This window comes from Berghia stephanieae, chromosome 7, assembly GCF_034508935.2.
Source record: "Berghia stephanieae isolate SIO BIC M18660-M18661 chromosome 7, UCSD_Bste_1.3, whole genome shotgun sequence".
Classification (NCBI taxonomy): domain Eukaryota; kingdom Metazoa; phylum Mollusca; class Gastropoda; order Nudibranchia; family Aeolidiidae; genus Berghia; species Berghia stephanieae.
In genome coordinates, this window is record NC_088366.1 from 57,157,165 (window position 1) to 57,220,546 (window position 63,382).

Consider the following 63,382-nt stretch of genomic DNA (forward strand, 5'->3'; position numbering starts at 1 on the left):
AGCGTATTCAAATTTAAACTTATGTCAATATACAAGTGTGCAGCACCCATATCTACAACTTATAAACATTGAATATTATAATAAAGCCTGGTATCATTGTAAAGGATAAAGGCTATATATGTATATAAGACAATGCAGGAAAAAGTATCGCAAAACGCCACATGAGCGATTTCCTTGGATTCATTATCGTATGATATTCAACAACCTGCGTTCAAATAACGAAAATATTGTTGACCTTATTCGACCCTACTACATACACTACTAGACTACGTTATTATTACATCCTCTACCTGGTGTTTGGACTCACGTCACCCACCGGTACTCTACAGATTACATCATCTACCTGGTGTGTACTCACATGTCACCTCATCAAAACTCGATCAACAAACACAGACAATTACAACACACGACCTCTGTCGACTACTACACACGAACTCTGTGTCAACACATGGCTGAGTTCACAACTTTCTTTTGACTTGCTGGATAAGTCAAACTTCATTTAAATTCAAGATCTCGCACACAGTTAATCTTGAATTTTTACAATTTCATCTACAATGAGATTCAACGTATACACAAGACAACCACAAATATCTACGAGGAAAATCGACCCAGATGCCGGAGATGAATGGATTACAGCGACGTCACAAGACCAAGAAACAACCCAACAGGTTAAGCATACGTTTGCTACCTGTAGAGTCTTTTTTCGTCCCAATTCAAAAGACTCGAACAAATACAACACACTACTTGCAAAAGTTGGTCACTTTAGTAACAGCCCACAATCACATACTATGTTAGATTTTACTTATTTAGTTATTTACACTGTACTAAATATGAATAAGTCGGACAGACTAATGACTGATTATTTACAAACACTAAATATGTGATGTGAACAAGCCGGACAGACTGTTGTTTGATTATTTATTCAACGCTAAATATTTGAATGTGAAGACATTATTGTGTTAATTCTAAGACATTTACAGAGGAAAAAGTTTTTAATTAATTACCAATAAATAAAGTGAATTTATGACACTTGGGCTATGCAGTGACCACAACACACACAACAATGCAACACGTAGACTAGATGCAAACACCTCAACTCTTATAGTTGATATATTTTTTTCATTACATGAAAACTCATTCTAAATGGATACAATGACTTCATTAACAATTACTGACAATTTTTACAGGATGACCATTCTAGAAACGAACGGATTACTGAGAAATGTGACCTCTGATGGATGACCACAAAGAACAATTTGATTTCAATGTAGTTGTAAACTACACCCTCATGACTTAAAAAGCTTAAAAATTGAAACACCAACAATGAACAATGAATGATAATAACTTCAACTTGAATTTTAAAATGATGATAATGCTATTATTATGATTTATTTTTAAATCTTTTTTATTACTAATTGAAATATAATTCTTCGTATTTGAATCTAGATGTCTATAAAACATTATTTGTACCACATATTATAAGTTGGAATTAATGTCATAATGTTGTTTAAATGGAATCATACAATATAAGGGAATGTACAAGGTACTGGTTTTGATATGTCAGGAAATGAGTAGACATACATGGAAGCTGAGATTATCACCCATGTCGTATAGAGTTGAATTTGAGATTGAATAAGATAACGTGAGTATATCACAAATGGAAATTGAACCATCCTTTTTCACGCAATAATATGTATGTGTGATGGGATATGACGAGAATTAACACTTGTATTGCTATGAAGATGGAATTTAAGATGAAAAGATAATTTTTCTTTGAACTTTTAATTACTTGATATCTTACTGTCGATGTTGTAATCAAAATTGATGTTTGTGAATTTAATACTTTAAAACCTATAATCGATATATATCTATTTAGATGTTGTAATCAACTTTGATGTTGATTTATCTCAAATTTAAACTTTTTAAAATATTTAACTGGCATACGTGTTGTCATGTTGATAAACTATTTCTTACATTTTATTATCTAATTCTAATTAGACGTTGCTTATAGATTGATCTCTTACTGATTTTTTTTAAAAATTGAAATTGTTTTTAACTCAATTTAAATTCTAAGAAAGGGGCGTATGTAAGAGAGTTAGCTTATAGCAAGTGGGTTTAATGAGTTCACAGTACTTGTATATCAGTTAAACTTGGTCATTATATTGAGTAGTCTAGGACAGTTTTACGTTCCAAAGTTAAAGGATTGGTCATTATATTGAGTACTAGAAAATTATTTCTTTGATCGGTGTTACTTGGTATTTGGGGATAAAAGCATTAAGTTATAGTTGGTATTCATCATTTAGGCGTACGATATTATTTGGGCGTAGCGTATTTGTTATTTGGGCGTACGGATTATTTAGGCGTACGCCATTTGATTATTTAGGCGTAAAACTGACCTTTGGTGAAAGGAATTGTGGGACAGTTTACAATAGGATATAAAACAGTGTGTCTGATCAAACGGGGATCATTCTACCTTTTGATTCTGCATTCAACTTGACCATGAGCTGCACACTTTAAACCTTTTGTGCTCACCATCATTTATTTGCTTTTACGGACTTAGAAATATTCCACGTATATTGAAAATGGTTACTTAGGCAAAATTGACTTTACATGTGGATTGATTTTACGGATTTGGAATTTATGAAACTGATTGAATTATGACCATGCTATTTGATTTGGATTTGGAATTTATCATGATTTGGATTTTGAATTTATCACAAACAAATAAAACTGTAAGAAATGAAACTTGGAATCTGGACTTTTATTTGAATGTCTTGATATTGTGCATTCAATTATCATCACCGGCCCTTGAACTCTTTCGTCATTATTAACATCTACAACACAACGCAAAGGATAATACTACCATCTATCAAAAACACCACTATACGATCATCAGCCATTACATATGTGTGCAACTACCCCACATAACGTCAGAGACATTATTTCATTGTTTATTCAATTCAACTCCCACACTTCATTCATGTCAGAATGAAAAAAAAAAAAAGAAATGATATTGAATCCATCATGCTAGAAAACACGTGGAAAAAAAACTTAATATATAATACTAATAATATTATATTAAAATTCGTACGTAAGTCGCTATGGCAACATATTGAGGCACATTGAGTAAAAAATAATGGTCAACAAAATATAAAGCGCTTTAACGTTTTTCTGCTGGAGATTTTATCACACAAGGAAAGATTTTATGGTTATCCTGTATGATAAAATGGAAGATTTGTGCAATATGTATGCCCACGCAACTTTATAAAGAATTTATGATTATTTGAATGCTCGCATGGATTATTTTCATATCGTATAAAATGTATTTTAAGTGGTCTTTCTTCATGCATGCTATTATTATTATTATTATTATTATTATTATTATTATTATTATTATTATTATTATTATTATTATTATTATTATTATTATTATTATTGTTGTTGTTGTTGTTGTTGTTGTTATTATTATTATTATTATTATTATTATTATTATTATTATTATTAGTAGTAGTAGTAGTAGTAGTAGTAGTAGTAGTAGTAGTAGTAGTAGTAGTAGTAGTAGTAGTAGTAGTAGTAGTAGTAGTAGTATAACGGCTAGTTTTCATTTTTACTAGAAATATCTAGATAACTTCAAATGGCGATGAATTTCTGGAATTTTCAAATCATTAAGATTTTGACAAAATGAGATTCTCTTTGTTCGGCTATGTGGTCTAGTGGTATGACACTCGCTTTCGGATCGGAATGTCCTGGGTTCGAGCCTCGCGCTCGGCGCATTGTTGAGTCCTTGGAAAAGGCTCTTTACTCACATTCTCTCATCGTACTCAGGTGTAAAATGAGTACCTGGTCGTTAACAGCGTTGTCTTTGTCCGAAAATTGTAATATCGCCTAACGGGCGTCATGTGCCGTCCTATATATTAAATGTTGCTGTTGGTCAGGGACCCTTTGTAAAGCGCTTTGAGCACATTTAGTGGATATTGCGCTATACACAGCTCAATTATTTTCATATATTATAAAGATCAATTCTCTCAGTTAATGGATATTATAAAAATACTAAGCAGCAGGAACCTGTAGACAGCTTTAAACAGAAAGAAGAACAAAGCACTTAACATGGAACGTTTCAGGCTCAAAGCCCATCTTCAGCAGATACATGCCAAATAATTATCTGCTTTCTGTCTGGTTGCAAAGTGGTTTTTTTTTTTATTTTTTTGTTTTTTTTTGTTTTTGTTTTTGTTTTTTGTTGTCTTTTTTTTTTTGTTGTTGTTTGTGTGATAAGCCGAAGAAGGATTTTGAGCCCAAAACGTTCCGTGATGACTGTTTTGTTTGTTTTTGATTTTTTTTTTTTTGAAGCTGTTATTATCCAATTTTTGGGGACATTACCTGATATTTGATGTAAAAAAAAAAAAAATTAAGACTACAGGCGTATTGATTTCGCATGGCAAAGATTATATTTTATTGGAATTTATGTCGGATGTCAAATTAATAGCGTACTGTGTTATTTAGGTAAAACACGAAAGATAGCCATAAATTTCACCTTAGATAATAATATTTATGATGTCGGTTTATGTTTCCATATAATCACTACCGCCCCCCCCCCCCCACCCTTTCTCTTCTTCATCCTCTATCACTTTCCTCTCCTCATCCTCCTCTTCCTGTTCCTCTTCATTCCTCCTCCTACTCCTGCTCCTCCTCCTCTTTCTTCTCCTTCTCTTCCTCATGCATCCTTCCTCTTCCTCATCCCTTCTCTTCTCCTACTCCATCATCTTCTTCATCAGCTTCATCTTCTTCTACCTCTTCTTCTTCTTCTTCTTCTTCTTCTTCTTCTTCTTCTTCTTCTTCTTCTTCTTCTTCTTCTTCTTCTACTACTACTACTACTACTACTACTACTACTACTACTACTACTACTACTACTACTACTACTACTACTACTACTACTACTACTACTACCATTTCTTCTTCTTCGTCTTCTTCTTCTTCTTCTCCCCCTCCCCTTCCTCCCCCTAATCCTCCTCCTCCTCCTCCCCCTCCTCCTCTTCCACTCCCCCTCCTCCTCTTCACTCTCCTTCTCCTCCTCCTGCCCATCCTCTTCCTTAATCTTCCCATTTCTTTTTTCTCTCATCCGGACGTGTCATGAACAGAAATATCTCATACTAATTTAGCCTCTCAGATCAGTCTTTGTTGTTTTAAAATCATTGTTACATTGTATTTCCTATCTCCTTCTGCTCCCTGACTAATTTAGCCCCTCGGATCAGTCTTTATTGTTTTTAAGTCATCGTTACATTGTATTTCATATCTCTTTCTGCTCCCTGACTAATTTAGCCCCTCGGATCAGTCTTTATTTTGTTTCAAAGTCATTGTTACATTGTATTTCATATCCCCTTCTGCTCCCTGACTAATTTAGCCCCTTGGATCAGTCTTTTTTGTTTCAAAGTCATTGTTACATTGTATTTCATATCTCCTTCTGCTCCTTGACTAATTTAGCCACTCGGATCAGTCTTTGTTGTTTTAAAGTCATTGTTACATTGTATTTCATATCTCCTTCTGCTCCCTGACTAATTTAGCCACTCGGATCAGTCTTTGTTGTTTCAAAGTCATTGTTACATTGTATTTCATATCTCCTTCTGCTCCCTGACTAATTTAGCCACTCGGATCAGTCTTTTTTGTTTCAAAGTCATTGTTACATTGTATTTCATATCTCCTTCTGCTCCCTGACTAATTTAGCCACTCGGATCAGTCTTTGTTGTTTCAAAGTCATTGTTACATTGTATTTCATATCTCTTCTGCTCCCTGACTAATTTAGCCCCTCGGATCAGTCTTTGTTGTTTCAAAGTCATTGTTACATTGTATTTCATATTTCTTTCTGCTCCCTGACTAATTTAGCCCCTCGGATCAGTCTTTGTTGTTTTAAAATCATTGTTACATTGTATTTCATATCTCCTTCTGCTCCCTGACTAATTTAGCCCCTCGGATCAGTCTTTGTTGTTTTAAAATCATTGTTACATTGTATTTCATATCTCCTTCTGCTCCCTGACTAATTTAGCCCCCTCGGATCAGTCTTTTTTGTTTCAAAGTCATTGTTACATTGTATTTCATATCTCCTTCTGCTCCCTGACTAATTTAGCCCCTCGGATCAGTCTTTTTTGTTTCAAAGTCATTGTTACATTGTACGAGGGCTCTTTCATAATTAACAGAAAAATGCCTGTAAAATCCGCGTTTTTTATGCTATCAACAAAATTCTTGCACGTGTTCATACCTTGACTCCTTCTTCATTTCTCTACGTAACAGCCAAGTCTGTCGACACACTTCTGCCATCGCCGCACCATGGAATAGATACCCTCTCGGAAGAAATTTCCGTCAAGGTTTTGTAGCCATTTCCGCACATGGTCAACAAGCTCTTCATCGACATCAAAGCGCTTTCCTGCCAGCTCACGTTTCAGTGGCCCAAAGAGGTGATAATCAGATGGTGCGAGGTCTGGACTGTGTGGTGGGTGTGGCAAAATCTCCCATCCATATTTCTCTAGCCAACCTTGCGTCACTCGTGCTGTGTGTGGTGTAGCGTTGTCGTGTTGCAAAATGACCCCGTTGGTCAACTGCCCTGGGCGCTTTCTGCGAATGGCCTCCCTAAGCTTGTCAAGAGTTTGGTAGTACCTTGCAGCATTGATTGTTTCTCCAGGTTGTAAGGTTTCGAACAGAATAACACCACGACTGTCCCAGAAAACAGTTCCCATTATTTTCTTTGCTGACCGCATGACTTTGAATTTCTTCGCGACAGGTGAGGATGGATGTTTCCATGTCATCGAATCTTGCTTTGTTTCTGGGGTGCAATGGTGCAACCAAGTCTCATCACCGGTGACTATGCTGTCAAGAAAAGTCACATCGTACCCTAGAAAGTCTCCGCCGGCGTTGGCAGTATGCCCGCGAACCCTGCGTGAGCTCTTGCTTCTTCTCAAAAGTTCCCTGCAGATGTCCAATCTTTGTTCTTTATGATTGTCTGTCAATTGCTTAGGAACCCATCTTGAGCTGACTTTTCTGTAGCCAAGTTCATCAAATACAATTCTATGGGCAGAAGTTTCCGAAATTTCAAGACTGCTTGCGATTTCATGAAGTTTCAACCTCCTGTCTTGACGAATAAGCTCATCAACTCGCTTCACATTGTCTTCTCACGTCGCAGTTATCGAACGCCCTCTCCCTGTCTGTCAAGTCGGAATGGCCGGCTTCAAACAAATTACACCAGTGATAGACTTGTGTACGGCTTATAACATCCTCACCATATACACTCTGAAGTTCTTTATGAATTTCGGTAGGATTCAGACTTTTGACGTTCAAAAACGTATGACTGCTATGATTTCCTACTTTGACCAAGTTTCAAGGTGGGCCGCCATCTTTAAAATCGTCTAGAATTTCATTATGCAAAATGATGCACTTCATAATTTCTGGGAATATCCGTAAGGAAATAAGGAATATCATGTCGTTTACAGAATTGCTGAGCAATGGGCATTTTTCGGTTATTTCTGAAAGAGCCCTCGTATTTCATATCTCCTTTTGATCCCTGTTTACCTGGTAGACAGTAATCTTTTTAACCACACTAGGACAAAACTCTTATTTTCACTTTATGTTAAGTGATGCCGCTGGTATAGGGAATGAGATTAGCGGAAGAGTAGCGTCCCTTGATTGGACGTCACCCATAGTCTGTGACGTCACCGGCGGTAAAGTTATTAGAGAGAGAGAACGTCATGTTGGTTGTACGCATGCGTCTCTCGTCCTCGCGGAAGCTCTATTAAAAAAATAAAAATGATTTTTATCAGACTACGATGCACCGGTGAATAGAATAAAAAGCGTGACTGACAACAGTTACATTCAGCTCGCTTCTCTATTAATTCAGAGAGAGATGGACGGTTCTATAACGAGAATACAATGAGAGAACGCGAGAACGAGAAGAGAAAAACAACAACAAAATATTATAAATAACATGGCCTTATAAAGAAATTATGAGAAATTTAAAAAAAAATAAAAAATACAACAACAAAAAATAAGAGACAATAAAAAAAAAACAAAAAAACCCTGAGGTTTTATATAGCACAATATCCACTAAACGTGCTCAAGGCGCTTTACAATGGGTCCTTGACCAACAGCAACGCGTAATATGTAGAACGAGACATAAGACGCCTGTTAGGTGATAATACTTTTCTTTTCCCGACAGAGACAACGCTGTTAACGGCCAGGTACTCATTTTACACCTAATGAGCACGTTACGAGAACGGCGAGAGAATGTGAGTATAGACCCTTTTTTCAAGGACTCAACTATGCGCCGAGCGAGGCTCGAACCAAGGACCTTCCGATCCGAAAGCGAGTGTCATACGACTAGACCACATAGCCGCACAGAATTGATGAGAAATTTTACGTAAAGGGCTATAGGGAATGAGATTAGCGGAAGAGTAGCGTCCCTTGATTGGACGTCAACTTACAGAGAGAACGTCAAAATGGTTTTACGCATGCGTCTCTCTCGTCTTCGCTTTCGGTGAAGTGTCTCATGCCGCTTTTACCGGAAGCGAGGACGAGAGACGCATGCGCGCAACCAACTTGACGTTCTCTCTCTAATAACTTTTCCACCGGTGACGTCACAGACTATGGGTGACGTCCAATCAAGGGACGCTACTCTTCCGCTAATCTAATTTCCTATAAATCTAAGCCGAACTAATCAACCTCAACAAAACAACAAATAGCAACAACTAATTAAAATGAAAAATGGAGATAAAATTACGTAAAGGACGACAAAACATAAACCTTACGTAAAGAACACATGCAGTAATCTGAACTGAAAAACAAACCCCAAACATTAGCTCAAAACAACAACTTCATCAACTACAAGGACAAAAAAAAAAAAAAGGTAAAAGAAAAAAGGAAAAGAATAGAAAACGAAACAAATTGAAAAGAACGCACTTTTAATTAAATATTTTTGTTATTATTATAAACGTCACTTGTCGTCTCTAAACAGTGTTGTGTAGGGGAAAAAAACTGAAGCTTAAATAAATTTCTACGTGACGTCAAACCCTTTACTTTTCCGGTTCCAAAATCCTTGGAAGTTTGTATTGTAACCAGTCCTTTTCAGGACTAATTACGAATAGGTTACACATTGAATGATAAGGTGACATAACTGTTTATAGTAGCAGGGTGTAAAGACAGATTCCAAGGATTTTATGAGACGTAAAAAGAGCGAGGATGGATGATAGTAGCAGGGTGTAAAGACAGTTTCCAAGGATTTTATGAGACGTAAAAAGAGCGAGGATGGATGATAGTAGCAGGGTGTAAAGACAGATTCCAAGGATTTTATGAGACCTAAAAAGAGCGAGGATGGATGATAGTAGCAGGGTGTAAAGACAGATTCCAAGGATTTTATGAGACGTAAAAAGAGCGAGGATGGATGATAGTAGCAGGGTGTAAAGACAAATTCCAATGATTTTATGAGACGTAAAAAGAGCGAGGATGGATGATAGTAGCAGGGTGTAAAGACAGATTCCAAGGATTTTATGAGACGTAAAAAGAGCGAGGATGGATGATAGTAGCAGGGTGTAAAGACAGATTCCAAGGATTTTATGAGACGTAAAAAGAGCGAGGATGGATGATAGTAGCAGGGTGTAAAGACAGATTCCAAGGATTTTATGAGACGTAAAAAGAGCGAGGATGGATGATAGTAGCAGGGTGTAAAGACAGATTCCAAGGATTTTATGAGACGTAAAAAGAGCGAGGATGGATGATAGTAGCAGGGTGTAAAACAGATTCCAAGGATTTTATGAGACGTAAAAAGAACGAGGATGGATGATAGTAGCAGGGTGTAAAGACAGATTCCAAGGATTTTATGAGACGTAAAAAGACGAGGATGGATGATAGTAGCAGGGTGTAAAGACAGATTCCAAGGATTTTATGAGACGTAAAAAGAGCGAGGATGGATGATAGTAGCAGGGTGTAAAGACAATTCCAAGGATTTTATGAGACGTAAAAAGAGCGAGGATGGATGATAGTAGCAGGGTGTAAAGACAGATTCTAAGGATTTTATGAGACGTAAAAAGAGCGAGGATGGATGATAGTAGCAGGGTGTAAAGACAGATTCCAAGGATTTTATGAGACGTAAAAAGAGCGAGGATGGATGATAGTAGCAGGGTGTAAAGACAGATTCCAAGGATTTTATGAGACGTAAAAAGAGCGAGGATGGATGATAGTAGCAGGGTGTAAAGACAGATTCCAAGGATTTTATGAGACGTAAAAAGAGCGAGGATGGATGATAGTAGCAGGGTGTAAAGACAGATTCCAAGGATTTTATGAGACGTAAAAAGAGCGAGGATGGATGATAGTAGCAGGGTGTAAAGACAGATTCCAAGGATTTTATGAGACGTAAAAAGAGCAGGATGGATGATAGTAGCAGGGTGTAAAGACAGATTCCAAGGATTTTATGAGACGTAAAAAGAGCGAGGATGGATGATAGTAGCAGGGTGTAAAGACAGATTCAAGGATTTTATGAGACGTAAAAAGAGCGAGGATGGATGATAGTAGCAGGGTGTAAAGACAGATTCCAAGGATTTTATGAGACGTAAAAAGAGCGAGGATGGATGATAGTAGCAGGGTGTAAAGACAGATTCCAAGGATTTTATGAGACGTAAAAAGAGCGAGGATGGCTGATAGTAGCAGGGTGTAAAGACAAATTCCAAGGATTTTATGAGACGTAAAAAGAGCGAGGATGGATGATAGAAGCAGGGTGTAAAGACAGATTCTAAGGATTTTATGAGACGTAAAAAGAGCGAGGATGGATGATAGTAGCAGGGTGTAAAGACAGATTCCAAGGATTTTATGAGACGTAAAAAGAGCGAGGATGGATGATAGTAGCAGGGTGTAAAGACAGATTCCAAGGATTTTATGAGACGTAAAAAGAGCGAGGATGGATGATAGTAGCAGGGTGTAAAGACAGATTCCAAGGATTTTATGAGACGTAAAAAGAGCGAGGATGGATGATAGTAGCAGGGTGTAAAGACAGATTCCAAGGATTTTATGAGACGTAAAAAGAGCGAGGATGGATGATAGTAGCAGGGTGTAAAGACAGATTCCAAGGATTTTATGAGACGTAAAAAGAGCGAGGATGGATGATAGTAGCAGGGTGTAAAGACAGATTCTAAGGATTTTATGAGACTAAAAAGAGCAAGGATGGATGATAGTAGCAGGGTGTAAAGACAGATTCCAAGGATTTTATGAGACGTAAAAAGAGCGAGGATGGATGATAGTAGCAGGGTGTAAAGACAGATTCCAAGGATTTTATGAGACGTAAAAAGAGCGAGGATGGATGATAGTAGCAGGGTGTAAAGACAGATTCCAAGGATTTTATGAGACCTAAAAAGAGCGAGGATGGATGATATTTTCTTGACACCAGCATAATATGTGACTCACCGTCTCTAAACGGTATTATGTCGGGATGACTTGGGTGCAAAAAAATTGAATTTATTGACAAAAACATGAAACTTGGGGTTTGTTTCGATTTGTTATGTTACAGAATGAAGACAATTTCTCACAAAATGCAAAGCTGAAAAATTGGTATTTACTATCAATTTAATTCTAAAGTCTCTTTTCCGGGTCCAATTCATCTCGACATAATACAATTTCGAGACGAAAGGGTCACATATATTATTTAAAATAGAAAATAAGATTATATTACTCTGAAACCGGTAGTTCATTTACACAAGGTATAATATATCCAGTCTTCCCCGAGAATGGTTTAACCCTTTCAATGTTAGTGAACCCAGTGTTTTGGACAGACAGGTGTACGAACGAGGAAGTTTTGGAGAAGGTGAGAAAAGGAAGAATACTGATCGATACCATCAGAAAGAGAAAGTTACGGTTTCTGGGACATGTGTGGAGAAGAGACGGAATAGAAAAGTTGGTAACATCTGGGATGATCGAAGGAAAGAGAGCTAGAGGAAGACAAAGAATGACTTATCTAAATAACCTAAGAATGGCCAAATGTGACTTATAAAGCAACACAGATTTCATGCGCATCGCAGAGGATCGTGATTCGTGGAGACAGCTGACCGGCAATGTGCTCAAGAGCACAAGCCACGATGAATGATGATGATTTTATTTCTTGAAGGGACATGATCGCCGATGTCTGCAACAGGCCTGGCACTTGATGATGATGATGATGATGATGATGATGATGATGATGATGATGATGATGATGATTTTGTTCCTTATTGCTGTCTCGGCCAGGTACTCATTTTACACCTGAAGTACTGTGAGCGAATGTGAATAAAGAGCCTTTTCCAAGGACTCAACGATGCGCCGAGCGCGATGCTCGAACCCAGGACCTTCCGACCCGAAAGCGAGTGTCATACCACAAGACCATTTAGCCGCGCAAGCGCATACTATCTATGTAATATGTGACCCACCGTATCAAAGCGGTATTATGTCGGGATCCACTCGGTAAGGGAAATTGAATTCATAGCCACAAATATCCAACTTGGGTTTAATTTCTGTACGTTCTGGTGGAGTATAAAGACTAGTTCTTGCATTGCAAAAACTTCTAAGCTCCAATTTCTCATCATTCTATCTCTAAATTCACTTCTTGGGGTCTGAATCATCCCGACAAAATACCGTTTTGAGACGGAGGGTCACATATTATGTTCTTGATGGAATTTTCCAACAGCTCACTGTGTTATCAAAAAAAAAAAAAAGAAAATCAATACAAGATGCTTGAGATTTTATCAGCTATGTGGTCTAGTGGTATGACACTCGCTTTCGGATCGGAAGGTCCTGGGTTCGAGCCTCGCTCGGCGCATAGTTGAGTCCTTGGAAAAGGCTCTTTATTCACATTCTCTCACCGTACTCAGGTGTAAAATGAGTACCTGGCTGTTAACAGCGTTGTCTTTGTCCGAAAAATTGTAACATCGCCTAACAGGCGTCATGTACCGTCCTACATGTTGAATGTTGCTCTGTTGACCAGGGACCCCTTGTAAAGCGCTTTGAGCACATTAGTGGATATTGCGCTATATAAAGCTCCATTTTTTTTAAATTTTCGAGCAATATGTGTGGTGTCCGGGGTCCCTCAACTGAGAGGGTCAAGAATAGCCCAACGCCAAGCCAGCGTGTCGTAAAAGGCGACTAATGGTGTGTGACTCCCCCATCTTTGAGTCACCTGGTCCTCCAGGTTGGGGGTTGGCAAAGGGTTAACACCCCTTTCCGTTAAACTCAAACCGTTACAGAAACGCAGACAGACAAACCAAATCCTTTTTTTTAGCTTGGGCGACCGAAGAGTTTCTGGAATGACAGAAAGAAGCTGATATACAGAGAACTGGTAAGACATGGAATGAGATTAAAAAGATCGTCCAGGATAGAGAAGGATGGAAACTGTTTGTCTGTGGCCTATACCCTGACCCAGAGTGAAAAGGGCAATGATGATGATGATGATGATGAATATCCATTATTCTTGCCCAAATTAAAGCGCTATACAAGGGATCCGTAGCGAACACCAACACTTAACATATTGTAGGACGAGACATGACACCTGCTGCTAGGTGGTATTCTACGATTCTTACACTCTTGTTTTTTTTGGAATTCCGGACGGGTTCCCAACCACTGCATGCACGAGCTTGCGAGTGCGCGCTGGGAACAAAGTTCGAATTCCACAACGTAAGAGTGTATAAAATAATTTATTCTACCCCTCAATCGATTTCTATTTGGCCATCTTTGAATAAATGATATCTTCAAAAATATTTAAATGATTCTTCTTTTTAAAGAATCTGATTTTTAGTGAAATTTAACGATTTATAATATCACGTCACAAAGTATTATTGTAAATATGATATCAATGCGCGTTACTATTTAGGGAGAGGGGTGGATTAATACATTTTATTTCTGGACAGAAAAAACAAACTTTGTCTTACTTTTTCTCGTGTGTTTTCAATTGTAAATCTAGAATATTTTCGTATCCCATTTTCTACCTTCTTAATGGCGTTGATATGACTGATTTAAATGTGTAGCAAAAGCCATAAAACAGTTTTTTAAAAAACAAAATAAATAAAAATGAACACCCCCCCCAACCCCCCCCCCCCCCCCCAAAAAAAAAAAACCAAAAAAAACAAACAAAGAAAACAAAACAAAACCCAAAAAACAAACGAACAAAACATTCACCAAAAAAAACCCCCAAACAATCCGGTCATTGACCACGCTTAGCGTCGCTTGACTTTTGTGAAAAGATGATCACGGAACCGCTTAGCCATTGAGTCGCACCATGTTTCAATAGTAAAGAAAATAATGTCTGAATCTTAAGGAAAACAACCAATAACTCAACTTTAAGGATGTCAAGTCGTTTTCAATATGCTTGTAAAAGGGATTTTTTATCTTTTGTTTGTTTTCACATCCATCCATCATTTCTGAAAACATCTCCAAGAAATTTCATTTCCAAATAAATCATGTTTTTCTAATCCTTTTTAAAACCATTTATTGTTATATTATTTGAAAACAAGATTTGATCAATTAGATCAATTTTATTTTCGTTTTTTCTCTCTCTATGTATTGCGTGCTGGAATCAGACAAATTCCGGATTGGGAAGCGAATAAATACTGTGTTGTTAGTTGGGATGTTTTAAATAACTACAGAATTTTCGAATAGACAATAATAGAGAACACAAATTTCACGACGGAGATGGAGGTTGAGCTCCCATCGTCGCCGCGAAATTTGTGTTCTCTATTGTCTTCTGGCACTTTCTTTCTCATTTCATTTCTAGTTATTATCAACATAAGTGTCTGCTCCACTCACGTTTCTAAAAATCACAAGGAAATTAATGTCTGAAAAAGAAAGGATTGTTGCTGGGTTGATGGCATGGTTGGGGGAGGGGGGAGGGAGAGAGAGAGATAGATAGATAGATAGAGAGAGAGAGAGAGAGAGAGAGAGAGAGAGAGAGAAAAGAGAAGAAGAAGAAGAAGAAGAAGAAGAAGAAGAAGAAGAAGAAGAAGAAGAAGAAGAAGAAGAAGAAGAAGAAGAAGAAGAAGAAGAAGAAGAAGAAGAAGAAGAAGAAGAAGAAGAAGAAGACGAAGAAGAAGAAGACGAAGAAGAAGACGAAGAAGAAGAAGAAGAAGAAGAAGAAGAAGAAGAAGAATAAATGGCATTTATATAGCGCTTTAACCCGTTGTCACAGGCTCTAAGCGATTTACAGTGATATAAAACAAAACATATTACGGTAAAACAAGTTTGATGGAAACGTGATACGAATTCAATTTAACAACAACAAAATATGATAATAGTATTGCAACATTATGACGTAAAAAGATAAAACTTTAAGAGAGATTTAAAAGTTGTCAACGAATCCGAGCATCTCACGTGTGATGGGAGAGAGGTCCAAATATGGGGGTGGGCGAAAATTGAAAAGATTGTTCATATATTTTACGCAATGGCTTAGGTTTGACGAATATGTATGTATGTATTGCTATATTTTTTTTTTGAATATAAAATGGGTTGTAGACATTTGAATGTATTCCTTTTAGTGGGAACATATGCTTTTGTCTGAATGAGGCTTTTAGGTGGTCTTAAACAAAGTACATTGATAGTGTTCTCTTGGAATCTAGATATATTCGTTTCCCACTTGAGCCATTCCCTTATGTCTTACTTTTTCTCTTGTGGTCTTAATACTCTTCAACAGTCGTAACGTCACTTTCTTCCTAATGACGCATGGTAACTTAGTAACACTCGCTCTAAACTATCGGAACAATGGCGGACGCCCGTATGAAATATTTCTCCGGCGAGCATAAAAGCGTATCCAGAGGAAAAAAAAACATAAATTTGATCATGTTTTGACTTTTACACATTCTGATCACAAGACATATGAAAATTTCTCGCCAGCATGAAGAATAAACAGTAATGATTTTCTTTGTTTAGAACCAAGATGGCCGCCGTTGCCGGGCGGCGTGACATCAGACTACTGAATCCAATTGTAAATCTACAATATTTGACTAGATCCCTTTCTCTCACGTTTTACGACATTGAAATGACCTAAATTATGCGTTTCAAGCGCGGTAAATCCCTTAAAAACTAGAAAACGGACATACTAATTTTTAAGGCTATTTGTTCACATATGTGACTCACCGTCTCTAAACGGTATTATGTCCGGATGACTTAGGTGCAAAAATGTGAATTTATTGACAAAAACATGAAACTTGGGGTTTGTTTCGATTTGTTATGTTACAGAATGAAGACAATTTCTCAAAATGCAAAAGCTCAAAAATTGGTATTTACTATCAATTTAATTCTAAAGTCACTTTTCCGGGTCCAATTCATTCCGACATAATACCGTTTCGAGACGACATATCATATTAACAAATTGATAATGGGAGTATATGAATCAGTTGAACTGCTGACGATAAAACCAGGTGTTTATTACAGTGTAATTTAAAACGTGTGAAATACATGTTACCTGTCGGCAGATGTCTTTGAATGTTTTTTGTGGGGTTGTGGATGCGTGTGTGTCTGAGAGAAAGAGAGAGAGAACGAGAGAGAGAGAGAGAGAGAGAGAGAGAGAGAGAGAGAGAGAGGAGATCGAAAAGAGAGAAAGAGAAGAAAGAAAGAAACAAAAAGAAGAGAGATGGATAGATAGAAAGAGATAGATAGATAGATAGATAGATAGATAGATACATAGTTACATGGATAGATAGATAGATAGATAGATAGATAGATAGAAGTAGAGAAGAGTAGAGAGAAGTAGAGAGAGAAGAGTGAGAGAGAGAGAGAAGAGAAGAGAGAGAGTGAGAGAGAGAGAGAGAGAGAGAGTGAGAGAGAGAGAGGAGGAGAGAGAGAGGAGAGAGAGAGAAGAGAGAGAGAGAGAGAGAGAGAGAGAGAGAGAGAGAAGAGAGGAGAGAAGAGAGAGAGAGAGAGAGAGAAGAAGAGAGAGAGAAAGAGAGAGAGAAGAGAGAGAGAAAGAGAGAGAGAGAGAAAGAGAAAGAGAGAGAGAAAGAGAGAGAGAGAGAGAGAGAGAGAGAGAGAGAGAAAGAGAGAGAGAGAGAAAGAGAGAGAGAGATTATAATTATATCACTAACATCTGTTATCGGATTATAAAATGTGTGAAATATATAGCATATTGGCAGATGAATGTTTTTTCTGCGTATGTGGTTGCGTACGTGTGCATGTGCATATAATATATATATACACAGAAACAATAGCACCTTAAACAAAAGATCTGAACTGATGACAATGTGCAGACACTCTAACAAATTCAAGCTCAAAACGCAAAAGGCCAAATAACCCCCCCCCCCCCTTTCCTCCCCCCCCCCTTCCCCCCCCACCCCCTTCCCGACCCCATTATACCCCTCCTCCCCCTCTTCCCTCCCCCCCCCCTCCCTACCCCCTTCCGCAACCACATTCCACTACAATATCACACACACATGTACACACAACACACAGCACACCTACACGCACACACACACATACAAAAACACACACACACACACACACACACTCATAATATAAACATGAGAGCACATCACAATACACATCAAAACTAATCACCACTACACAGCGAAACAACTTTAGTTTGGAGTTTTCTACGGACATTACAAAATGGATTATGCCGACTGAAGAAGTGTAAAAAACACAGAAACGAGTCGTCTCGGCAAAAAATGTGAGTGAAAATTTACATTATATATATATATATAAGTGTGTGTGTGTGTGTGTGTGTGTGTGTGTGTGTGTGTGAAAGAGAGAGAGAAGAGAGAGAGAAAGGAGAGAAATAAGAGAGAAAGAGAAGTGAGAGAGAGAGTGTGTGTGTGTGAGAGAGAGAGCGAGAGAGAGAGAGAGAGAGAGAGAGAGAGAAAGAAAGAAAGAGAGAGAGAGTATAATTATATCACTAACTTTTATTGGATTATATTATACTGGGCTATAAAAACACAAAGAAATAGAGAAAGTCCTGATTATATTAAATATTCCTATTTCGTGACTATGAATCGATGGACCTTCTATTCAATGTCCAGCTTCCTGGTTCAGGTGATGCTCCGAAAAAGTCTCGGGTTGGAAATATAATACAAGTTGAAGGTCAACTTAATTTATTTGATATTTGAAGTCCTTGGTTGGGTTCCTGACCTCCCATAGTGGGCAGGGGAGTACATACTGTGTCTCCTATCCCCTTATAACTGTTTTTCCAACGTGCTTTCTGTCTTTGTCTTGGAATGAGATTACTTGGTTTTGTCCTGGCCCTGGCCGGAGTCCTAGCTTGGAGGAAAAGTCAAATGCATAGTTATTGTTTTGGGAGATGATATTGTTTACTTATAAATCATCTCTCTGTTATGTATTATTATATTTGTTATTTTTAATGTACAATGAAATGTAAGCATTTGAGTGTATTCCTCTTTGTTGGATCTTGTGTTTGTGTCTGGATGAGACTTATAGGTGATCTCAAACTAAGTACATTGATGGTGTGCTCTTGGAATCTACATCTGATCCCTATTTGTTCCCAGTTTCCCTGTGTCTTACTTTTTCTTGTGTGCTTTAATTGTATTTCTAGAACTTTTTACTTTCCCATTTTCTTCCTTTTTACTGGCGCTGATATGACCTTTATGTGTTGCAAGCGCCGTAAAACCCTTAAAAACAAAAACAAAACAATGAAGTCAAAGCGTTACTGTCTAACATCTGTAAAAAAACGTGAATGTTAAACAATGCCAAACAAAGTGTACATGTAATATTAGTAGATCTGAAACCCGAACGCAATAGGATTCAATAGTATGATGTCATCAATCAGAAGCTTGGTTCTAAACAAAGAAAATCGGTACTTTTTATTCTTCATGCTTGCTAGAACTTTTTCACATGTGATGTGATCAGAAATGTATAAATGTCAAAACATCAGATTTATAATGTTTTTCTCCTCTGGATACACTTATTTTATGCTCGTCGGAGAAACATTTCATAAGGGCGTCCGCCATTGTCAGGATATTTTAGAACCAGTTACTAAGTTACCATGCGTCATTGCGAAGGAAGTGACGTCACGACTGTTGAAACCTATTATGGGCTTGATTTGATATTGTTGTAATAGAGACATGGCTATGTTAGTTTGAGAGTATTTCCATTACAACCCAGGGGCCCATATCAACTTAGGTTATCAGACCTGTAAATAAATACACGTCGGTGCCAAACAACGCAGGAAAGAAAATACAAGAATTCAACCAACCTACCTCCCCCCCCCCCAAAAAAAAAAGAAAATATACAGGGTGATTTGTTTGGAACTGTTTCATATAGTTTATTCATTCATTCAATATTGAACAAAATTAAATATAGATAGAATGAAGTTGACTGTACTCGGGTCATTGTTATTGTTTTTACCATCCGCGTTTATGAGTAATTCTCACTTAACTGTATTTTCCTATATACAGTTTTGTGTGTTGGTCTGTTATACTTCCGGATGACAAAGTTGTGAGCTTCTTAGCCAAGCGCATACTATTTTGACTCTACTGTATGAGCTATCCACAAACACAGGGGAGAACGTGACTCTCCTGTATGAGCTATCCACAAACACCAGGGAGAGCGTGACTCTACTGTATGAGCTATCCACAAACATCAGGGAGAGCGTGACTCTACTGTATGAGCTATCCACAAACACCAGGGAGAGCGTGAATCTACTGTATGAGCTATCCACAAACTCCAGAAAGAGCGTGACTCTACTGTATGAGCTATCCACAAACACCAGGGAGAGCGTGACTCTACTGTATGAGCTATCCACAAACACCAGGGAGAGCGTGACTCTACTGTATGAGCTATCCACAAACACCAGGGAGAGCATGACTCTACTGTATGAGCTTTCCGTCATACCGGGGAGAACGTGACTCTACTGTATGAGCTATCCACAAACACAGGGGAGAACGTGACTCTACTGTATGAGCTATCCACAAACACCAGGGGAGAACGTGACTCTACTGTATGAGCTATCCACAAACACCAGGGGAGAACGTGACTCTACTGTATGAGCTATCCATAAACACAGGGGAGAACGTGACTCTACTGTATGAGCTATCCACAAACACAGGGGAGAACGTTACTCTACTGTATGAGCTATCCATAAACACAGGGGAGAACGTGACTCTACTGTATGAGCTATCCACAAACACCAGGGGAGAACGTGACTCTACTGTATAAGCTATCCACCACAGGAATACAGAAGAGTCACTCTCTTCATGACCAGGCAGAGTTGTACCAGAAAGGTCGCGGGTTCAACCCCCCCCCCTTTCCCCATCACCGTCGCGAAATTTTTATTCTCTATTGTCTACTGGCATTATCCTACTCACTTCATTTCATGTTATTATCAAAATAAGTGCCTGCTCCACTCACTTTTCTGAATATTTTTTTTTCTGAGTACGATAGTATACCGCTTAGAGGCGGTGGGTCACAGTAAGCTGTTAATGAAATTATAATGAAACTATCTTCGTGAGGCTATGTCGTCTTGTGGTATGACACTTGCTTTCGGTTCGGAAGGACCTGGGTTCGAGCCTCGCTCGGCGCATAGTTGAGTCCATGGAATAAGGCCCTTTACTCATATTCTCCCACAGTACACAGGTGTAAAACGAGTACCTGGCAGTTAACAGCGTTGTCTATGTCCGGAACAGGCGTCATGTCCCCGTCCTTAATGTTAAGTGTTGCTGTTGGTCAGTGACCCCTTGTAAAGCGCTTTGATCACGTTTAGTGGATATTGCGCAATATAAAAACTCATTAAAAAAATAAATTTGGTTTTCTGGTGTGAGCATGGGAAAGAATTGGGAGATTCATCAAGATGTTTGATGGAGATGTCAGGCATTCATTGGCCTTGTGTCCCTTTCCTGTTCCAAGAGGTTTTCTCTCCATGCTGATTACTCACGCAGAAAAAAAAACCCGAAACGTAAAGATTAAAAAAACAAAAAACAAAAAGCAACAACAACAACAACAAACAAAAAACAAAATGAAGGTGTATTCTACTCACGCCAACAGGCTTCATCGGTCGTGACGTCACTTCCCTCGTAATAACGCATTGTAACCTAGTAACTGGTTCTAAACTATCGGAACAATGGCGGACGCCCTTATGAAATATTTCTCCGACGGGCATAAAATAAGTGTATCCAGAGAAGAAAAACATTATAAATCTGATCATGTTTTGACTTTTATACATTCTGATCACATGATATGTGAAAAAAGTTCTAGTCAGTATGAAGAATAAAAAGTAACTATTTTCTTTGTTTAGAACCAAGCTGCTCGTTGCTGGGCGGTCGTGACTTCAGACTATTGAATCCTATTGGCCGGCAAATGTCTCAAATTGCAAATTTTCTTTCCATAGAGAAATTTTAGTATGCACACGCTGATCCAATTTGATGTCTAAAATGGCTTTGGGCGCAACATAAAATGGGATAAAAAGAGCCGTCTAAATTGGGTCTTAATTTTGTTTTTCTTTTCAATCCCTAGCAGCGATATTGCCGGCGTAAGTTGAACCAATCTTTCGAATCTCGTTGTTCGCTCGTAGTTTGCAAACTATGTTCGAACGACGTTACTCTATGCAAGCGTGATCGGATGCCATGCTTGCGAGCGCGATTAGTATTGCCAACTATTTGTTTAATGTTGGAAAGCAGGCATTTTTGAGCGATACCAATGTCAGTTAAATGATTCCAAGATTCCGCATTGAAGTACGAGCCAGTAAGTGGCATGAGAAATACAATTATCTTATTTGTTCTTGTTATTGGTGTTGTTGTTATTATTTTCCTTCTTCTTCTTCTTCTTCTTCTTCTTCTTCTTCTTCTTCTTCTTCTTCTTCTTCTTCTTCTTTTTCTTCTTCTTCTTCTTCTTCTTCTTCTTCTTCTTCTTCTTCTTCTTCTTCTTTTTCTTCTTCTTCTTCTTCTTCTTCTTCTTCTTCTTCTTCTTCTTCTTCTTCTTCTTCTTCTTCTTCTTCTTCTTCTTCTTCTTCTTCTTCTTCTTCTAATACTTCTTCATTCTTTTGTATCGGAGAACGTAAGTAGAACATTTTTGTTTTTAAGGTCATGAAACCTGCTGCAGTTGAAAATTAGGTTATTCTGTATTAGAAAGAAATTGGCAGCAGAAATGTGGCTTCTTAGAAGGGTGTTAAGAATCTCATGGACAGAGAAGTAAACTAAGGAAGAAGTATTAGAGCAAGCTGAAACTAAAAGGTTATTGATTCGTACAATAAGAAAACGACAAATGCCACTTTTAGGGCACCTAAATCGACAAAAATGTATTGAACATCTTGCTCTCACAGGAAAGATATAATGTAAAAAGAGTAAAGGTAGACCAAGAAGAAACATATTTGAATAGTTTGATCAGCTGAGTGACAAAGAAAGAGAAGAGTAATATTAGTTTTCTGAGGTTATCTGATCAGAGAGATGAATGGCGTACCATGATCACCGATGTCTGACACAGACTTGGTACTTGAAGAAGAATAATTCTGTATAAATCTTCTTCTTCTTCTAGGTTCCATGCCTGGTCCAGGCTTCGGATACTGCATGAATTATCTCTCTCCATTCCTCCCTGTCTCTTGCTTTTTCAAACAGCTCTTGGATTGTTAGGTTTGTGAAGCCCTTCAATTGGCCTATGAGTGTTTTTCTTTGTCTCCCCCGGGCGCGTTTACCAGGTATTTTTCCACAACTTGCCAGGTATTCATTTTTATCTTTCCTTACTATGTGTCCGAAAAAGGATAGTTGTCGATCCGCTATTAAGGGCATTAGTTTCCTTTGTTGGTATGTTTGTTTTAGCACTTCTTCGTTCGTTTTGTGTGCAGTATACGATATTCTCTGCATCCTTCTCAAGCACCACATTTCAAAAGCTATAAATCTATCTCCACCTTATTCGGCCCCTGCCAAGTCTAAAATAATGTAAACAACTTCATACTTATACGTTACATTAATGAAAAAAAAAAAAAAGGGGGGGGGGGGGGCTTACCGACTATCAAATCAGTATTTGTTGATGAATAGATACAAATCTTTAAACATGCTCCAAATCACCCCATGATATTATGACATCACCGTCCGTTTATCCGATTATATTTGCTAACACAGAGAAAGATACGTTTGCTGATAAATAATATTATTAGGACACCTTCCTGGCTTCTTTGTCTTATTCTTGCTAAATGATTTATTTAATCACAAAGTCAGATCGATAAGCGATGATATATTATTATTATTATTATTTTATTATTATTATTATTATTATTATTATTATTATTATTATTATTATTATTATTATTATTGTTATTATTATTAATATTATTATTATATTATTATTATTATAATTATTATTGTTATTATTATTATTATTATTATTATTATTATTATTATTATTATTATTATTATTATTATTATTATTATTATTCCAACCGGGAAGAGAGGAACAACTAATAAATAATGATTAAATAAAATAATTTAAAAACGGTTTCATGATGATAGTATGCGGCTAGTCGCCTCAATCTCGTATCTAGAAACATTTGAACTTTGAACGTGTGCTCTTTAAGACAATACGTCGTTGTTATAGTAAGTAGAGATTCTTTTCGGTTTCTCTGTTGAGTTGTAGTGAATATTTATTTTTTGAACTTGTATGTGCCTGTGGTGAAACGTGAATTTTTAAGATGAATTGATAAGCCTTGTGACATTTCAGTTTTTTTCTCAGTGAAAGAAATTGAACGTTTTCTCTAACATAAAACATACGTATTTAATCCTTAAGTTTCATTTTGTTTTTGTCTTGCGTGTTATTGCAGGTCTGATAACCCAATTCATTGTGGGATCATTGTTGTAAATGACGCAAAATATTGTGCATTACAACAATGTTAAATTAGACCCATAATTGCATTCGGATGTCAGACCTTCATATATTATGTACACGTCGCTCCGACGACATAATGTAGCGGTGGAATAACTATTATTCCTTTTGCGGTCTCCTTCTATGACTGAACACAAGATTTTGGAACTAAGATCTCCTTGAATGTATCTCTGAAGTTCTTATTTAATCCAACATAGGCAAGGAAATTCCAGGAACTATTGCACATATATAGAATGTTTATGATGAAGTAGATGATGGTAGCCATGTTTGTGGGATTGTCCGTTGTCATACTGTAGGCCGACAAATGTTCTGGAAGATAGGAGGGCACTGAAAGAGCTGTGCAAGCGAACAAGTATGCAAAGAACACAGCTAGTAGTGTTCGCGTTGTCTTTGACGTTGACACAACTTTTGATGACGTCATTTTACTGCGTTTACGGGACGTGACCTTAACCTTGACTATAATAGCCACGCACCCTACGACTGTTACAACCGGTGGGACTTTAACATTAAACATGATCTCTTCAAAGATAAGAATAGAGTCGAAATCCTTGTAAAATAAGTCAGATTTCTTTATCAGCCCGACTGATCTGTTAAGGCCTTTGTCAAAGACGTATTCGAATTTATACCAGAAACAAGTGTACGCCATGTTTAAGACCCAAAATATGACCGTCGCTCCAATTGCTGCCCAAGTTCTCCTCGGCGTAATGATTTGCCCAAACTTGAGCGGGAAGTAAACCGCGACGATCCTCTCAAGAGTGATGAACATGGGGACGGTCAAAGCTGACATTCCCATTCCGTAGTCTACGACTATAGCAACGAGATACATCACGTAAAGGAAAAAAGATACGGGTTCTGAGTACAGAAAACGGCCGCCGCCGTAGACGGAGTAGAGCAAATTGGGGACGCTGTTGTATCCTATAAGGAAACCCATGTCCATGAAAGCCAGCGAGAAGAGTAAGATGTTGGAACATTTGTGAAGGCCGCTCTTGAAAAGCACGATGACGCTGAATATATTGAAGATGACGCCAATGCATCCGATAGTTGGGGATACCCCGTAGAGTAAGATTTTGGTGACTATGAATGCGGCCTCGTCGCTGATTATTTGTGAGCGCCCAGCACCTTCTGTCGGAAGGGTGAGGGAAAATATTGTCGTATTGAAATGATCCATAATAATAATAATAATAATAATAATAATAATAATAATAATAATAATAATAATAATAATAATAATAATAATAATAATAATAATAATAATAATGCTGAAAACTTATATAGTGCTATAACTCCGAGACACCAGACTCTAAGCGCTTTGGTCTTTTTTCTACAACAAAATAAGTTTAGCAGTTTATACTTATTTTAGATTATTGAAAATCAGGTACTCGTGCAATTTTACTTTTCCTATTGTTCCAGCTGGGGGGGGGGGGCGATAGCTCACTTGGTAGAGCACTTGCTTCTCACGCAAAGAGACCGAGATCGATCTCGGGTACAGTCGAGATTTTTTTTCTTCTGAACCCCCCTGTCTACCCAGCAGTGAATGGGTAGCTAGATCTGTTAGATCTGGCGGAAAGTATTTAGCGTCCTATCCTAAGGATGGCAAGCAATTGCTATTGTTCGTTTCACACTATAGAAACCGGGATGAGCCCCGACTCCGTGGGCCTAATGGCTCTGGAGGACTATTTTTTTTTTATTCCAGATACCTCGAGTAAAAACTTTAGATATACCATGGTTTATTTGCCCCATTCTCAACTTACTTATCAATAATTGTTGCAAACAAGAATTGGGAATGACATGACATAGCTGTGTTAGGTTTGAACATAATACTCTAAGCCCGAGGGATTTCGCGATTCGTAACCTATTTGCTCTAAATGCCACCCAATTTTATCCGTTGAAATTTCGCTTCAGGTTACTTGCCACCTTTCCATTTTAAAAAGATGAATTTGCCACTCTTTACCGTATTTAATTTGAGGAATTGTAATCCACAATTATTATTCATCATCATCATCATCATCATTGCCTTTTTCACCCTGGGTCAGGGTATAGGCCACAGACAAACGGTTTCCATCCTTCTCTATCCTGAGCCAACTTTTTTATCTCATTCCAGGTCTTACCACTTCTCTGTTTAACTTCTTCTTTAATTCTTCTCCATGTTCCTCGTGGCCTTCCCCTTGATCTTCTGCCCTGAGGGTTCCAGTCCAATACTTTCTTTGTTATAGTTGAGTCATTCTTTCTAAGCGTGTGTCCAATCCACCTCCATCGTCTTCTTCCTATATCCAATATAGCAATTATTATTGCTTGTCAGAAAAGAGGTTATCGGTTATATAGTTATACGGCTAAATCAATACCATACTTTTCAAATAACATAGACGGTATAATTAAATTTTAAAAATTAAGCTCTTGAGCAACGACACCAAAGGAAATCGTCGCCTTGGCATTTCACGAAGGAATATAGATAATTGATAATTCGTCAAACAAGATGTCTGATGTTTACAGGAATCGCATCATGATCATGTTGTCCCAGTGAGAACATTGGGGGTTATAATCTTGCCCAAGGGGGAAAAAACGAAAGTGATTGAAATGGAGCTCGAACCCGGGATCAAAAGTAACCCATCGCGTGAAAGGGGTGTTATATATCTGGGTGAATTAAGTAACGAAAAGTGATTTTATAAACTTGAAATAACCAGACATCCCAAATTATTTTTTTTCATTTTAACGATCGATATTTTTAAAAATATTTTTTAAAAACTGGAGCATTTATATAGCGCAATATCCACTTATCGTGCTCAAAGCACTTTAAAAGGTATATCTGGCCAACAGCAACGCTGAACATGTAGAGCAAGACATGACACCTATGAGGCGATGCTACATATTTTTTTTCGGAACGTCCTGGGTTCGAGCCTCGCTCCGCGTATAACTGAGTCATTGGAAAACATTCTTGACTCACATTCTCCCACCTTACGCAGGTGCAGAAGTGAATACCTGGCCGTCAATCGTCTCTGTCTGAAAAAAAATTGTAATATCGCCTAACAGGCGTCATGACGCAACACATGTTACGTGTTGCTATTTGTCAGGGGGACTCTTTGTAAAGGGATTTCAGCACATTTAGTGGATATTGCTCTATATAAGAGCTCCATTTTTTTTGTTTACATTCTCCTCTATAATTGTTATATTCCAATTATACCCTTCACTAGATGATAAGTCGCAGGGGCTGCAATCAATATAGGGAATGAGATTAGCGGAAGAGTAGCGTCCCTTGATTGGACGTCACCCATAGTCTGTGACGTCACCGGCGGAAAAGTTATTAGAGAGAGAACGTCATGTTGGTTGTGCGCATGCGTCTCGCTGCGAGGACGAAAGACGCATGCGCACAACCAACATGACGTTCTCTCTCTAATAACTTTTCCGCCGGTGACGTCACAGACTATGGGTAACGTCCAATCAAGGGACGCTACTCTTCCGCTGATCTCATTCCCTATTATATTTTCTTTGAGATTTTAAATGGTTGACGATTATTAAATCATGCAATTCGTTTCTTCTTCTTCAAGTACCACGTCTGTGCCAGACATCGGTGATCATGGTACGCCATTCATCTCTCTGATCAGATAACCTCAGAAAACTAATATTACTCTTCTCTTTCTTTGTCACCCAGCTGTTCAAATTATTCAAATAGGTTTTTCTTGGTCTACCTTTATTCTTTTTACCTTCTATCTTTCCTGTAAGATGTTCAATACATTTATGTCGATTTATGTGCCCTAAAAATTGCATTTTTCTTTTGTTTATTGTACGAATTAATAACCTTTTAGTTTCAGCTTGCTCTAATACTTCTTCATAAGTTTTTTTTCTCTGTCCATGAGATTCTTAACATCGTTCTAAGAAACCACATATCTGCTGCCTCCAGTTTCTTTCAATTATGCAATTAGCTAGTAGACTAGAAAGTAGTTTTCAGTATTGATCAAGAAAATATCTGTTATTTTATTTTTTAAAGTATTATTTCTTAATATTATTATACTTAAAAATAACATTCATTGAATTAAATAACTATAAAATAGTCCTTTAGAGTCGTAGTTTAACCCGGTTTCAATAGCGTGAAAAGGACAATAGCAATTGCTTGCAATCCTTTGGAGAGAACGCAAGTCTATCGCAAAGTACTTTCCGCCAGGTCTAAGAGACCCAGCTACCCATTCACTGCTGGGTAGACAGGAGGATGGGGGGGGGTGGGGGGTGGGGGGGGGGGGTCAGGTTAGAAAAAAACAATCTCGACTGCACCCGAGAACGATCTCCGTCCCATTGTGTGTGGAGCGAGTGCCCTACCAACTGAGCTATCGGGACCCCAAGTAATTATAAAGGTTCGAGATCTAATGTGATTTGTTAGGATCTAAGAGATTAAGTCGAAAATTACATTGCTCTAGGCAGTCTTATGTTTATTTTTATTATCATGGTTATGGCTATGTGGTCTTTGGTATGACAATTGCTTTCGCATCGGAAGGTCCTGGGTTCGAGCCTCGCTCGGCGCATAGTTGAGTGTTTGGAGAAGGCTCTTTACTCAGATTCCCTCACCGTACTCAGGTGTAAAATGAGAATCTGGCCGTTAACAGCGTTGCCCCTGTAAAAAAATGTATTATCGCTTAATAGGCGTCATGTCCTGTCATACATGTTAAGTGTTGCTGTTGGCCAGGGACCCCTTGTAAAGCGCTTTCAGCACGTTTAGTGGATATTGAGCTATACACAAGCTCATTTTTTTAAAATTTTGATAAACGGGGTAAATATCCCAAAATTGTGACCCGCCGTCTCATAGCGGTATGATATCGGGAATGAGACGAGCAGAAGAGTAGCGTCCCTTGATTGGACGTCACCTTACAGAGAGAACGTCAATTTGGTTTTGAAGTATCTCGAGCCGCTTTAACCGGAAGCGAGGACGAGAGACGCATGCGCACCACCAACATGACGTTCTCTCTCTAATAACTTTTCCGCCGGTGACGTCACAGACTATGGGTGACGTCCAATCAAGGGACGCTACTCTTCCGCTAATCTCATTCGCTATCGGGATGAATTGGGCTACCAACAGGGGGAATTTACGATAAAAATTATAAGAAATACGACCTTATTTGTGACCCTTCGTCACGAAACGGTATTATGTCGGAATGAATTGGACCGGAAAAGTGACTTTAGAATTAAATTGATAGTAAATACTAATTTTTGAGCTTTTGCATTGTGAGAAATTGTCTTCATTCTGTAACATAACAAATCGAAACAAACCCCAAGTTTCATGTTTTTGTCAATAAATTCAATTTATTGCACCCAAGTCATCCCGACATAATACCGTTTAGAGACGGTGAGATACAATTTGGTCTTTGACAGTAACAGAAATTGAAATCAATCTACACCATAAGGGGGGTGGGGGGAGGGGGGGGGGTCCATATAGCTCAGTCGTTAGAGCACTCGCTTCACACATAAAGGGAACGAGATCAATCCTGGGTTCAGTCAAGATTTTTCTGCGTCATGTCCCCCGTCCTACTTACATGTTAAATATTGCTGTTGGCCCGTTGTAAATCGCTTTGAGCACGTTTAGTGGATATTTCACTATATATAAAAAATGAAGCAAATAAAGATATAAGAAAAATGTGAATGAAACAGTGACAGACAAAACAATAAAGAAAATAAATACAAGAAAAAAGAAGAAAACCCAGCAAACCTCTTTGTTTTTGTTGTTGTTGTTGTTTTTTTGTTTTTTTTGCTTTAATATTGATTTTACAGATTATAATTTGTTAATTGGAAATCCTAAGTAAATGTATTATTTGTATTATCATTTATTGGCACTTGCTAAAAGAAATCATTTGAATTGAAATGAATTGACAGGATAATGACTATAATAAGCCGGTAAGTGTTTAGATTCCCGTCGTGGAAACAACTCGCTCTAGGCTTAGCAGAGATCGGAAAACGATTACAACATTATTTAACCCAGTTTACTGGCGTACTTTTATGAAACCCTTCTTGCGTTGCTGCATGAAGCTCGGAGGAAAAGAAAAATGAAGATAAAAATTGAATTCGCTTTTTATGGGACTGCGTGGCTCAGCGGTACGGTCTTTGCTTCGTACCTGAAAGGTACCGAGTTCGACTACCCGCCGGGTTTGTGTGGCCCTGAGCAAGTCACCTAGCCTTAGTTCAATTTGCGGTGCTGCACTGCGGCTGACGCCTGGGTTATTCCAGTCTTCCCTTGGAATAGACCCTAAAGAAAAATTTCCCCTTAGGGATGAATAAAGGGAATCTATTTTATTTATTATTTTATTTATTTATTCGACGAAAATAGATACTGAGGACGTTTCGGGGTTTTCCCATTTATCAACAAAACACGATGACGGATGAATGAGATATGTGGGAACGGTGTGATTAAGGCTTCTAAGTTTTTTTTTACAATTTACAATAAAAATTACCCACATGTCATAATCTTTGTGACATTAAAGGAAAGAGGAGGCTATGTGATATGACACTCGCTTTGGGTCGGAAGGTCCTGGGTTTGAGCCTCGCTTGGCCCATAGTTGGCTCCTTTGAAAAGACTCTTTACTCACCTTCTCTCACCGTGTAAAAATGAGAGTACCTGACCGTTAACAGCGTTGTCTCTGTCGGAAAATGTCGGGTAATGTCGCCTAATAGGCATCATGTCATGTCAAACAGTAGCCTTTTAAGACAATTCGTTCAAGCACTTTAGATAAAAAGGGAAGGTTCGAAACAGGTGTATAATTTGTGGATGGAGTCATTTATAGGGAATAAGATAAGCGGCAGAGTACCGTCCCTTGATTGGACGTCACCCAGAGTCTGTGACGTCACCGGCGGAAACGTTATTAGAGAGAGAACGTCATGTTGGTTGTGCGCATGCGTCTCTCGTCCTCGCTTCCGGTGAAAGCGTCTTGAGGCACTTCAAAACCAAATTAACGTTCTCTCTTTAAGGTGACGTCCAATCAAGGGACGCTACTCTTCCGACAATCTCATTCCCTATTGGGTTCAAATCTGCCTTTTATTTTTTTCAAAGATTCGACAGTTCGCTGGTTAAATTTGTATAAAATGAAAGTGCTCAAGAAAATAGGATAGCTCATCACGCGCGTACCCAGATAATAACAATTCGATAGCTCACGGGAGAACGAATGGAATAATGGAATGCCACAATCACGTGATGCGACAAGAAAATCCCTGTACTTTGGTGAAATGACTTCCGCCGTAGCGCCCACATAGTATTGTTACCAGTCTCGTCTTGGATTATACTTTAAAACTGGGTCTATCTGGTTCTAAAAAGATAATGTCTTCAGAGAAAAAAAGAGAGAGAGAGAGAGAGAGAGAGAGAGAGAGAGAGAGAGGGGGGGGGGGGGAGAGAGAGAGAGGGAGAGAGAGAGAGTGAGAGAGAGAGAGCGTCTTCTGTATTCAGGTGTAAAATGAGTACCTACCTGACCTTTAATAGCGTTATCTTTGTCCCCCAAAAAATGCAACATCGCCTAACAGGCGCCATGTTACGCGTTGCTGTTGGTCAAGGGCCCTTGGTAAAGCGATTTGAGCACCTTTAGTGGATATTGCGCCTTATAAAACCCCAACAAGCACAAAACCCTAAATTAAATTAACTGGAAGTGGAGCAAAAATGCAGCCAAAAATGGTTGAGACCGATGTTAAAGGGACCTGTATCCGAAACCAACTAGAAATAACTATAAGCAGTACCATCGTCCTATCCAAAGGGTGGAAACCAATTGCTATTGTCCCAGGGATAAACTCCGGCTCCATGGGACTAGTAGTAGCAGCGTATGGCTACACCTCCAAATTATGTGTGTCGATCCATGATGTCAGGTCATCACCCGCCTCAAAGATTGTTTCGTACCCCCCCCCCCCCTTCCAATCTTGTTACCGGTCATTGCAGGACCAGGTGATCGATCGTTTGACGCGCCCCTTTGCAGTATTGGCAGATTGGTGAGTCAATGAGTCTTCATCCATGGGACTAATGTCGCTGAAGCTACGTTTTATTTAACTACAAGATGAAAAACGGAAAAGTTGTGTACGGCTCAGTGTCATGTAAAACACGGGTAAGAAAGAGAGAAACATATAAGTACTTTTTGCTTGTTATTTTTTCTTAATGTTTTATCTGATACTGTACTATATACTCTTTTTCAAATCTCAGCTCGAACTTTCACCAGTCTTTCTTACGTATATCCGAACCAGCGATCAACTATTGAGCTCTAGCCCTTCGGTCTTGTGCCATGACGTAGAAGTTAGACTTCTTTTTGTAGTTGTTCCAGGTGACTGACTATACAGTGTGTTATTATACTGATGCTTGGATTTGGTGGGAGGTATGTGCATCTGAGTTCTTCGAGAGGATGGATGGACACTCAAGCAAGTGGTGTGCTTCATCGGGGTGGTGACATGGTGTCAGGACGGTGTATGTGTCTTTAGTAATTCTACTTAGAAGGCTGTTGAGCGGTGTGTTTTGTGTTCTTTGTTGAAAAATGATGTTTTACTGGTGGGAGGTATGTGCATCTGAGGTCTTCAGGAGGAGGGATGGACACTCAAGCAAGTGGTGTGCTTCATCGGGGTGGTGACATGGTGTCAGGACGGTGTATGTGTCTTTAGTAATTCTACTTAGAAGGCTGTTGAGCGGTGTGTTTTGTGTTCTTTGTTGAAAAATGATGTTTTACTGGTGGGAGGTATGTGCATCTGAGGTCTTCAGGAGGAGGGATGGACACTCAAGCAAGTGGTGTGCTTCATCGGGGTAGTGACATGGGGTCAGGACGGTGTATGTGTCTTTAGTAATTCTACTTAGAAGGCTGTTGAGCGGTGTGTTTTGTGATCTTTGTTGAAAAATGATGTTTTACTGGTGGGTTTCATCATTCCACGTGAGGCTGGCTATAGGGAATGAGATTAGCGGAAGAGTAGCGTCCCTTGATTGGATGTCACCCATAGTCTGTGACGTCACGGCGGAAAAGTTATTAGACAGAGAACGCCATGTTGGTTGTGGGAGGACGAGAGACGCATGCGCACAACCAACTTGACGTTCTCTCTCTAATAACTTTTCCGCCGGTGACGTCACAGACTATGGGTGACGTCCTATCAAGGGACGCTACTCTTCCGCTAATCTCATTCCCTATAGATAGTATGCAGATGACGTCACACAGGCCTTTGTTATTGTTTTTGCCATCCGCGTTTGTGAGTTGTTCTCACTAAACTGTATTAACAAGACTATAAAAGTTCATGGTTACACAGAGTTTGTGTGTTGGTCCGTTATACTTCCGGATGGCAATGTTGTGAACTCCTTGGCCAAGCGCATTCTATCTATAGTTTATTTATCCTACTATTTCCCACATCCTGATTCGACGTGGAAGAGCTTTACTCTCGGTCTTCTTTTCGGATTATCAAACTTTCGCGGTTTAACGAAAACATTGTGTTTGTTTGCTGCTAGTTGAAGAAGGAATTTGATCCCGGAAAGTTCGTCAATACGTATACTATTATTCTTTATCAAAGGGGCAGATGTTCTCAACTCAAAACGGTATTATGTCGGAATGATTCAGACCCCAAGAAGTGAATTTAGAGATAGAATGATGAGAAATTGGAGCTTAGAAGTTTTTGCAATGCAAGAAATAGTCTTTATTCTCCAGCATAACGTACAGAAATTAAACCCAAGTTGGATATTTGTGGCTATGAATTCAATTTCCCTTACCGAGTGGATCCCGACATAATACCGCTTTGATACGGTGGGTCACTATTGTGTTTACCGTCTTATTGGTTTTATTATTTTTTGCCAGTTGAAGAACGATAAGTTCTTTTTAGGTATATTATTCGTTTTCGAAGCTGTACAACTGTAAAATATTTGTTCTAGATTTTGCGTTTGGTGCTGCTTTTATCATTGATTTTATTACTCTGATGTTGAGTCCGAAAGGTTCCTTGGAATGTGTTTTTTTAAAGCTAAGGCAGTAATACAGTGTGTCCCAGAAATGTCGATATTTTTTCTGACCCCCCCCCCCTCCCCCCTGTCCACCCAGCAGTGAATGGGTAGCTGAGTCTGTTAGGATTAGCGGAAAGTACTTTGAGATAGACTAGCGTTCTATTCAAAGGACGCAAACAATTGCTATTGTCTGTTTCACGCTATAGAAACCGGGATAAAAATTCCGGCTACACGAGCCCAATGGCTTTGAAGGACTTCTTTGATCCTTTAGGGTAAGAAACATTGAGCTTTATATAGCGCAATATCCACTAAATGTGTTCAAAGCGCTTTACAAGAGCAATATTTAACATGTAGGACGGGACACGACGCCTGTTAGACGATATTACAATTTTTCGGACACAGACAAGGATGTTAACGGCCATGTACTCATTTTACACCTGAGTACGGTGAAAGAATGTGAGTCAAGAGCCTTTTCCAAGGACTCAACTATGCGCCGAGCGCGAGGCTCGAACCCTGGACCTTCCAATCCGAAAGCGAGTGTCATACCACATGACGGCATAGGAATTGCATGATTTGAAAGTGCTGTGCTGTTTGGAAAATTGGAAAATGACAATGTTGCTGTTTGAGGCTCGAGACTTGAAAAACAACAATAGGAAATATTGTGACCCTCCGTCTCAAAACGGTATTATGTCGGGATGATCCAGACCCCAGAAAGTGAATTTAGAGATAGAATGATGAGAAATTGGAGCTTAGAAGTTTTTGCAATGCAAGAAATAGTCTTTATACTCCAGCATAACGTACAGAAATTAAAACCAAGTTGGATATTTGTGGCTATGAATTCAATTTCCCTTACCGAGTGGATCCCGACATAATACCGTTTTGAGACGGAGGGTCACATATAATGGAAGCTTCAAATTTAATCAACAAAACAGACAATGTGGGCGTTTAGGTTTCCACTTTATCAACAAAACACGAACAAAGAAAAACACTAAAGACCAATAAATGGGGGATGTGAGAATGGAGTTGTTAGAGTATAACGTCCAAATTATCCCTATTCTTCCTTGATTAAATTGAATTAGCTTGAAGCTCCTATTCCAGTTCTGCCTTACTCTTGATTGAAAAACGCATATTTTAAAATTTGGCCAGAAAACATCTTCCTTGATTAAATTGAATTAGATTGAATTTCCTATTCCAGTTCTGCCTTACTCTTGATTGAAAAACGCATATTTTAAAATTTGGCCAGAAAACATCTTCCTTGATTAAATTGAATTAGCTTGAATCTCCTATTCCAGTTCTGCCTTACTCTTGATTGAAAAACGCATATTTTAAAATTTGGCCAAAAAACATCTTCCTTGATTAAATTGAATTAGCTTGAATCTCCTATTCCAGTTCTGCCTTACTCTTGATTGAAAACGCATATTTTAAAATTTGGCCAGAAAACATCTTCCTTGATTAAATTGAATTAGCTTGAATCTCCTATTCCAGTTCTGCCTTACTCTTGATTGAAAAACGCATATTTTAAAATTTGGCCAGAAAACATCTTCCTTGATTAAATTGAATTAGCTTGAATCTCCTATTCCAGTTCTGCCTTACTCTTGATTGAAAACGCATATTTTAAAATTTGGCCAGAAAACATCTTCCTTGATTAAATTGAATTAGCTTGAATCTCCTATTCCAGTTCTGCCTTACTCTTGATTGAAAACGCATATTTTAAAATTTGGCCAGAAAACATCTTCCTTGATTAAATTGAATTAGCTTGAAGCTCCTATTCCAGTTCTGCCTTACTCTTGTGTGAAAACGCATATTTTAAAATTTGGCCAGAAAACATCTTCCTTGATTAAATTGAATTAGCTTGAAGCTCCTATTCCAGTTCTGCCTTACTCTTGATTGAAAACGCATATTTTAAAATTTGGCCAGAAAACATCTTCCTTGATTAAATTGAATTAGCTTGAAGCTCCTATTCCAGTTCTGCCTTACTCTTGATTGAAAAACGCATATTTTAAAATTTGGCCAGAAAACATCTTCCTTGATTAAATTGAATTAGATTGAATCTTCTATTCCAGTTCTGCCTTACTCTTGATTGAAAAACGCATATTTTAAAATTTGGCCAGAAAACATCTTCCTTGATTAAATTGAATTAGATTGAATCTTCTATTCCAGTTCTGCCTTACTCTTGATTGAAAAACGCATATTTTAAAATTTGGCCAGAAAACATCTTCCTTGATTAAATTGAATTAGATTGAATCTTCTATTCCAGTTCTGCCTTACTCTTGATTGAAAAACGCATATTTTAAAATTTGGCCAGAAAACATCTTCCTTGATTAAATTGAATTAGATTGAATCTTCTATTCCAGTTCTGCCTTACTCTTGATTGAAAAACGCATATTTTAAAATTTGTCCAGAAAACATCTTCCTTGATTAAATTGAATTAGATTGAATCTTCTATTCCAGTTCTGCCTTACTCTTGATTGAAAAACGCATATTTTAAAATTTGGCCAGAAAACATCTTCCTTGATTAAATTGAATTAGATTGAATCTTCTATTCCAGTTCTGCCTTACTCTTGATTGAAAAACGCATATTTTAAAATTTGGCCAGAAAACATCTTCCTTGATTAAATTGAATTAGATTGAATCTTCTATTCCAGTTCTGCCTTACTCTTGATTGAAAAACGCATATTTTAAAATTTGGCCAGAAAACATCTTCCTTGATTAAATTGAATTAGATTGAATCTTCTTTTCCAGTTCTGCCTTACTCTTGATTGAAAAACGCATATTTTAAAATTTGGCCAAAAACATCTTCCTTGATTAAATTGAATTAGATTGAATCTTCTATTCCAGTTCTGCCTTACTCTTGATTGAAAAAACGCATATTTTAAAATTTGGCCAGAAAACATCTTCCTTGATTAAATTGAATTAGATTGAATCTTCTATTCCAGTTCTGCCTTACTCTTGATTGAAAAACGCATATTTTAAAATTTGGCCAGAAAACATCTTCCTTGATTAAATTGAATTAGATTATACAACGTGCAACGTTCGAACCACTGGGTCACCCCTACAACACTCAACACAAAGCTCTATGGTGAGGCTGAGGACCTAAAGCGGACCACAGACTTCATAGCAGATATCGGACTGCAGCCATAGATGTCCATCAGAGGAACGAAGAAGAAGAAGAAGAAGAAGAAGAAGAAGAAGAAGAAGAAGAAGAAGAAGAAGAAGAAGAAGAAGAAGAAGAAGAAGATTGAAGAAGATTGAAGGTCCTATTCCAGTTCTGCCTTATTCTTGATTGAAAAACGCATATTTTAAAATTTGGCCAGAAAACTCGTCCTTCAAAAATCCATCGATTTAAATGACCCTCATCTTGGCAAAAAAAACCCTCTTAAACCTGGGTCTTCGCGAAGAAAATGGTTTACTTGTAAAGACTTTCTGAAGTCCCAGGTTTGAGAGTTTTTTTTTTTTTTTTTTTTGCCAAGATGAAGGTCATTTAATTCGATCGATGGATATTTGAACAACGAGTTTTCTGGCCAAATTTTAAAAGATAGGTTTTTTCCAGAGCACGGCAGATTCCTATTTTTATTTGTGACCCTCCGTCTCAAAACGGTATTATGTCGGGATGATTCAGACCCCAAGAAGTAAATTTAGTGATAGAATGATGAGAAATTGGAGCTTAGAAGTTTTTGCAATGCAAGAAATAGTCTTTATACTCCAGCATAACGTACAGAAATTAAAACCAAGTTGGATATTTGTGGCTATGAATTCAATTTCCCTTACCGGATGGATCCCGACATAATACCGCTTTGATACGGTGGGTCACATTTATTTGTTTTGGAAAATTGGAAACGGACATTTGGTGTTTGCCGTTTTGCTGGTATTGTATTGTAACACGAAATAGAATGGCATGCATGGATCCAAAATAATCGGTAATTTTGTCCAGATCCGGTTATCTCTGTTATGTCCAGTATTTAAATTAGACTAATTAAATTGACCTTTTTATTTTTTAAAATATCCACTAAACGTGATCAAAATGCTTCACAAATGGTCCCTGACCAACAGCAACACGTAACATGTAGAATGAGACATGACATGACGCCTGTTAGGCGATATTACATTTTTTCCAGACATAGACAACGTTGTTAACGGCGGCCAGGTACTCATTTTGCATCTGGGTACGGTGAGAGAATGTGAGTAAATAGCCTTTTCCAAGGACTCAACTATGCGCCGTGCGAGGCTCGAACCCAGGACCTTCCGATCCGAGAGTATCATACCACAAGTCCATATTATAAGCATAGACATAGTAATACTAAGTTGCTAGAATCTTTGGATTGTAAAAAATAATTAGCATAAATGAATAATATAATATCTTCAAAATACCAAACAAAAAACGTTTTAGGCTCGAATCCATCTTCAGACAGCAGCCAAAAAAACAAAAACAAAAACAAAACAAAAAAAAAAACAAAAAAAAACATCAAAAAACAACAACAAACAACCCCCCCCCCCCCCCCTTTAAAAAAAATGAAAACATAAAAAAACGCACACACACACACACACACACACACACACACACACACACAAACACAATTACAATTTTACCTATAATGTTTCAACGATTATGGCAATCTAATAAAGTTCGTGTTCACTTGAAAAAAAAGGCCAAAGTCCAAAATTTCTTTTCGTTCCCTTATTAATTTATGAGTCGCATTTACTCCCATTATCTTTCGCTCTCTAAAAAAAAAAGAGGTCGACGACAGAGTAAAGGATCTTTTCAGGAAGGACCTGTCTAATATTTCTATGCTGTCGGTTTTTGTTTGCTTGTTTGTGCTTCTATGTGGTCTTGTGGTATGACACCCACTTTCAGATCGGGGGGTCCTGGGTTCGAGCGTGCCTCGCTCGGCGCATAGTTGAGTCCTTGGAGAAGGCTCTTCACTCACATTCTCTCATCGTACTCAGGTGTAAAATGAGTACCTGGGCGTTAACAGCGTTGTCTCTATCAGAAACAAATTGTAATATCGCCTAACATGGGTCATGTTCCGCTCTACATGTTACGCGTTGCTGTTAGTCAGGGACCCCTTGTAAAGCGCTTTGAGCACGTCTAGTGGATATTTCCCTATATAAAAGCTCGATTTTTTTTCTTTTTTATTTCCCGATGACAGGATCGAATTACGTGAAAATGAACCAATTTATTTCATTCAACCAGTCTCGGATTACCGCCTCCGCATTTCACCACCAACGCAAAGAAAATTGTTAATTAAAATCTCAAGTCGGGAGTTAAGAATGATTTTCAACGTTCGTTTTCCTGTTTAAAAAAAAAATGTATTTAGTCAGTCAACCGGCCGTGCTTTGGTCAAACTTGTATTTGGACATTTGGCCAGGATACTAATCCTTCGAATATAGGGAATGAGATTAGCAGAAGAGTAGCGTCCCTTGATTGGACATCACCTTACAGAGAGAACGTCAATTTGGTTTTGGAAGCGAGGTCGAGAGACGCATGCGCACAACCAGCATGACGTTCTCTCTCTAATAACTTTTCCGCCGTGACGTCCAATCAAGGGACGCTACTCTTCCGCTAATCTCATTCCCTATAGACGGAGTTACACCACCATCATCTTAGCAAAAACTCTCAAATATCAGGACTTTAAGGAAGACCTCGCGAAGTCCCAGGGTTGATAGTGTTTGCCTAGATGAGGGTCATTTAAATCGATCCATCTTTGAATGACTTGTTTTCTGATAATTTTCTTACAGTTCAAAGTTTCCACGTTTTTTTTTTCTTTTATGCTTCCTGATGACAGGGTCGAATTACGTGAAATTGAACGCATGCATTTGTGACCCACCGTATCAAAGCGGTATTATGTCGGGATCCAGTCGGTAAGGGAAATTGAATTCATAGCCACAAATATCCAACTTGGGTTTAATTTCTGTAAGTTATGCTGGAGTATAAAGACTATTTCTTGCATTGCAAAAACTTCTAAGGGGTCTGGATCATCCCGACATAATACCGTTTTGAGACGGAGGGTCACATTTCATTCAACCAGTCTCGGATTTCCGCCTCAACATTTCACCAGTTACCAAAAAGTGCGGCTATGTGGTCTAGTGGTAAGACACTCGATTTCGGATCGGAAGGGCCTGGGTTCGAGCCTCGCTCGGCGCATAGTTTTAAGTCCTTATACCTTTGGTGTAAAATGAGTACCTAGCCGTTGTCTTTGTCCGAATAAAAAAATTGTAATATCGTCTAACAGGCGTCATGCCTCGTTCTACCTGTTTCGTGTTGCTGTTGGTCAGGGACCCTTTGTAAAGCGCGTTGAGCACGTTTAATGGATAATCCGCATTATGAAAGCTCAAGTTTTCTTTAAAAAATAAAAACATGATAATACGCTTCAAAAGTCGTGACGTCACTTCCGTCGTAATGACGCAGTGTAACTTAGTAACTGGCTCTAAACTATCGAAACAATGGCGGACGCCCTTATGAAATATTACTTCTCCAACGAGCATAAAAGCGTAACTAGAGGGGGGAAAAAACATTATAAATCCGATCATGTTTTGACTTTTACACATTCTGATCACAAGACATATGAAAAGTTGTACTGTCTAGATAGTGTCTATTCGTAAATATAACATCTAGATATATGATTTATACATTGCATATTGTTGGATATAATATATAGCTATATATTTTCATTTTCTGCAAAGTTCCTGGCGATTTAGACAAGGCTCGGAGATACATTTCTGCTGTCAATAATTTTATCTCTACAATAACTATGTTCTATTTTTTTCTGCACTATACTGGACGTCTGTTTTGCAAGAGCTGTTAAACTTATAAAAACACAGAAAGAGAGAGGGAGGGAGTGACTGAGACAGAGACCAAGAGGAGAAAGAGAGAGTGAGATAGAGAGAGAGGGATAGATAGATAGATAGATAGATAGATAGATAGATAGATAGATAGATAGATAGATAGATAGATAGATAGATGGATAGAGAGTGTGACAGAGAGAGAGAAAGGGAGGGAGAGAGAGATAAAGAGAGAGAGAGAGAGAGAGAGAGAGAGAGAGAGAGAGAGAGAGAGAATAATATGCGGTTGTTTGAGGGTATGGGTGTGGAAGACATAGAGAATGTCTGGGGTCAGAAGAAAGAGAATACATGTGCGTATGTGCGTGTGGATGTTGTGTATATATGTATGTGTGTGTGTGTGTTAGTGAGAGTAAGAGTGAGAGAGAGAGAGAATGTGAGATAGAGAGAGGGAGAAATTTAGATCTCCAAAATCAGCGATTAAGGACGTACCCCCCCCCCCCCCCCCCGCCCCCAACCCCTTCCCCCAATTTCCCAGCCTTATTCTAACATTTACAAAATCCACTCCCATTATTTTCTTCAAGAACTTTATTTCACAATGTCCATTGAGATTTAATTCCGCTATTTTCGATTGGCCACGAGACAACTGTAATCTTTTGTAAATGGATTCGAATTGACCTCGTCAGGGTGCCCTGCCATTGTTCTTCTCTTTTAAATAGGGGGTTGTTGCTTCTGGATAATGTCTCCTCCTCTTTGCCCTAATCCTCCACGTGCTCCCATTTCCTCTCCTTATTCTTTCTCATCCTTCATTCCTTTGTATTCTGTCTTTACCTTGGAATGGGATTACTTGGGTTTTGTCCTGGCCCTTGCCGGAGTATTTGGCATGAGAGTGAAGCAGTCAAATGTGTAATGTTAGTTTTGGGAGATATATTGTTGTCTTGTAAATCATCTCTCTGTTATGTACGCCTGTATATGTGACCCTTCGCCTCAAAACGGTATTAAGTCGGGTTGGTTAAGATGTTGAAAATTGAATTTATAGCCAGATATATCAGACTTGTGTTGAGTTTGTATGATTTATTGAGGAGAATGACAACCATATTTTAAGGTGCTAATGCCAACGATTTATATTTTTGACCAGTTTAACATTTACATCAGCTTTTAAGCATCTGGTTCGTTCCGACATAATACCGTTTTGAGACGATGGGTCACATATTATATTTTGAACATGTAATGACTTGTAAACAATTGAGAGTATTCCTCTTAGTGAGATCATGTGCTATATCTAAATGAGACTTCTAGGTGACCTCAAACTTAGTACACTGATGATGTACTCTTGTTTTTATTTTTTTTTTAACCTCAGGAATGGGAGACACCCAAAGTTTGTCGTTGCTTTGCCAATTTAGAATTATCTCCGTCTTTTAAATACGACAATAAACAGGTAGAGGTATATTGACCTTAAATAAATAAATAAATAAATAAATAAATAAATAAATAAATAAATAAATAAATAAATAAATAAATAAATAAATAAATACATTTAAAAAAAAGAAACAAAAAAAAAAACACACAAAAAGATAAATTAAAAAGTCAAAAAAAAAACAACAAAAAAAAAACAACAACGAATTATATAAATAAATCAGTAAATAAATAGATAATTAAATAAATAAACATATGTTTTAAAATGAAACAGAAAATGACTTGATTTTATATGACTTAATAACCTTGATGTACTCTTGGAATCTACATCTGTTCCCTATTTGAACCGTATCCCTTTGTCATACTTATTCTCGCGTGTCTTCAGTTGTATGTCTAAACATGTTTGGACCATGCAATGTTCTTCCTTTTTACTGTCGCTGAAATGACCTACAAGTGTTGCAAGCGTCATAAAACCCCCAAAGAAAATAAACGTGAGCATATGAATAGCGCAATGTCCACTAAAGCGCTTTACAAAGGGTCTTTAGCCAACAGCAACCCTTAACATGTAGGACAAATATACAGACCTGCAAGCATATGCTTTATTCACGTACAAACTGCTAGTCTCTTTTACACCTGAGTACTAAATGACCTCAAGACAACATTTTATTCTCACTTTTCTTTCTAATCCTGCATTGGATTCGAAATCAACTCGTAAGGATGTTGTGATCTTGCTCTTCCATTGTAGAAAGAAGGATTTCATTTTGGTTAACGTCTCCTCTTCTTCTTCTTCTTCTTCTTCTTCTTCTTCTTCTTCTTCTTCTTCTTCTTCTTCTTCTTCTTCTTCTTCTTCTTCTTCTTCTTCTTCTTCTTCTTCTTCTTCTTCTTCTTCTTCTTCTTCTTCTTCTTCTTTCTTCTTTCTTCTTCTTCTCTTCTTCTTCTTCTTCTTCATCTTCCTTCTTTCTTCCTTCTTCTTCTTCTTCTCCTCCTCCTCCTCCTTCTTCTTAATCATCATCACCATTATCCTCCTCCTCTCCTCCTCCTCCTCCTCCTCCTCCCTCCTCCTCATCATCATCATCATCATCATCAGCAGCAGCAGCAGCAGCAGCATCAGGGGTAGGGGCTCAGCGGCACGGTCTTTGCTTCGTATCCGAAAGGTGCCGAGTTCGATCACCGCCGCTGCGCTGTGTGGCCTTGAGCAAGTCACCTCGCCCCAACTCAATTTGCTGACGCCTGGGTTATTCCAGTCTTCCCTTGGAATAGACCCTAGAGACAATTTCCCCTATGGGATGAATAAAGGAAATTTTATTTTATTTTATTTATTTAATCACCATCACCACCACCACCACCATCATCATCATCATCATCATCATCATCATCATCATCATCATCATCATCATCATCATTATCGTCGTCGTCGTCTATTTCTTATAATTATGGCTTTAAGCCATGATTAGTCTGCCCGCGCGCTACACATAACTGAACCGGTTGTTGATCCACTGTGTTAATTTTTAAACCAATATTATATTACTATATATTAGTGATTAATGTCTGTAAAAGATATGGGATTTTAACATTAATTTGGCTTCTGTAACCCATAATGATAATAATCATGATAAGCAATGAAAAGGAAACTATTTCCAAAGTGACGGGAGAGAGAGAGAGAGAGAGAGAGAGAGAGAGAGAGAGAGAGAGAGATAGATAGATAGATAGATAGATAGATAGATAGATAGATAGATAGATAGAGAGAGAGAAAGAGAGAGAGAAAGAGAGAGAGAGAGAGAGAGAGAGAGAGAGATAGAGAGAATAATATGCGGTTGTTTGTGGGTATGGGTGTGGAAGACATAGAGAATGTCTGGGGTCAGAAGAAAGAGAATACATGTGCGTATGTGCGTGTGGATGTTGTGTATATATGTATGTGTGTGTGTGTGTGTGTGAGAGAGAGAGAGAGAGACAGAGAGAGAGAGAGAGAGAGAGAGAGGATATTACCTTCAACTTAAAAGCAATCATGAAGCAGGAAGTAACTCACTTTTTGTCATTTCAAGCTCAATAACCCGTAAAAAAGAAAAATAACACTCTTGCAACAATTTTGTGAGATCCTTGACTCACTCAACCCTAACACCGACTATATCCATAGTTTAGCCGGGTTACTTTTACCCCACGTCTATTTATTACATTTTTCTGAGACAAATTATAGGCGTAGCATCGACGTTAATGTATTTAGTTTTTACATGTTAATGATAGATGAATAAAACTATCTATATTATGAGATAGAGAGAGGGAGGGAGTTACTGAGACAGAGACCAAGAGGAGAGAGAAAGATTGAGTGAGATAGATAGAGAGGGAGAGATAGATAGATAGATAGATAGATAGATAGATAGATAGATAGATAGATAGATAGATAGATAGATGGATAGAGAGTGTGACAGAGAGAGAGAGAGAGAGAGAGAGAGAGAGAGAGAGAGAAAGGGAGGGAGAGAGGTGAACAATCTTTTCAATTTTCGGCCCCCCATTTTTGGAACTCTCTCCCATCACACGTGAGATGCTCGGATTCGTTGACAACGTTCAAATCTCGCTTAAAGTTTTATCTTTTTACGTCATAATGTTGCAATATTATTATTTTCATATTTTGTTGTTGTTAAATTGAATTCGTATCACGTTTCCATCAAACTTGTTTCACTGTAATATGTTTTGTTTTATATCACTATAAAGCGCTTAGAGCCTGTGACAACGGGGTAAAGCGCTATATAAATGCCATTTATTATTATTATATTATTATTTATTATTATTATTATTATTATTATTATTATTATTATATATTATTATTTTCATTATTATTATTATTATTATTATTATTATTATTATTATTATTATTATTATTATTATTATTATTATTATTATTATTATTATTATTATTATTATTATTATTATTATTATTATTATTATTATTATTATTATTATTATTATTATTATTATTATTATTATTATTATTATTATTATGTACATGCTCATTTTAATACATTTTTTTCAATGTTGAAAAGTAGCAAAAATCTCTAGGATTGAATGAGTTTCAATTTTCCTCTCAACCCTGGGGTCACGGTGCCCCGCGAAACCTCTTTCCGCTCAAAGAATGGAATAAAACATATCATTTCAAGAAATGAAACGATCCTCTTTGACGACAGTTATATGACATCTTGACAGTGTGTTAAAAACGCGGGATGTTGACCAGTGTCAGTGGTCGGAAAGGTGATATGTGACCCTTCGTCTCGAAACGGTATTATGTCGGGATGAATTGGACCCGGAAAAGTGACTTTAAAATTAAATTGATAGTAAATACCAATTTTTTGAGCTTTTGCATTGTGAGAAATTGTCTTCGTTCTCTAACATGAAAAATGGAACAAGCCCCAAGTTTTATGTTTTTGTCAATAAATTCAATTTTTTGCACCCGAGTCATCCCGACATAATGCCATTTAGAGAAGGTAGGTCACACATAATAATTTTGGCCACGCCATTTTGTCCTGGGGTTGACACATTTCATAGCTCGATTCAGGCGTGAGGCCTAGTGGGCAGGGAGGTACTTACTGTGTCTTCTATCCCCCTACATCTGTTTTCCAACTTGCTTTCTGTCTTTGTCTTGGAATGGGATTACTTGGTTTTGCTGGGTGGGGTTCCTGACCTCCCATAGTGGGCAGGGAGGTACTTACTATGTCTTCTATCCCCCTATATCTGTTTTCCAACTTGCTTTCTGTCTTTGTCTTGGAATGGGATTACTTGGTTTTGCTGGGTGGGGTTCCTGACCTCCCATAGTGGGCAGGGAGGTACTTACTATGTCTTCTATCCCCCTATATCTGTTTTCCAACTTGCTTTCTGTCTTTGTCTTGGAATGAGATTTCTTGGCGGGGTGGGGCTCCTGACCTCCCATAGTGGGCAGGGAGGTACTTACTGTGTCTTCTATCCCCCTATATCTGTTTTCCAACTTGCTTTCCGTCTTCGTCTTGGAATGAGATTACTTGGTTTTCTCCTGGCCCTGGCCGGATACCCTGGCTGAGAGGGAAACAGTCAAATGTATAGTTATTGTTTTGGGAGATGATATTTTTTTTCCTTGTAAATCATCTCTCTGTTATGTATTATTATATTTGTTGTTTTGAATTTATAGTGGAAGCATTTGAGTGTATGTATTTCCTCTTTGTAGGGATCTGTGCTTGTGTCTGGATGAGACTTTTAAGTAATCTCAAACTACATCGACGGTATGCTTTTGGAAGCTACACCAATTCCCTTTTTATACCATTCCCTCTTTGTCTTACCTTTTCTTGTGTGCTTTAATTGTAATTCCAGAACTTTCTACTATCCCATATTCTCCCTTTTTACTGGCGCTGATATGACCTAAACGTTTTGCAAGTGCCGTAAAACCTGTAAAAACAAAACAATCAGGTGGGAGGAGTGCCTAACTATCGGCAGTGACGGATATTGCAATAGTGCTGGGACCGAAATGACGCCTTGCAGGAGACTTGTACTCTTTGAAATGACAATAAATTCGTTGTCATATGTGACCCTTCGCCTCAAAACGGTATTAAGTCGGGTTGATTAAGATGTTGAAAATTAAATCTATAGCCAGAAATATCAGACTTGTGTTGAGTTTATATGTTTTATTGAGAAGAATGGATACCATATTTTAGGGTGCTAATGCCAACAATTTAAACTTTTGACCAGTTTAACATTTAATTCAGATTTTAAGCATCTGGTTCGTTCCGACATAATACCGTTTTGAGACGATGGGTCACATATAAGGAATTCCTGTCGAAGGAATAAATGAAGCATCAAAGACTAAGCGCAAAGAGCATGCTGAATCAATGGGAGTTTGTAAAATGAGAACTGCGCAAATAATTTTGCCCTTCGGTTTGTGAATTTTGGGAGCAGGCCCAGGTCTAATATAAAAAATATGAAAGGCGTATTTAAAAACAGTGGCAGACAAATCAGAAGGAAAAATTCCAGAAAAAATTGTCCCTCAAAGAGTCAGCCTACTTAGATTTGGGTTTGAACCCTCAGACCTCCTGGTTAACGTGTTAAAAATATTCTTTCATGATTCATTTTGGTATTGTTTGTTTGTTTTTACGGCGCTTGCAACACATTTAGGTTATATCAGAGCCAGTATAAAGGAAGAAAATGGGATAGTAAAAAGTTCTAGAATTACAATTAAAGCACCCAAGAGAAAGGAAGACAAAGGGGAACTGGGAACAACTAGGGATCAGATGCAGATTCCAAGAGCAAACCATCAATGTACTTAGTTTGAGATCACCTATAAGTCTCATCCGGACACAAGCACAAAATCCAACAAAGAGGAATAATTTCAAATGCCTACATTATACATTAAAAATAACAATAATACATAACAGAGAGATGATTTACAAGGAAAAAAATATCATCTCCCAAAACAATAACTATGCATTTGACTGTTTCACTCCCAGCTAGGACTCAGGCCAGGGCCAGGACAAAACCAAGTAATCTCATTCCAAGACAAAGACAGAAAGCAAGTTGGAAGATATAATAGGGGATAGAAGACACAGCAAGTACCTCCCTGCCCACTATGGGAGGTCAGGAACCCCACCCAACATTTTAGTATCACTACCTATCAGACCTCAATGAAACTCAATTCGCATCGGTTTCAATGAAACTCAATTCGCACCGGTTTCAATGAAACTCAATTCGCACCGGTTTCAATGAAACTCAATTCGCACCGGTTTCAATGAAACTCAATTCGCACCGGTTTCAATGAAACTCAATTCGCACCGGTTTCAATGAAACTCAATTCGCACCGGTTTCAATGAAACTCAATTCGCACCGGTTTCAATGAAACTCAATTCGCACCGGTTTCAATGAAACTCAATTCGCACCGGTTTCAATGAAACTCAATCCGCACCGGTTTCAATGAAACTCAATTCGCACCGGTTTCAATGAAACTCAATTCGCACCGGTTTCAATGAACCTCAATTCGCACCGGTTTCAATGAAACTCAATTCGCACCGGTTTCAATGAAACTCAATTCGCACCGGTTTCAATGAAACTCAATTCGCACCGGTTTCAATGAAACTCAATTCGCACCGGTTTCAATGAAACTCAATTCGCACCGGTTTCAATGAAACTCAATTCGCATCGGTTTCAATCGACGTGTTCAAATATGCAGGTCTGATCTGACATAATTAATTATCCCTTTCCAAGGACTCAACTTAACTATGCGCCGAGCGAGGCTCGAACCCAGGACCTTTCTATCCAAAAGCGAGTGTCATACCGCTAGACCACAGGGCCCCACAACGAGGCCTAAGCGGTAGAGAATGGCTAATACCCAATCTAATTCGGGTGCGTTGACATCTTCTGTCATCTTGGTTGGTGGTGGTGGGGGTGGTGGGGGGGGGGTAGGGAGGGAGGTTAAAAAGTATAATTCGTAGATACGAGATAATATAAAGATAAGAATTGAAATGGGTTTGTGCAGATAAATGGATGGGGAAAGAGATGCTGTGAATAGGGGTAGGATGGTAAATATGAATTAGATAGATGGATAGATAGATAGATAGATAGATAGATAGATAGATAGATAGAGAGAGAGAGAGAGAGACAGACAGACAGACAGACAGACAGACAGACAGCACAGACAGACAGACAGACAGATAGACATATAGACAGATAGATAGATAGATAGATAGATAGATGGATGGATGGATACATAGATAGATAGATAGATAGATAGATAGATAGATAGATAGATAGATAGATAGATAGATAGATAGATAGATAGATAGATAGATAGATAGATAGATAGGTAGATAGATTGTGTTATCGGGAGATGTACTAGATGAATAAATTAGGCCTATTGTAGTTAAAGAGATAGAAATGGGACAGATGGTGTAGAGAAAGAAAGAGAGAACAACCACGCGCGCGCACGCTGCTCCCAGCATGTGTATGCGTGTGTGTGTGTGTGTGTGTGTTTGTGTGTGTGTGTATGGGATATATATATATATATATATATATATATATATATATATAATATATGTATTAGAGAGAGAGAGAGAGAGAAAGAGAGAGAGAGAGAGAAAGAGAGAGAGAGAGAGAAAGAGAGAGAGAGAGAGGGAGAGAGAGAGAGAGAGAGATGGATGAAAAACTTGCAAAAATATTTCTCTAGCGTTTTGCGTTTTGTTTTGTTTTTTTTTTCACTTCATCATTATCCACCTTTCGCCACCACCCACCCACCCCCAATCACCCCACCAAAGCGTATCTAAATTGACTCTTCCGTTGTGTTTTCGTGGTAGGACAAATCGAGGTCGGATTAGGGTTTCTGAGTTTCCGGACTGTCTGCCCTTTCCTGTGTTTTTTTGTTTTTTTTTTTGTTGTTTTGTTTTGTTTTTGTTTTTTAGTTTTATTTTTCTTGATGTTCGGAATGGAGTGTTGCATCGAGTTGCTAGACAGGGGATAAACAGAGCTTCACCCCAAACTGTCTTGACCGACGTGTCATTTGTCAAGAATTGGGGAAATTTGAGCAACTCCTTCCTTGACCGAACGGGAAGTAAAGATTGGAGAGGGACAGTTAGAAGGAGGCGTGGGCGTTCGCGCTAGAGACAAAGACAAACAATAATATATATATATATATATATATATATATATATATATATATATATATATATATATATACATATATATAAAATATAAATAGTCACTCATATTATATGGCCAAGACGTTCGTTTCTGAAACAAACGTCTTGGCCATATAATGTGAGTGACAATTTATATTTTATATTAGCTCTAACCATCATTATCGAGCACTTTCGTACCTACGAGTACCCACCAACACTCGATATATATATATATATATATATATATATATATATATATATATATATATATAATATCAATCATATATGAATAAATGGAAAGATATATATATATATATATATATATATTTATTTATAGGCGAAGTGACCATGTGGTTAAGGCATTGCACTGTGACTCGGAAGGTCCCGGGTTCGAGTCCCAAACAATAATATATATATTTATATATAGGCGAAGTGACCATGTGGTTAAGGCATTGCACTGTGACCCGGATGTTCCCGAGTTCGAGTCCCACTTCAGGCACTTTCCTTTTTTTTCCTTGAGTAAGATTATTAACCTCCAATTTGCTCACTTGGCCAACGTGGGTGATTCCTGTGGGCATCAGACATCTCATCTTGTTTGATGAATTATCCATATTACTTCGTGGAATGCGCCTAGGCGACGATATCTTATGCTGTCGTGGCGGAAAGGGAGAGAGCGAAAGAGAGAGAGAGAAACGTATCTTTGAATATAACTTGGCCAAAAAATGGCGTTTTTCCCAAACGTTTTTCTGCAGTTAAATTGCTTGTGGGCAGTATTCATTACCAATAATTTAAAAAACCAATTAAGCGCTGGAGAAAGAGACAAACATTATATATATATATATATATATATATATATATATATATATATAGAGAGAGAGAGAGAGAGAGAGAGATGGAGAGAGATAGAGAGAGATAGATGGAGAGAGAGAGATAGATAGATAGATAGATAGATAGATAGAGAGAGAGAGAGAGAGAGAGAGAGAGAGAGAGAGAGAGAGAGAGAGAGAGAGAGAGGGAGAGATTTCCTCGAGACAAAAAGAAACGTATCTTTGAATATATCTAACTTGACTTGCAATTATTGGCCAAAAATGGCGATTTTCCCAAACGTATTTCTTATTGCAGTTAAATTTCTTTGTTCGCAGTAATATTCATTTCCAATAATTTTACAAACCAATTAAGCTGTAAGATGTTACAACATCGTCTGGAACAAGGAGGTCGTTTGAAAGATGAGAAGATAACGCCTTTCCTTTCCCGTCGTTTTTTAAATTTTTTTTTTTATATTTTTTTTTTTTATATATATATATTTTTTTAACAAAATGCCTTTTTCATTTTAGCCGGAAAATGTTTACAACGCGAATGCCTCGAGCTAAAATATATGTGACCCTTCGCCTCAAAACGGTATTAAGTCAGGTTGGTGTTGAAAATTGAATTTATAGCCGGATATATCAGACTTGTGTTGAGTTTGTATGTTTTATTGAGGAGAATGGATACCATATTTTAGGGTGCTAATGCTGACAATTTATATATTTGACCAGTTTAACATTTACTTCAGCTTTTAAGCATCTGGTTCGTTCCAACATAATACCGTTTTAAGACGATGGGTCACATATGGCGCAATAATATAGATTGAATACTACTATGTGGTCTAGTGGTATGGTACTCGCTTTCGGATCGGAAGGTCCTGAGTTCAAGCCTCGCTCGGCGTAGAGTTGAGTCCTTGGATAAAGCTCTTTATTTACATTCTCTCACCATACTCAGGTGTAACTGCGTTGTCTTTGTCGAAAAAATAATGTAATATGGCCATACATCATGTCTCGTTCTACATGTTACGTGTTGCTGTTGGTCAGGGACACTTTGTAAATCGATTTGAGCACGTTTAGTCGATTTTGCGCTATAATAAAAAAAAGCTCAATGCTAAAGAATATATTCAAAACACACGGAAACAGAAAAAAATTGAGCTTTTATATAGCGCAATATCCACTAAACGTGCTCAAAGCCCTTTACAAGGTGTCCCTGGCCAACAGCGACATTTAACATGTAGGACAGGACATGACGCCTGTTAGGCGATATTACAATTTTTCGGACAAAGACAACGCTGTTAACGGCCAGGTACTCATTTTACATCTGAGTACGGTGAGAGAATGTGAGTAAAGAGCCTTTTCCAAGGACTCAACTGTGCGCGAGGCTCGAACCCAGGACCTTCCGATCCGAAAGCGAGTGTCATACCACTAGACCACATAGCCGACAAGAAGCCAACAGCAACACTCAACAATATAACACGAGACATGGCGCCTGTTAAGCAATGATACATTTCATCTTTGACAGAGAGAACGTTGTTAAAGGCTAGGAACTAAAGTCTTACACCCGAGTACGGTCACACAATGTCTTGGTATTCCAAGGGAAAACTGGAATAGCCCTGGCGTCGGCCGCAATGCAGCGCCGTATGTGAGCTAGGGCGAGGTGACTTACTCAAATCCACGTAGCGCGGCGGATAGTTAAACTCAGTAACATTCGGCTACGAAGCAAAGTACATACACCGAGTCACGCCCCCCCCCCCCAACCCCCCCCCCAGACATAATACCTTTTTGAGGGGAGGGGGGGGGAGGGTCGCATATTTTATAAAACAAAGATGTTTGTAAAGCGCTTTGAGCACGTTTAGTCGATATTGCTCTATCTATATAACAGCTCAAGTTTTGTTTGTTTTTTTTTTTGTTTTTTTTTTTTTAATCAGTGCGCAGGGAATGTAATGTAAAAAAAAAAACTTTTTATAAAAAAACAGACCACGGATTCTACTCGCTATCATTGCCTTCTTGTTAGAATCTAATAACACCTTCAGCTTTATTTTTCTTTCAATTCCATATCCTGCTCCATTTTGAGGCGCCGGGGGTGGGGCTGCATATTTTAAGAAAAACAAAGATGTTTAATCAATGCGCTTGGAATGTAACTTTTTCTCCAAATCAGACCACGGATTATTTGCTATCATTGCCTTCTTAAAAGCAAACAAAGAACGCTATAACAAATCTTTCTTACCCGCTGCAATACTCTTCAACAGTCGTAACGTCACTTCCTTCCTAATGACGCATGATAACTTAGTAACACTGGCTCTAACCTATCGGAACAATGGCGGACGCCCGTATGAAATATTTCTCCGGCGAGCATAAAGCGTATCCAGAGAAAAAAAAAACCACACACATTTGATCATGTTTTGACTTTACACATTCTGATCACAAGGCATATGAAAAGTTCTAGCCAGCATGAAAAATAAAAAGTAATGATTTTCTTTGTTTAGACCAAGATGGCCGCCGTTGCCGGGCGGCGTGACATCAGACTATTGAATCGTATTAGGAATTATCAAATGTCAATTATTTAGTTATGTAGTTTTAATGCTCTCCATTTATTATTAATACCATTATTTCTGACATCTTTAATTAATGAGGGAGAACATAAATATAAGTGCGAGTTTGAGAATGAATGATCTGAATGTTTTCTAGGGTACTAAATCCCAACTAGCTTTGATACATCGTTATTGTTTTTGTTGTATAATCATCTATCCTGCTAAATATCTTATCTTTTACCTTGAGTCATGTAAAAACATAATGTAATTTCCTGTTTTTGGATTAATAAAGTTCATCTTATCTTATCTTATCTTATCTTATCTTAATGTCTAAGATCGTTAGTTTTTTTTTTCATTTTTCAATTCTTTATCCTATCGGGGACCGGCGCACATTTCAAAAACAAAACAAGAATGTGACCCATCGTCTCAAAATGGTATTATGTCGGAACGAACCAGATGCTTAAAAGCCGAAGTAAATGTTAGACTGGTCAAAAATATAAATTGTTGGCATTAGCACCTTAAAATATGGTTGTTATTCTCCTCAATAAATCATATAATCTCAACACAAGTCTGATATTTCAAGCTATAAATTCAATTTTCAACATCTTAACCAACCCGATTTAATACCGTTTTGAGGCGAAGGGTCACAAATGTTTGTCAGTGCGCGGGGAATGTAACTTTTTCTCCAAAATCAGACAGACCACGGATTATTCGCTATCATTGCCGTCTTGTTTGTTTGTTTGTTTGTTTGTTTTTCCATTCCATATCTTGGCCCTCATAGGGTAATTTGAACCGTGGCCAACCTTGGCAGCATATCCGTTAACAAATTATAAATCCCCCGGATAGGGAAAGTTGAGGCTTCCTGTAATTGAAGAATACGTGACACAACAAGTTGAGACAGTTTTGACACAAAAGACGTCAATGTAGTTTTTTTGGGGATTTTTTTTGTTTTTGAGTGAACTTGATACTGAATATTGAATCTGAAGTCTAAATTATAAGTCTGGATTGAATGAATTTAGACACGTTAATCGGAGAGAGAAAGAGAGAGAGGGAGAGAGAGAGAGAGAGAGAGAGAGAGAGAGGGAGAGGGAGAGAGAGAGAGTGTGAGAGAGAGAGAGAGTGAGAGAGAGTGAGAGAGAGAGAGGGAGAGAGGGAGAGAGAGAGTGAGAGAGAGAGTGAGAGAGAGAGAGAGAGAGAGAGAGAGAGAGAGAGAGAGAGAATACTGTAATGGATTTATTTTCAGTTATTTTGATCCTTTAACTAAATAATTGGCATTCTCTGGAGGAAAAAATCGTATTTAAAAATTTGGCCAGAAAATTCGTGCTTCAAAGATCGATCGATTTAAATGGCCTTCACCTTGTCAAAAATCTTTCAAACGAGTCAATTTGAAAGATGAGTCCAATAAAAAATCAAAATGTTAACTTAAGTACGTGGCAGAATGTATACAGAACAATTTACACAACAAATTAGCTTCTTGTTAAACAGAGAATGCAGCTTAACATTGCCACAATAGGGAATGAGATTAGCGGGAGAGTAGCGTCCCTTGATTGGACGTCACCGATGGTCTGTGACTTCACGGGCGGAAAAGTTATTAGATAGAGAACGTCATGTTGGTTGTGCGCATGACGTTCTCATCTAAATAACTTTTCCGCCTACGTCACAGACTATGGGTGACGTCCAATCAAGGGACGCTACTCTTCCGCTAATTTGTCCAGAGCATTTGTCCAGAGCAAGGCAGATTACTGTATTGTTCAATGTGAAGCCTTTCCAGTATCACTCTTTCGTTAGTTGTTTCCCGATCCCAGGCTTGAGGTCGCCCCCACGGCTCTCTGATTGTGTTAATGTATTCTTTAGATAATCTAATCGGTTTTAGCATTTACAAGATATTTTATGTAAAACAAAAAACAGAAACAAAACTTGAGCCTTGATATAGATAGTTCGAAGATGACGTCACTCAGGTCTTTGTTATTGTTTTTTGAGTAATGCTCACTGAACCATATTAACCCGACTATAAACGGTCATGGATACACACAGCTTTTTGTATTGGTCCGTTATACTTCCGGATGGCAATGTTATGAGCTTCTTATAGCGAAGCGCATACTATCTATAGAGAAATATCCACTAAACGTGCTCAACGCGCTTTACAAAGGGTCCCTAGACAACAACAACACTTAACGTGTAGAACGAAACATTATGCATGTTTGGCGATATTACAATTTTTTTTGCGGACAGACACAACGCTGTTAACGGCCAGGTGCTCATTTTACACCTGAATAGTGTGAGAGAATGTGAGTAAAGAGTCATTCCGAGGACTTAACTATCGGCCGAGCGAGGCTCGAACCCAGGACCTTCCGATCCGAAAGCGAGTGTCATACCAGAAGATCAAATAGCCGCACAGACTAGAGTCTTTGAAAAAATAAGCTTTTCACCCACATTCTCTTACCCTACTCAGATCTGACAATCACAAATACTTGGTCAACAAACCACAATGGAAAAGTCCTGGAGATGGAGTGAGAAACCAAATAGATTACATACTCATCAGCAAACGTTTCCGAAACTCGGTTTTGTATGCCAAATCTATGCCGGGGGCTGACTGTAACAGCGATCATATACCTGTGCTATGCCCCATACGAGTTAAATTGAAAATCTGCAAAAGAGCAAAGGCTAAACCTAAATACCAACTAGACATTCTCCGGGAGGAACAGAAGATACAAGAAAAATTTGAACTATCAGTAAGAAACAAGTTTGAAGTGCTTGGAGAACTAACAGATATAGAAGAGAAATATGAGCAGTTTAAAGACAGTGTTGCTGCATCATTAGAAGAAAATGTTCCAACCACACTTAAGTTGCAGAAGAAGAAATGGATTACTCCAGAGATATTAGAACTAATGAATGAGAGAAGAAAGGCCAAAAATCAGGAAGAAAAATACAAGACTCTGAACAGGCAGATAAAAAGAAAATGCAACGAAGCTAAAGAAGACTGGATAAATGAACAATGTCACTATATAATGTCCTGCAAAGAAAAAAATGGCAAATTCTTCCATCAGAAAATCAAAGAAGTGACAAACAAAACTAAATCAGGTGCTAAAAGTGGATGCATCAAAGACAAGCGTGGAAACACCATCATGGACAAAGACTGCATTCTAAACAGATGGTCAGAATATATTGAAGAACATTTTTTTGATAATCGAGGAGAAATGCCTATGATAAAAGAACTGGAAGGTCCTTCTATAATGGAAGATGAAGTTAGGAACGTCATGAAAAGCATGAAAAATGGAAAAGCTGCAGGACCTGATGCCATAACAATTGAAGCCTTGACTGGCCTGGGTGAATGGGGGATTGAATTCATCACAAACCTTCTAAATCAAGTGTATGACACAGGAAAAATGCCAACTGATATGAAACGATCCATTTTTATAGCACTACCAAAAAAGCCAGGGCAGTTGATTGTGAACAACACAGAACTATTAGCCTAATGAGCCACCTCACAAAAATTCTTTTGAAGATAATTTTACTAAGAATAAGAAATAAAATACGACCTGAAATTGGGGAGATGCAATTTGGTTTTGTTGAGGACAAGGGTACCAGAAATGGAATATTCACATTATCAATGCTGATGGAAAGATGTATTGAAGTAAATAAAGATCTGTATATGTGTTTCATCGACTATTCAAAAGCCTTTGATAAAGTACAACACGAAAAACTATTCAAAATTCTATCATCCTTGGACATTGATGGTAAAGATTTAAGAATATTACGGAATTTGTACTGGGAACAAGAAGCAGCAATGCGTGTTGACAACGAACTAAGCAGTTTTACACCTATTAGAAGAGGAGTTAGACAGGGGTGTGTTTTGTCTCCAGATTTATTCAACCTCTATAGTGAAATGATATTAAGAGATATCGAACATAAGAAGGGGGTGTGTATTGGAGGAAAGAATGTAACAAATCTGAGGTATGCAGATGATACGGTTCTACTGGCAGAATCTGAACATGAACTACAAGAATTACTGGATGTTGTAGTCAGGAGTAGTGAAAATATGGGACTGGAACTGAATATATCTAAAACAGAATGTATGACGGTATCTAAAAATAATAACCCACCAGCCTGTGTAATAACAAGCAGAGGACAAACAATACAACAAGTTGAATGTTTCAAATATTTAGGCTTCAATGTAACATCCAATGGAAAATCAGATTGTGAAATAAAGAAAAGAATAGGTATGGCGAAGAATGCATTCAACCAGCTGCATACAATTATGAAAAACAGGAATATTAGCATGAAAACAAAAATCAAAGTCCTGGATTGCTATGTACTGTCTGTGCTGCTATATGGTTGTGAGAGCTGGACCATAAACAAGACCATGGTTAAAAGACTGGAGGCAGTGGAAATGTGGTTTTACAGAAGAATGATGAGGGTGTCATGGATGGAAAGGAAAAGAAATGAAGAAATTTTAGAAATGGCAAACAGATAAAGATCACTGATAACAAAAATCATCAAACGCCAAATGGAATTTTTAGGACACATTATCCGCCACCCTGGTTTGGAAATACTCGCCTTGACTGGAAAGATGAATGGAAAAAGAATAAGAGGAATAAGACAAAGAATAACGTATTTGAAAGGGATAAGAACTTGGACAGATGAAGCTGAGAAAGGTGGCGCTGCTTTAATAGAATTGGCAAGAGATAGATCAGCTTGGCGGAAGATGACCTCCGACGTCTGCTTCAGATATGGAACTACATGAGAGACTCAGGTTTAAAATCAGCACCTGGCCGTTAGCAGCCCTTTCTCTGTCGGACATAAAATGTTATAGGGCAGCGTAGTTCACCGGTACGGCCTTGCTTCATACCCGAAAGGTACCGAGTTCGATCACCCATCGCTGCGCTGTGTGGCCTTGAGCAAGTCACCTTATCCTAGCTCAATTTGCGACGCTGCACTGTGGCTGACGCCTGGGTTATTCCAGTCTTCCTGTGAACGCGATTAATGGATATATTGCTCTATATAGAAGCTCAAATTGTATTGTTTGTTTTAAATTCAAGACAAAAATATTTGATTATCACAAAACTATGACTGTCCTATTTGGGAGCATATCATTATTATTATTATTATTATTATTATTATTATTATTATTATTATTATTATTATTATTATTATTATTATTATTATTATTATTATTATTATTATATTATTATTATTATTATTATTATTTTTTTTATTATTATTTTTTTATTATTATTATTATTATTATTATTTATTATATTATTATTATTATTATTATTATTATTATTATTATTATTATTATTATTATTATCATCATTATCATTATTATTATTATTATTATTATTATTATTATTATTATTATTATTATTATTATTTATAAAACAAATCGACAGTGCTCCCGTGGCAGGTTAAACGGGTACTCCTCGGGACTACTCGCATTCGCACCCCCCTCCCCCCCCCCACCACCACCACCACACACGCACACAGCTCTTTTTTTTTTTTGGGGGGGGGGGGGGGGGTGTTGTTTGTAGATTATAATTCAAGGTTACAATGCCCACCCCTGTCATCACGTAGTCAAGGCTTTTTGGCATCTGCCAATCCCAAATGTCTGTGTCAAGGTCGACCGTCATGTCGCGTCAACGGGTGAGGAGAAAAAAAAGAACTGGCATATTATTATATCATTACATTGAAAATTATGAAAACTATTTCTTATTTTGTATGAAATCCTTTATAAATTTTACGATGGTCTAGAACGAAACTTTTGCCATCCAGGCCTACCTCTTCCTGGCGCAACATTTATAAAAATATTATTTTAAAAAAATAATAACACAGCATTTATTTGGCGCTATATCCACGTGCTCAAAGCGCTTTACAAGGGGTCTCAAGGCAACAGCAATATTAAACTTGAAAGACGAGACATGACGCCTGTCAGGCGATGTGACATTTTTTCCCAACAAAGACAACGAACGGCTGTGTACTCATTTTACACATGAGTACGATGAGAGAATGTGAGTAAAGAGCCTTTTCCAAGGACTCAACTCTGCGCCACTAAGAGCGGGTCGAGAAACCTGAACCTTCCTATCCGAAAGCGAGAGTCATACCACTTGATCCATCACAAAACAGGGAGGGGCACTGTTCTGTCGGCCACATAGCCTCAATATTAATTAAAATTTATTTCTAATTTCATCAATTTTTGGAGTAAAAACATAGTTCTTGGTATCAAACCTATTGTAAATTCGACGCTGATCACGAATCTGACGTCAAAACAGCGAAAATCCGAGAAAAAAAATTGTCCAATTTTTTATACTGCCACGTCCCCGATCGCCAGTCGCCTCGAAAAATATCAAGCAAGGCGGGCTTTGCGAGCGATCGACCGTCCCTCTGCTTATCGGCCAGGTATTTGGCCAAACACATTGCGTTTTCACCCCGGTTTGCCTGATCGGCGTTCGAACCACGATCAAAACCGTGCATGTATGGAGCCTTTAATCAGAAAATGATGTGTTGTGTTCGTCCGCCGACGACAACAACCTACAATAAAAAACGAAAGTAGGATGGGAAATCCCTAAACTCATCAACGTTGGACACTAAGATAAACGAAGAGGATTTTCAGTAAATTTGATGTTATTATCTGATACGTAGGAGACAAAATTGAGTGCCATAAAATAGATGACAGATTGTCTTCAAAGGACATTATATCGAGGTAAATCTAATCTTTAAATTCCAAAATAAAGCTAACCTAATTCCTAAATTAGTTGTCAGTCAGAAAAAAAAAATTGGGGCGACCTTCCATAAGCTACTACATCCCAAGTATTCTTGTTCTAGTAGGGGGCTTGGGAGGGGGGAAACTTTTTTTTATTTTTTAAAGTCTCCCCCCTCCCAAACCCCCTACACTAGAACTTCTAGTAGGGGGTTTGGGAGGGTGGAGACTTTAAAAAAAAAGTTTTCCGCCTCCCAAACCCCCTACTAGAACAAGAATACTTGGGATGTAGTAGCTTATGGAAGATCTCCCAAAAATTGTACTATCGCCTAAAAGGCATAGTGTCTCGTCTTATACATACTATGTGAAGTGTTGCTGTTGGCTTGAAACCTATTGTAAAGGGCCTTGAGCACTTTATGGGATATTGCGCCATATATAAATGATCTAGTTTACAAGAGATCTCTAAACAATATCACAACTTAACGTGTCGGACGAGACATGACGCCTGTTAGGCAATAATACAAATTTTTTTCCGTCAGAGACAACGCTGTTATAGTCCAGTTACTCATTTTACCTGAGTACGGTGAGAGAATGTGAGTTAAGACCCTTTTCCAAGGATCAACCGCTCAGATCGGACTCGAACAGTCCTCGTCTATTCTGTCCGAAGTCGAGTATTATACAAGGTTTATTAATGAGTTTTGTTTCATAGTACTCAATATTCTTTTAATGTTTAAACAAAAGACACCCCCCCCCCCCCAAAAAAAAAAAAAAAAAAAAAAAAACAAAAAATAAAGATCTAAATTCCAATTTCTGATCATTTTGACATTAGTCTCAATTTTCTTTATCAAGTTCATTACGACATAAAGATGTAAACTGAGTGCATTTCCAATTTTGAAAAGTAGCAAAAAAACTCTAGGATTGAGTGAGTTAACCAGTTAGTGCATCGCCGCACTCTGGAAAAACACGTATTTTAAAATTTGGTCAGAAAACTCTTCCTTCAAATATAGATCGCAAAGTCCCAGGTTTGAGAGTTTCGCCAAGATGAAGGACATTTAAATCGATCGATATTTGAAGGACGAGTTTTCTAGCCAAATTTATAAATACGTGGTTTTCCAGAGTCCGGCAGTTAACTGGAAACTCTGCGGTGATGTGGTCTAGTGGTAGGACATTCGCTTTCGTATCGGAAGGTCCTGGGTTCGAGCCTCGCTTGGAGCATAGTTGAGTCCTTGGAAAAGGCTCTTTACTCACATTCTCTCACCGTACTCAGGTGTGTATTTTACATGACAAAATGAGTACCTGGCCGTTAACAGCGTAGTCTCTGTCCAAAAAAAAAAAAATATCGCCTTTTAGGCAAAATGTCTCGCCCTACATGTTAAGAGTTGCTCTTGGCCAGGGACCCATTGCAAAGCGCATTGAGCACGTTTTGTGGATATTGTGCTATACAAAAGCTCATTTCTTTAATGGCAAAGGAAGGAAGCCACAATAATCTCTGTTTATCTTTTGAAGCTTTAAAAGGGCCCTGGAGTGACATTACAAAATTGGTGATGATAGAATATAGGAGTGTGATTAAATCTTTCAAAATGTTTACATTCCCATCCATCCAAAACATCAGTGACCAGAATTCTAATTGTAGAACGCAGGGCTCGGGCAGAGAAGAGAGAGAGAGAGAGAGAGAGAGAGAGAGAGAGAGAGAGATAGCTAGATAGAAAGATAATGAGAGAGAGAGATAGATAGAGAGAGAATGAGAGAGAGAGAGAGAGAAAGAGAGAGAGAGAGAAGTCATGTGACTCAAGGAACTACTTAAATGTGTTAGGGGAATGGTAGGAAGGGGTGGCGAGGGGAAAGTTGGGAGGCGCGGGGGGGGGGGGGGGGGGAGGGGGGGGGGGAGAGGGGGGGGGGGAGAGGGAGGAGGATGAGGAGGAGAATCAAAATATTTATTTTAGATGCCCGGATGGAATTAAATAAATTTGTGCTGTTCTCCGGTTGAATCTTTTTTGTGATGTTCAATTCACTAGCTTGTAATGCCTACTCCCCCCCCCCCCCCACCCCCCGTTACCTCTTCGTGTGCGGTTTCGTGGTCTAGCGGTTTCACTAGTCAATAGTCTGATGTCACGTCGCCCAGTAACGTCGGCCATCGTGGTTCTTAAACACAGAAAACCTGTACTTTTTATTCTTCATGCTGGCTAGAACTTTTCATATGTCTTGTGATCAGAATGTGTAAAAGGCAAAACATGATCAGATTTATAATGTTTTTTTTTTCCTCTGGATACGCTTTTATGCTCGTCGGAGAAATATTTCATAAGGGCGTCCGCCATTGTTCCGATAGCTTTGAGCCAGTTACTAAGTTACCATGCGTCATTAGGAAGGAAGTGACGTTACGACTGTTGAAGCGTATTTGTTTCCATAAATTTCTTACCAATGCTTTTGAATGTCATCATGGCGCAATAATATAGAATAAATATGGTGCGGCTATTTGGTCTAGTGGTATAACACTCTCTTTCGGATCGGTAACTCCTGAGTTTGAGCGGTCCTCGCTTGGCGCATAGCTGAGTCCTTGGAAAAGGCTCTTTACTCACATTCTTTCACCGTACTCAGGTGTAAAACGAGGACCTGGCAGTTAACAGCGTTGTCTCTGTCGGGAAAAAATGTAATATCGCCTAACAGGCGTCATGTCTTGTTCTAAATGTTACGTGTTTCTGTTGATCAAGGACCACTTGTAAAGCGCTTTGAGCAAGTTAAGTGGATATTACTTACTTACTTACTTACTTATTTAGGCCGCCCCTTGGGGCGCCCAACATGAGCCACAAGTCTTCGCCATTCGGTCCTGTCCTCCATAGGCGTACGCAGCTCCCGGGTGTTGTCCATTCCTGTGTCATCTAGCAGACAGTCAATGTAAGTTTTATTTTGCCTGCCTCTGCTTCTGGTTCGCTCAGGTGGTTCCCATAGCACAAGACTATTGCAATCTCCACCGTGTGTCTCCAGCAGTGCCCCGCAAGTCTCAGTCTTCTCTTTTGAATCTTCGAGGTCACTGGGGGGAGATCACTATAGAGCTCTTCATAGGATATTGCTATATATTATAAAAGCTCAAGTTTGAATATGATAACTATATTATTTTGTGATGGATGTCTCTTGACCCTAAGGATAAATAACTACCCATACCATAACCTATCGTACATTGACTTTCTTTCGAATGGAAGTAAAAGTCACAACCAAAGATAGATAGATAGAGTGAGAGAGAGAGAGAGAGAGAGAGAGAGAGAGAGAGAGAGAGAGATAGATAGAAGCTAGAAGAAGAAGATAGAAGAAGATAGATAGCTAACATGATAGATAGATAGATAGATAAACATTTGAAATAGATAGATAGATAGATAGATAGATAGATAGATAGATAGATAGATAGATAGATAGATAGATAGAGAGAGAAAGAAAGGGGGGGGGGGCGAAATCGAAACAAAAACAACATAGATCTATTCATTTTGAGATGCTCCAGTTTCCAGCATGCTTTCTCATTTCCGGTCCCGTGGAGTCGTTGGCGTTAAAACCGGGTGTCCTCAAGGGGATGGATTGTAGGTGAATTTCAAACCCATTATCACTTTCACAGATTGGTTATCTTAACGTTAACCCTTGCACAACCAGGCTATTTTTGAATTAATTCATTTACGTATTGGTTGTAATATTTAAATTAAACCTATCGTGGATTTGTTATGTTTAAGAAAAAAAATTGAGCTTTTATATAGTGCAATATCCACTAAATGTGCTCAAAGCGCTTTACAAAGGGGTCCTTCGCCAACAGCAACATTTAACATGTAGGACGACACATGACGCCTGTTAGG

General features: G+C 38.2%; 1 protein-coding gene across 1 annotated transcript; it reads right to left on the reverse strand.

Annotated features, from left to right (window-relative positions):
• Positions 1-23,917: 23,917 nt before the first annotated feature.
• On the reverse strand, positions 23,918-53,103 carry LOC144976594 (uncharacterized). The gene is made up of 3 exons (XM_078920888.1): positions 53,094-53,103; positions 52,300-52,410; positions 23,918-24,918 (listed from the first exon to the last, which is right to left on the reverse strand). The coding sequence occupies exons 1-3, from the start codon at positions 53,101-53,103 to the stop codon at positions 23,918-23,920; spliced, it is 1,122 nt and encodes a 373-aa protein (XP_078777014.1).
• Between the last annotated feature and the right edge of the window lie 10,279 nt (positions 53,104-63,382).

Bases quoted from the DNA above. Each gene is read 5' to 3' on its own strand.
- LOC144976594 (XM_078920888.1), bottom strand. The intron at 24,919-52,299 runs GTCTGTTTTTTT...CCCTTCCGACAG, and splicing joins GATAGCGAGTAGAATCCGTG to AAGGTGCTGGGCGCTCACAA.